General features: G+C 40.3%; 6 protein-coding genes across 14 annotated transcripts in view; 1 reads left to right on the top strand and 5 right to left on the bottom strand.

Annotated features, from left to right (window-relative positions):
• Positions 1-17757: 17757 nt before the first annotated feature.
• ubl3b (ubiquitin-like 3b) lies at positions 17758-24704 on the bottom strand. Its single transcript, XM_068595841.1, has 6 exons — positions 24516-24704; positions 23891-24001; positions 20604-20712; positions 19253-19339; positions 18868-18945; positions 17758-18071 (listed from the first exon to the last, which is right to left on the bottom strand). The coding sequence occupies exons 2-6, from the start codon at positions 23915-23917 to the stop codon at positions 18019-18021; spliced, it is 354 nt and encodes a 117-aa protein (XP_068451942.1). The 5' UTR covers positions 23918-24001; positions 24516-24704; the 3' UTR covers positions 17758-18018.
• Positions 24705-26773: 2069 nt separating this feature from the next.
• foxo4 (forkhead box O4) lies at positions 26774-34173 on the top strand. Its single transcript, XM_068589179.1, has 3 exons — positions 26774-28745; positions 29389-30984; positions 31664-34173. The coding sequence occupies exons 1-2, from the start codon at positions 28311-28313 to the stop codon at positions 30952-30954; spliced, it is 2001 nt and encodes a 666-aa protein (XP_068445280.1). The 5' UTR covers positions 26774-28310; the 3' UTR covers positions 30955-30984; positions 31664-34173.
• A 1079-nt stretch (positions 34174-35252) lies between these two features.
• On the bottom strand, positions 35253-46175 carry sesn4 (sestrin 4). 2 transcript variants are annotated; one of them, XM_068589123.1, is made up of 9 exons: positions 45958-46175; positions 39685-39882; positions 39380-39562; positions 38949-39194; positions 38316-38430; positions 37994-38118; positions 37501-37667; positions 37265-37409; positions 35253-37180 (listed from the first exon to the last, which is right to left on the bottom strand). In XM_068589123.1, the coding sequence occupies exons 1-9, from the start codon at positions 46021-46023 to the stop codon at positions 37091-37093; spliced, it is 1335 nt and encodes a 444-aa protein (XP_068445224.1). In that variant the 5' UTR covers positions 46024-46175; the 3' UTR covers positions 35253-37090. The 2 variants fall into 2 exon arrangements, with proteins under 2 accessions (XP_068445224.1, XP_068445231.1); XM_068589130.1 differs by lacking the exon at positions 45958-46175 and adding an exon at positions 45784-45877.
• Positions 46176-49339: 3164 nt separating this feature from the next.
• Positions 49340-52201, bottom strand: zgc:92907 (uncharacterized protein LOC436733 homolog). The gene is made up of 4 exons (XM_068590546.1): positions 52038-52201; positions 51137-51299; positions 50309-50447; positions 49340-50212 (listed from the first exon to the last, which is right to left on the bottom strand). The coding sequence occupies exons 1-4, from the start codon at positions 52116-52118 to the stop codon at positions 50101-50103; spliced, it is 495 nt and encodes a 164-aa protein (XP_068446647.1). The 5' UTR covers positions 52119-52201; the 3' UTR covers positions 49340-50100.
• Positions 52202-55373: 3172 nt separating this feature from the next.
• On the bottom strand, positions 55374-59188 carry rap2c (RAP2C, member of RAS oncogene family). Its single transcript, XM_068589109.1, has 3 exons — positions 58207-59188; positions 57126-57411; positions 55374-56552 (listed from the first exon to the last, which is right to left on the bottom strand). The coding sequence occupies exons 1-2, from the start codon at positions 58477-58479 to the stop codon at positions 57133-57135; spliced, it is 552 nt and encodes a 183-aa protein (XP_068445210.1). The 5' UTR covers positions 58480-59188; the 3' UTR covers positions 55374-56552; positions 57126-57132.
• A 979-nt stretch (positions 59189-60167) lies between these two features.
• The window catches only part of mbnl3 (muscleblind-like splicing regulator 3), a 26554-nt gene continuing 15132 nt past the window's right edge, over positions 60168-71589 (bottom strand). For 3 of the 8 annotated variants that reach the window (XM_068589040.1, XM_068589048.1, XM_068589098.1), the window contains exons 6-7: positions 71266-71419; positions 60168-66447 (exon numbers count right to left, since the gene is read on the bottom strand). In XM_068589040.1, coding sequence (XP_068445141.1) covers positions 66305-66447; positions 71266-71419 — 297 coding nt within the window. In that variant the 3' untranslated portion in view covers positions 60168-66304. Of the gene's footprint in view, positions 66448-66553; positions 67435-71265; positions 71420-71589 lie in introns of those variants that run through there. The other 5 variants (XM_068589074.1, XM_068589092.1, XM_068589083.1 and 2 more) reach the window with 5 other exon arrangements.

Raw genomic sequence — 71589 nt, 5'->3', positions numbered from 1 at the left:
TAATTGATCATCCAATGCAATAATTGAACATGACTGTTGATTGACTCGGATCGTGTTGATGTTTTTCATCATATCAGGCATTTGGCACTTTCACTGTAGTCCACAGCTGCGCACAAGCAAGAAAAGTCTTGTTTCTGTCATTACTGTAGTCTTATTATCACCTGTGAAAAAGCAACGCAACATAGAAGTGAAGACCTTAACACTCAGAGATCGCAGCTGGAAGGCAAAGGACTGTTGGGGCATGTTGGCAGATTGTTCACCTCATCCTCTGCCACCTGACCTTGATCTCCAAGAGGGCTTTTATGTCTCCGGGAACATGTGGAATTTGGGAAGCCGTGCACCAACACTCCCATGGGGTTTATTCTGAGCTTCAGGGGTGCCGAAACAGAGCTCCCAGTCACAGCGACAGTGCTTTCAGGAATGCTGAGGAATGTCCCAACAAGGACACAGGTCAGGCTTTCAGCACAATGCGACCGCTGTTGTGCTCAGAGCAAATGTCACGACAGAGGAAACACCTATAGGCTACCGAAACTGCTCCTCATCCTCTGAAATAAAATATTCCGCCGGCGCTGTTTCTGCAGTGTGAACGGTGCAGTGCTGACAGATTAAGTGTAAAGTATATTCCCTCAGAAATAGAGAGGGAAATCACCGTGTATGAGGAGCAGAAAAAGAAAAAGGCCAGAGAGGTGTGAATGTGTAACTTACTGTAAGCATACTGTGTGTGGTGATGGTATTACTGTCCGTCCGTCTGTCTGCAACAGAGAGCGAGCACAAGAGGTTCCCTTTGTGTGTGTGTGTGTGTGTGTGTGTGTGTGTGTGTGTGTGTGTGTGTGTGTGTGTCTGTGTGTGTGTGTGTGTGTGTCTGTGTGTGTGTCTGTGTGTGTGTGTGTGTGCGCTGAGCAACTTGGCTTCTGTTTTCTCTGGATTCTTTTCTTTCCATTCACTCTTCCTTACAAAAAAAATTCTGCTCATATTCTTTTCCAGCACTTAAAATGATACTAGACAGAAGATCTTTATTAAAGGAATAGCAAGACAATTTTGGAAATATGCTATTTTGCTTTCTTTCCAAGAGTAAAAGGAGAAGATTGATAGCAGTTTTGTGTTTGTTAGGTGGATATGTAGCTCGAGCAGCAGCTGATGAGCTTAGCTTAGCATGACGACTGGAACCAGCCTGGTTCTGTCCAACGGTAATCACATCTGTCTACAACAATTTCTAAAGGCCTTTACACACCGGCTATTTTTTTCTTGCCATTCATTTGCACAACAACATATTTTTTCGAGCTGTTGTTTTTGTCATAAATACTTTTACTTTGAATATGAATGTCACACGGCCAAACAGCAAAAGCATCAACCACTCCCACGCAGAATGGGTTGTTATGTTGGTATCAACTTGGAGGCTCAGAAGGCTGATCCAAGACGGCAAACTTCATCACTCGTACATTTTACAAAGACTGCGCACACCAGATCTACTGCTCCTCTTTTACCTAAAATAAAGGAAAGCCAGAGAAATACAATATTGTAAAGCAAGTATTTTGCACTTTTGTGTTGTTTGGGATCAACAATTTAATGTGTTTGTACAAATTGTACAAACTAGATACACATTTTTCTCAATTTGTCAGCCTGTGTAAATTGATATGTACGCTAAGAGGTCTTGTCAAAAACATTCAGGGTCCAGTCACTCACCTGTCTCCTGTCTCTTGAACAGTAGATTAGCAGTTCCTTGTTTAACATGTGTTTAAAGGTTTATTCATGGTTCAGCTTTCAGATGAGGCACCTGCAGTATATTTGACAGCATAAAGAAAAAACTTGCCTTTAAACTGTTAAAAACAGCTGTTGGTCGTATATCTTTCATTTCCGAATCCATTTGGTTTGTCTGAAATGTTCATTCGGTTATTCACGCGTCACCAGCTTATTCCTCTCGTGGGCCACAAGCCGCTGGAGCCTCAAAGCGCCCAGCATGCTTTGGTTGGTGGTAAGTGTAAATAAACACTCTCGACAGGTCGAATACAGATGCTCAAAGGTCACATTTTAGACTATAAATTTGCTGACTTATATGTCTTATGCATTTGGAAAGACTGACACACTGCTGCCTCTGTTTGTCATTCTTCACACTTCTGCATTGCAGACCTCCACGTCACACATTGTGCTCATTCATATGTGGACACCAGTGAACAGACCAGATGTAAACATGAGTCTTTGGCACAAGGGATTTATTGAGCAGCGCCGCACAGAAAATGTAGCACATGCTTGCCAAAGACTTAGATTTTACTGCTTGAGAACATTATGTTTTTTAAATACATTTAAAAATATTTTTTCTTGGATTAAACATCTACTTCTTTTAACAACTCTGCTTTAATGTAATATACACTTTTGCATCCAGCAGTTCAGAAGCGTCACATAGTCTACATGCTAGCAGTTCCCTGAGGCTGAGCTGCAGGCCAACATCAGCATGCTAACACAATCACAACATTTCTCACCTGATGGCGTCACAAGATGAAAAGTCAGGGGATCATCAACGCTTTTACGCTTCATTCTAAAAAAAAAAAAAAATGCTTTGCCATCGGCATCATCTGAAAGACAAAGGATTTTTGAAATATCGTATTGACATAGTTAGCCCCTGATTCAGCCTAAACATGTTACTATTTGGAAGACGTGATTGTGTTTCACTGGTCTCTTATACGCCTCAATGGAAACAGTCTTTAATGTGTCACTAGCCAACAAGGTTGAAAACCATTGTGCTCCAGAATCGATGTCCTGTGGCATTAAATGATTTTATTCTGATGTATGTTTAAAGATAACTGGCCTAACTAACACAAATAGCACAACGTCATGTTTATATGTTTCCATTATACTGCAGATGACTCTTGTTTCAGGTGGAATACACTGAACACTTAACAGAGTGAGGGCTGTATTTTTCCTCTTCTTCATGTCTGTGTCTTTAACACTGAGGTCCTGAGGGTCAGTGACCCCCAATCCTCAACACTCTCAGTCACTTTCTCCGGCCCACACTCTCACACTTTCCAAGATGATTCATGTAAGAAAACAAACATATGCCACAGAGATCCACTTTTTCCCCCTCTGGAGAAAACGACTGTCATGTTCATTAACGTCTGACCACTTAGAGGAAAGTGTGTTATTAGTCTGTCACTGTGTGACTGGGGAGAGAAAAACAAATGAGCAAAACTGAAAATGAAAGCCACCAGGGCACCAGTCGGTCTGCGTTACTTGTGTTTGACTTTCTTCATAATCATTCAGTTTGTGCAGGACTCCCCAATTTGTGTCAATACTGGTAGCTGTCGGGGCGGAGCTTGTTCAGCCTGGAGGAAAGCGCCACAGAGGATTCCAGATGTGCGAGTTCACGCTGTGTTTGTGTGAGCAGGCATACCTTAAATTTCCATGAAAATAATGCTGTACCACTGAGCACAAGTCAAAGCCTGTACTAGTCCCACGTTGTAAAGATTGCATCATCCCTTATGTATGTTTCCTCATGTGCAAATTAGAATGAGTTGTTCATTTAGGTGGTGAACAATGATGAAGATCATGGTGGGCCGGGGGGGATCAAGACTTGTGTGACTGTTCAGCTGACATGCTGCGAGGGCCCCACGACAGCTTCTGCTCGCAAATGGGGATTTATTTACAGGATCACAGGGTTTCCTCTGGACTTTTTAATCTGATAATTGGCTTTAGATTCAAACAAAACATCTGAGCCTTAAAACAGTAGGGTGTACCTTTTATAACAACCCTGCAGCTCTTGACCAGCTCTCTGCCAGACCCTCTCGTCACTGGTGCTGCAGCCACTGGGGCCTTTTTCAGAGAGCATGATCTTTACAGAGGGGGACCGTGAACACAAAGAATGTTCCCCTTCTCCTCTCCAGCCTCTGTGTTTTATGTCCCCTTTTTATTATTATTTATTGCTTCTTCCCCTGTCTCTCTTCATCAAAGCCCTCCCACCCCATCCGCCTGTCCTCTATCTCTTCACATCATCAGGACAAAACAGTGCAGACATTTTCCACATTTTTTGTCCACATGTTGTTGCGGCACTTGACACAGAGCTTCGTCTGTGCCAGAAATGATATTTTCAGACGTTATATTTTCCTGCCTGATAAATATGTCATCCTCCTGTTGAGCAGACACCCCTCCTGCCGTTGCTCCCCGGTTCTCCTGCAGGGCCTTGTGGGTACGTATTCAGCCCCACTTCCCCTCAGCATGATGTCATTTTAGTTTGGCTGCATGAGCTGTAAGAGGAAAAGAAAAGAAAAAAAGGAAAAACACAGTTAGCAAAAACAGAACTAAGGAATGCAAACTGCGTTGAAATCCATCAGAAGAGAGCGGGAGAGTGTGTCTCCTCACATCTTCAACCAGTCTGAGCAGAGAAAGTGGGTAGGAGAGATTCTGCTGGGATTGGAAGTCATCCCAAAAGGTGTTCAGTCTCTCCAACCTCTGGCCTCCAATAACAACCTTTAAAAACATCTCTATGGATGAATGGAAAGGAAAAAGGTCTGTTGGGATATAAATTTGGGATTGTGGTCCCAAAGGCAAAATAAAGCCACTTAATTATTAATTCACATACCAGATTGCTAAAAAGCCAGGACTCTGGAGAAGAACATTGGCCACAGATATGTTATGTTAATAAGATCCCAATTGCATTTGCCAATGTTCTTTTTCATTAAGGAGACATCAAAGGAAAACAGTACATACAAGGATGTAAACTAGCATAATATCTTCCTATTTGACACAACTGGGAACCAAACCCTGAAATCTGTTTTCATTTTTTTTAATCACTAATATAATTCTTGTTATCTTAATCATGACCCTGAACAAATCTTGACCCCTTAAAACAATGTTGTCCGTTAGGGAAATTAACAATATGTTATGTCACCAAGACCGTATGAACAAATACTTCACACACAACCTCCCAGTGTGAAGAGAAGATCAGCATCAAACTATTTGATATTTTAAGAATGACAGACGTGACCCAAGTGAAGGTTAAATATTTGGGTAATCTTAACTGATACCAGAGGAGAGAAATTACTCAGAGAATGCTTTACATCTTGTGAGCTGTGAGTTGCTTGGTGAGACCAGATAAAACACAGAAGTGTCTCTCCATCTGTGATTAACAGTGACATTTGAAGTGAAAGTCTGGCGTATAGACGGCCACGCAGCTGTTATACATTGTGCAAGATGCAAATGTGTGAGCCTTAAGTCGAACAACTGGCACAGTCGAAGCAAAGCCTTCATTAAACCAAAATATGGTTTGAATTATGAGTATTCATCAAACAAGGCTTTCACAGAAAGACAACATAGGCGACTGCAAGCAATCTGACCACATGAGATGGAATAGATCAAACGTCCTGAAGTCGTTTCTGGGACAGAGACGGGGAGAAAGAGCATTCTGGTCATTTGAGCGGAGGAACAAATCTGCTGAGGACTCTCTGTAAACAGACCCAACCAAATATTTACAGCCGTAGAGTGAACATTCCCGTCGACACTCTTCTGTGTGAGTCTCTGCTTTGTGCGCCAAGACAGTTGAGGTTCATTGATGAGTTTGCCACTGAAACATACTCTTAACCTCCCACCTGCATATCCCCATTTAACCCTTGAAGTGTGTAATGATCATCTGTCAGCTCCCAGTCCACTTGCACTCAGATGCTGGTTTGTACTTTTCCCCACTGACTCCAGACATATTTAATGGCTGTACATTTCTTCAAGTGTTGTACCTGCCGCCAGCTTTTTTTATATACAAAATATTGATGAGTGCTTTTCAAATGATGACTTTACAGGTTGACAACCTTTCTTAGTAATAACCTTATTGCAGATGTCTGCTCCAAAAGTAGGTTTAAATAACCCTCGTAAACACAGTAAAATTTGTTTCAGTCACCCGACTATATCCCTGCTAAAAAGTGTAATATGTTCCTCTTGATGATGATCTTCATGTATCAGTTCATTAATTCCTGAGTGGAACATTCCGGAATGTTATCACTCACAAAGAACCTGCCAACATGAACAACGTGGTTGCTAGGTAACTAAGAAGACTTGATAAGGCCCAGTGTGTGTGTGTGTGTGTGTGTGTGTGTGTGTGTGTGTGTACATTTACCTCAGCCCGTGAACACAACAAAAAGACACTTTGAGGAGGTTTTTTTACTTCATTTTGGAGTGATTTTGTTCCTTTAATCAACCAAATAATCATAGTTTTCCTCACGGCTCATGTAACAGATGTGGAAAAGGGCATGAAAGGAGTCGACACCAGTGATTTTCCCATATTTAATTTCTCCTGCAGAAGACCATGAAACACGAGTGGTGGATGCTGCATCATTAACGGACCATGCATGTTGTCCACATCAACAAGAACCATTCGCATTTATTGAACCCAGACATTGTCCTTGATCTCTCACTCTCTCTGCACATCCGCTTACCTCAGCAATGTAGAATGAGAGGGGAAGACGGGACTACGGAAGCCTAGGAGGCGCAGAAGATATGGGACATCTTTTCCACAGGAACAGATTAAAGAATTAACGCAAAATAACTAATTACGATTAAATTCACTCATCCTGAAGAGGATTGTTAAATGATGGACAAAAATCAAATATTACAAATTGAAAATAAGACATGATAAAGTGTATTTTTTAACTCAAGCAACAGGAGACGATCCAGAGGCAGCTCTAACAGATTTCTTCTCTCTGCTGTTATCTGCAGCTGCAAATCCTCCAATTTATACTGTATAATAATTTCGCGACACTGCTCTTTAACTAAACACAACAGCAGTGTACATGATCACTGTCAGGCTCTCTAAAGAGGCATAGCCTCAGCAATACACTAAACAATATCCCTGTGAATACAGAGAAACAAGACCTTCTTTTCACACATCCTGCCACTCTCGCCAACAAACAACTTAAAGTCCCTAACAAGGGCTCAATGATGAGTGCGTGTGTTTAGCTGCTGCATTCCCTCATGGAAATTAAAGCATTTTTCCACTGCTAACCTTTTTCCCCCAGATAACTACTAGAGTGTTTTAGTTATGATTCTAACTCTGCCAGAGCGGTGCAAGTGAATGAGGAGCTAAGCAAGCCAAAAGAACGCACTGGGAGCTTTTCATAGTTGTGAATATATATATATATATATATATATATATATATATATATATATATATATATATATATATATATATATATATATATATATATATTAATAAAGGAAGAGAACGTGGCTTGTCTTGCACATTCTTTCCTTCATCAGGAATTCACTGAGGTTTGGCCATGCACTTTTTACTGGAGTCTTTTTCTGTTCGCCTGGGAATAACAAGGCCGGCCTTTTCTTGTTCCTGTGTGCTTTGAACAGAGGAGCCGCAGCCTGCGTTTCAGAGCTGTCCGAGCGCCCAGGGCAACTCCACACCCAGAGTTTAATCCTTTAAACGCTGCATATCTCACAGAAACAAAGCGGGCCCCCACTCCCAGTGTCCGAAACACAACGCTGAGAGCCGTGGAGCTTATCTTCCTGAGAATAATGCTCGATGCAGATCAGCCACAAGCTCGGGTTCTGGGTTTTGTTCTCTTTTCAGCTCCGGACAGATTGATGAAGCGATGACGCTCATAATTGGATTCAAGCATGGCACATCTCTGCTGTGTGCTCAGCTGGAGTTTATTGTTTTTGACCAGCATTTAATCCACGACTGATTGGGGACTATACATTCAACAGACAGGAGATGGCACAGAGATTTACAGCCCCAAAAAGACTTGAAGGCAAAACATTCCAGCGACAACTGTTTTATTGTAAACGTATCTCAAGGTTTTGGGCAGCCACACGAACAAAAAGCCCACAGGACATGAGTGCATCTGAGAATCTGGGATGATCACAAAAGCTTTGCAAGCGCATGTCTGTTTATAATAAGCGGTAGAATCCAAAACACCCAATGCAAAGCCAAGGAAAACTTGGAGAAAAACTCAACTGTGTTTGACACCAAGGCTCCAGTCCAAGGCGGCTTTGAAAGAGACGTCCTGTACCAGCAAAACCAGTAAACCACATCTCAGTTGTCGCCACCTGCCATACTTTAAGTGACTCCACGATTGTTGAACGCATTCTACGTCCACTATCCTCATTAACTTGTTCTGGAGATGTAGATTATGAAACCCCAATTAAAAACAACAACAACTTGTTGAAATTCCTTTCGATCCATCCACGCTATAAAACCCACTGATCCAATGATGACATAAATTGTTCCTGTTTTTCCCCGAAGCATGTGAGGCAACGCGAACCAGTGGTGGCTCGTGCAGGCAGTGGGACCGGTGACAACAGTCTGTAAGAGAACGAGGCCGCGGTGGCCAAAGCCTGATCTCAGTACAGACGAGGCTGCGCTGCAGCTGTGTCCTCACATTCAACTCCCATCAAGATCCAGATTAGTAACACCATTACTCAGCTAAGACCTGCTCCCACTGACACTATAGGAGTATAATACATAGGATAAGGTCAATCTATTCATGCATCTGCAGAATCTATTAACAATTCATGAACAGCTGAAGTCACTGAATTGCATCCTATTAAAATATTTAAATGAATGAATGCAAACTGTAATTAAAAAGTACCTTGTTATGTGTTAGTTCAATGTTTTCTAATGTTATTACCAACATAGAACACAGTTTACTGCAACTCAGTTTGATTTGAGCCTGATATTTAAGTAACATAGGCTTCAATGGGTCTTGTGGTTTTCTCCTCCTCAAAAAATGAAAAGCTTTAGAAAAAAAAGTAAGTGGATGTTGAGTTGAGTGATTTTTCATACTATTATGTCAACAAACTTTTAAAACCTAGATCATGATATTGAATGGACCCCAGAACGGGTGTAAACAAAGCAGGTTTAAAATCATTCAAAAACAGTTTTGCTAATGTTTTATAAGAAAGAAAAGTCCTTCAAGTCTTTTGCACCTGTAACTCAACAACCAGCAGTGTTGACTGCAGTTTTCATGAGCTTCACTGAGAGATGCTGAATGGGTTTCTTATAGTCAAAGTATATTTCTCTTTTTCGCATCCATTCGGGGTCACTTTTATGTCTCTTTTCCAGCTTCTCTCCTGCATACAGTACGTGTTGCTGTCACTCTGTCTTCTAATGGAGGGGCCGTGGATCCAGACACAGCGGGTGAATTATGAGCCTGTGACCTGGCAGTGTGTTGAATGACTGTCAGTGTACAGAGCAACGGTTCACCAACTCCACCGCAGAACCAGAGGAACTCCACTCATCTGCCAAGTCCCAGATGCCCTCGAGTCACCCACGATAAGCACCCCGAGGACAGATGAAAACCTGTCAGTAGGTTCGCTAATGTTTAGTGGTTTTCCCTGCTGCACAATCATTATTACATGTTGCACAATCTCAGCCCGTAAAAACTAAACCAGGGTGTGTGTTTTTTTTTCCAGCTCCTTGTTTTACAGTTGACATCTGGCTGTTACAACTTAGTGTCACATGAAGCTTCATTGGTACACGTTGAGGGATACGTGCATTGCTCAAGGTTACCTCACATCTGTCCAGTAATTATAAAGATACAAAGCAGCAGCAGTAACCTGTTATTTACCTTGGAGTAAGCGATGAAACAATTAGCTGATTATCAAGTACGAGATCAACAGAAAACTATTTTGATAATCAAATATTTTTTTCTACATACATTTACTTATTGATAAATGATTGTATATTTAATAAATATGTTTGTATTTTTGCACAAATCAAGACAAGTGGTGCATTTCCCCCTATTTTCTGACATCTTTTCTGTCCTACTTTTACAGTGTCCTCAGATTACATTTGCACAGAAGCAAAAGCAGTGCAGGCTGTTGAGCACAGTCTGCAAGCTATTTCCCATCTAAATCATATCTTTCTCTTCATGTATATAAAACAAAAATATGGAAACAGTGATTGAGTTCAAGCACCACAAACAGTGTGAACCTGCTGCCCATGAATCAGACACCTGACAGCTCTATAACAATGGACTCCACCTGACCTTTCCTTGTTGCTGCTCTCAGCACCAGAGCTGCTGCCACGGTTGGTGCTGCCGGGTGGTGCGAGTCCCCAGCAGGGCGGTGGAAAAGATCACCGCTGTTCAAAACAAAACAAAAACCAAACAGCAGTCAATTCAAAGTATTGTGTGTTACATGTGGCTGTTGTATCACAGGGAGGGTCAAACTGCTTGGTGAAGAACATGGAAATAAAGAAGTTTGAGAGCAGCAGAGGCGGCGATGGTGTGGGTGGTGGGGTTGATACCGAGCTGTGTTTCTTTTTAAAGAGACGCCCGGAAGCCATGTGACCGACAGATGGAGGATGAAGTCGTGACTCACACAGGCACTAGCTTCAGCGCTGCAGCGGCTGATCCTGGTGAAGGTTTGAACGACAGGCGAGAGTACAGAGACGAGTGCAGAAGACCCACCGCTGGCTTATCAGTTAAAACCCAATATTGATAAATAGACTGACTTTCTCAGCCAGCCCCTCCTTCAACGCTTTCCCTCACTCCTCTCATTGTGAGGCCTTGACAAAGAGACCTGGGACTTATTCCACCCTCATTTCTTCATTCACCCTTAAGGTTTCTCTCACTGTCGTCTTTCTCTAACTTTGGCTGTAACGCCGGGAAACTCCAAAACGTATCCAACAATGTTATTCAAGTGGAGCCGGGTAGAAAGCTAACATTGCAGCTTTGTCTTTGCGCTGAAGTGTTTCCCAGCTCTCCATTATCTGATACTCTCTCATTGGGTTGCAGCCGGTGTCAGATTCAACTGGGTCAAGGCGTGTAGAGGCAGAAATGCTCCAACTGTGCATGGAGTGGGAGAATAAAAAGACAACCTCTGACAATCTGGGTGCGAACACACATTCATCAAACTCCTAATGCTGATTTTGTGTGGTCTCTTTGTGAAAAAAAGAGATGTAAAGGTTGCTGCAGCAGCATGTGCAACATATTTGCTGCGCCCCACATGGTAAATGGCGCGCGGAAGCGAGGCCAGGTATCTTAATCCCCACCACCCTTGGGATTCCCCACCAAGAGATCCCATTAGTGAGGATAAAAGCTGTAATGTAGTCCGCAGAGGCTCGGTGGACTTGTGGTGCGCTGCAACCCCCACAGGCCAGCATTGACCTCCATCTGATCCCTCACTAACTGGAATTACCGCTACGGCTCCAGCAGGCAGTGTAAAAGAGCAATGGACTGTAAAGCATTTTGATGTCTTAATGAACAACATACACACAGCGAGTCCAATAAAGGGCACCTGTTTGAAAGGAGCAGCCGTATTTACCGATACCGTAGAAACCACTTCAAACACTTGAAGGCTCGCAGTGTGGGGGAGCAGAGGTTCAACATTTACTGACACAACAATGTCTGCGGTTTTGAATGATTCTTATGCCACACAATTATAAAATGGCAGAATTTGTAGCTCTGTTTGTCTGAATGTGTTTCTCTGAGTAAAGCTCAGTCTCCGTTGTTAAATCTGAGGAGTCTGAAGGGAGAAAACCCATCTACATTCTTCTCAGACATACAGTACAGCACATAGCCGTTGGGTCAGCACCTGGTGTCACTGAGCAATAATCACACACAATGTGAACATGTTAAGTAATTCAACGACTAGATCAGAAGATCAGGAAATTTATTCACTTTAATGATGTCTGGAGAGCAATCAGAGCGGGTGTCAGAGCGTGAAATGTGAAGAAATCAGAGACACCTGAACATAAATTACAAACCTTCATCCTGAAGGTAAAGAAAGATGAGAAGAAAAGATCCGACTACGTGCAATAAAAGAAGAAAATGGAGTCGTGTAATGATTAATTTTCATGATGGCCAAAATAATTGTAGAGTTACAATAATAAACATAAGAGGGGAAACAACACAGGGCCGAACAACAGGCAAAAACACTGATTACATAAAATATAATGGAGGTATTATAAGCAGAGTTCAGATTTCAGATCCAAGTTGTTACATCAACACAAACAAAACCGGTCTGTAATCAGTTGTCTGTAACGAGTGGGTCCGACTTTTTCTGGACTGCGTTTGTTCCACGTTCTGACCTCAGTTCTGTGTCTAATTATTTTAGCATGTTTTCCTTTATCCAATATTCTGCGCTATTCATTTTAAGTGAAACTAGAGGAAGAAAGTCTGGTCAGAAGCCAGTGCCCTCGAGTGAACACTTGTCCCAACCAAACAATGAGGACCCGGTTTCCTGAGCCAAGAAATCACAGAGAAATGTTACTGTGAAAGAAAAGATATGTTTATGCTTCATCTGTGAGCTATGTGCTTATACAGAGATACTACAATCATTTTTTTGTGTTCAGAAAGCAGCTTATTGACAAGTAGGTTTTTTACATTTAGGAAAATTGGTTAGTGTATTAGTGCAAAGACAAGAAACATGAATCCAGAATAGTCATTCATTTCAATACAAATATTTTTGAAATACAATATAGTCAATATAGCTGTTAAACTTGGGCTCATTTTGAGCTTTGACTTATTATAATTGGATATTATAATATTGTTTGAACAGTTTACCTGATAGCTGACAACGTACAGTGTTATTACTGTGTAAATACATTAGAAGTATCAATACAATACTTACTGGGCGCCTATGCTGCTACGAATATGTAGATACAGGGGAGAACAAAGCACCTTCTTGAGATGGGATCACACCGCCCGCAATGCCAAATCGGGCTAATGGACCCTTCCTCACTTCGGGCACCCTTGTTCGAACCACACCCATCTTCAAAAGCAAGCTTCTTATTACTCACGACTACACATCTATACATTTTCGTGACTGCCTCTTGCCTCTTGTATGGGCGCTTTGCAGGCACACCTGGCAAAGCATTCAACTTCTGCCTGGAAGTTTTCTCAGTCAGTGTCTCCAGAACAACATTGTACCATGATGACACACATACTCACAAGGTGAAACATATATTGGATATAAGAGCAAGAGGGTCAAAGGTCAAGGTGTAATGTTATGTTGTAGTCTATCCCAATTGAATTCATACTGCATGAAACATTGCGTACCTTGTAATGGTAGCTGCATTGAATACTGTTGTAAGAAGAAACAAATTGAATGCAGTCTTAGCGATAGATAAGAGCGAAGATAGACAGAGGTCAGAGGTCACCACCCTGGCAGCCTGAAACAACAAAGCTTTTCTGAGTCTCACTTTGTTGGACTTGTGGTTACAGATGTGTTGCTTGAAGGTGAAGTAATCTTTTACTGCAGTGGTGAGGTAATACATTCATTCTTCATGAGCCATAGGCTTTGGTCAATATAGTCAATATAGCTGTTAAACTTGGGCTCATCTTGAGCTTTGACTTATTATAATTAAATATTATAATATTGTATATATCAGTAAATGTATATCAGTATCAGTAAATCATATATCAGTAAATGTATTGACCTGAGAGTTCCCCACCCCCTGCTCATCAATAATACTCATAAATATTTGCGTATGGGCTCTGAGCGTTTCTTTCCATCCCTCTGTCGCTTAAGCACAGAGTTGATATTGTTGTCAAAGCTGTGATTTTTTTACAGTTGCACATCACAAAGAGCTGAGAGGCCATCTGGTAAAATCAACGGCAAAATAAAAAGCAGTTGACTGACCTTCTGTTACAGCTTTGTTATGGAAACACTGCAGCTGTAACACCTACTCCTCCTCCTCTACACACACCTGGTCAAAAGTCCACGTCCTGGTTATGATCCCTTCATCTGGAAGCAAAGAGTCACATAAACAACTGTCGTTCTCCCCAATTAGGAGCAGAAAGGAGGGCCTGAGATGAAGAGAGACAGCAGCAGCTTCTGGAGTCAGCATGAAAGCTGCTCATTTGCTAACAGCCTGCTGGGTTAATTCAACCCCTGCATGAGTGTGTATGTTTTCACACTGGCCTACTGAACTCTTTCATTTTGTGCCATCAGAGGAGCTCTGGACAAATAGACACAAAGGAACACACACATGATAACACACATGCAGAGTCAGGACCGCACATTCTCTTCATCAAGTACATTGAGTTTACACACACAATAACTTTGTGTCAGTAGCCGTTTCTACTTCTGTGTGTGCTTGCCACTGTGTGTGTGTGTGTGTGTGTGTGTGTGTGTGTGTGTGTGTGTGTGTGTGTGTGATCGGTATAGAGCTGGTGTATGTACAGCTGGTTTTAATATAGGAACTGGCAAACATAAAAATGGTCAGAAGCAGTGAGGGGAAAAAGAGATTTAGATCTGAAAGTTATAACACAAAATAACACCTATCATGACCCCGTTCACTTACATTTCTATAGTCCGTCTACTCTAAGGCCCGGATTCAACAGAGCAGAAGTTTCTGTTAAGACATAAAAGATGATATATCTGTCAAGTTTACATTCATCCTGTATGCTTTTTTGCCTTCTTATTCAGAGCATCGATCGATTTCCCTCTCCAATGTCTGTACGTTAAATACAAAGCGACAGCTAAGCTAACGTTAGCTTAGTTTAGCAGAAAGAAATAATTAGCCTGGCTCTGTCTGAAGTTCACAAACACTCAAACCAGCACAGCTCACAGATGAACATGTTGTATTCAATGGTAGCTGTTTCCAGTTGTCATGCTAAGCTAAGCTAACAGCCCTCCAGCTGTAGCTTTAATGTACGGACATGAGTGGCATCACTCTCAAGACAGTAACGAAGCAAATTCACTTTTTCTTTAGGCGTGAAAGTTTCATTCATGTTCAATTGCCCTTGGAAAGTTGATAATAAAAAAAAATCTCACCTGAATGTTCTTTTCTAGCAGTTTTAAAGCTTTTAATCATCATCCTGGAAACTTAATAAAAAACAGACCCCCAGGTGAGATTGTTCATTAGCTGCTGTTTCCAGTTAAGAATAGTGTTTAAATTATGGAAATCATAAGGTCACATGGATGAAAAGTGCAGAAAATGTACTCAAAAAATGAACTTCAGAGTTTGAGTTTTTGAAATATCATGCACCTTCACACTTTGACTTCATTACGCCTCAGAAGGAAGTCTATTTGTTATTCTCTATTACATTTATTTATAAGCTTTTGTAACCCGATTCAGATTCAGATAGATGCTAAACATGTTAAATTCCAATAACATGAGTATTGCTAAAGTATTGATCATTACTGTATTAGAAGTCTGCGATAGTAATGCTAATTTATGAAGCATCTAAATATATTTTGCAGCTCATACTTTTGTTCTTTTTTTTCAGTAAAACACTAAATAAATAAAAACGTTTTTTACAATATGGACTTTTACCTAATATAAAAACTTGACGAAATTGAATAATGAACCCGTTCTCAGATCAGACCTCATGAGAGCACTTTTCAACCATACTAGAGTAGATTTCAACACAAGCACTACTAAAGTACTGTTTCACTCATGTGAAAACACTTGCAGTGCTTCTACTTGAGCAATAGCCTTAAACTCTAAACTGCTGCCAAAGTGGGAGCTAAGCCCTCCATATCCGGACTACCGGGAGGCAGCTGAGTGCAGACAGCCCTGCGGGGACAGACTGAGTATTGGTTGGACAGCAGCACACCCAAGAAACTGGCTGCACGCGTGCTTTGAGTCACGCCGACCGCATAAAGCAATACATTCTGCAGCAGCTCTCAATGTGGTGGACCTAAGAAGCAAAGATCTACAGATTGCCTGTCTGGACTCATTTAAACACCACTTGTCACTTCTGGATGCTCCTGTTTAGACTTTCAATAAACACGGATAACAAAAAGCAGTTCAGATGAGAGCAAGAGGAAAAGGTGAAGGGGTATAGAATGGCAAGTCATTTCAACACAATAGCAGGTGTTGGAAGTGCAGTGTGTTGAGAAAGTTGTGGGTTGACTGCACTTTTCCTGAGCTGCACTGCCAGTGTCAACTGGAAACCTGGACTTCTTGCAGCTACACGTCAGGAGCAGATTCCTGAGGCAGAAGGGAGGAAAGCTGCTGAAAATCAGCTCAACAGAAAGTTTTGACCCAATTAGAAGTACAGAAGAGCACTAACTTCACATCATGAATCATCAAATCGTCTCCAAATACTTCTCAGCTTGCACAAGGTTTTAGGTCGCTTGTCCGGTGATTCATAAAAACTTGTCGAAATCAAGTAACCCTTTTTGAAACGGAAGTGAACAAATGATTTACTGGTTGTCCTACTTTAACCTGTACAAATGCGTCAAGTACAGACAAAATAAAAAAAAAGTCTATTCTCCCATCGACTCCATCAGATCCCAACTATTAGGCTGAAAGAGAGACACCACCACCTAGAGGAAGATACGCAAAACTACACGCACCCTGATGACTAAAGAAGGAAAGGGTGTGCAAGTCCTACCATTTTATTTTAATGCTTGATCAGCAGTGAGTGTTATGATCCACAGCGGATAAATATGCTGCTGACCACATTACTTCAGAATAAAAGCACACAGTAGTTTTTCATTCATTATTGATTTTTGCACATAATGCGATCACACTCTCTCACAAACACAATTAGGAGAAGTTGCCTTATTTAAAGATTTTTTTTTAATTTATAATACAAGCTTTTATGTAGATCACATTGCATTTTTAGTTTTTACATTTAATCATACTGGGCTAAACTTTATAGCAGTGACATTGATTGACAAAACCACAAACCAAAGGACACTCAATGGAAGGAATCAAAAGGTTTCCACAGCCCATCAACACTCCCAGTGCATCACTTTTTTTTTTGTTTAGAGACCACATGCCCTCGCCAGTCCTCATACAGTATGCCACATGCATCACACACCCTCAGACACACTCATACACACTCACCCACACTAAAATTGAACAAATACCTATACACAAGATAAAAATTGATATATTTAAATTTCAATATTAATGATATTACTGAATTCCACAATAAAAGACAAACATGAAGTAAAGACGGCATCCAAATGAAAAGGAGGTGAAACACCACCAAAAGATTTTCCTTATGACTCTTCGTCCAAGTGGCAGAAACGCTCCCCCGGCCTCGTGTCCAGTAGGGTGGGGGGGTGAGGCGGGCGTCACACTGACGACACTCCATCTTCCATCTTCAACCGCTTCTTTTGTCTGCGTTTTACTGGCCCACCATGTTGGCTCCCAGGCGAGGGAACACCGACAACCTAGTCAATAAAAGTCAAAACCAGAGGTGCGGAGACGACACCTGATGGCACACAAGCAACCCACCGAATCCTCCGACTCCATCTGTTACAAGACGCGAGTCTGTTCCTGTTTCTCATGGACCTGAATGTTCCCTCAGGCGTTTACTCCACATAATGAAAGTCTTTTCACCATTGGTCCATTTCCAGGAACAAACAGGTGTACGGTAATAAAAGAAACGTCACTGGTGCTGATACAGACCGACCGGTTCAGTTAGTGAGAAACAGTCTCATGAGGAGGAGGATGGCACATTTTCTACCACGTAGAGATTCAGGTCTATTCCGCTGACCAAATAAAATTACAAAAAAAAGCCATTGGGGAAAAGATGACAATGAAACACGATAAACATTTCTGAATTAACAAACTGGTTAAGTGCAATGAGAGGGTTACCACCATTCAGTAAGACCTGGGGAAACATCCATGTGAGTAGTAGGGAAAGGTAAACACATCCTTTATAGCAACTGCGTCCATGAAGAGAAACGACTTCCCTGTTCTTTTCCACTACGTACGACAACTCTTTAAAACGTGTCCAGCAGCAAACAGGTCCGCGAGGGGAGCGTAAGATAAGTTTAATGTCATGATCTTTAAATAAAAAGGAACTACAACGACAAATTCTGCCGACACAGTAAAAGTTTTGGGGCAGAAAAAGTGAATATATTGGCACAAAAAAGCCTCAGATTGGACGAGCGTTCAACCAAACCTGGTGACGGTCCAACCAGACTTCCTGTGATTTATTCTAAATCCACAGCTGACAGGCAGAAGAGAACACGGTGTATTCATACGTGTGTGTGTTTGTGTGTGTGTGTGTGTGTGTATATATATAAAAATATATATATAAACACACGTCTGTGTTATGTGTGTGTGTGTGTGTATGTGTGTGTGTGTCTGAGAGGTTGGGGGTCAATTCTGTTGCTTTACAAGAGGAGACAGCAGTTGCTCTCTGTGGTTTTTTCTCTGTTTCTTTGACCTATGAAGACAAGACAGCAAAGACAAGAGGTTAGATACAAAAAGTATATTTTAAACAGCTAAATCCAGAGGAAAAGCACATATCCTTGCCAGACATTTTGCGTGGGTTGAGGTTAACAGCAGGAGAAGCAAACAAACACCCACCGCATAATGAATGTTAAAGGTCAAACTAAATTGACCCGGAAAAAGCAGCTTTTGAACTGCTGCTCTCCGTCTGATCAGGCACATCGCACTTAAAAGGGCAACTACACCCTTAAATCCTGCTCGAACCCTCTCAGCATATTTAACAAAAATGTAACACAGGAGTTTTGGAGCGACCTGCACTACATATCTGTAGCTCTGCTTTTTGTTGTCACCCAATTATCTAGTTATGCTCTGAAAACAGATGATATCTGTGGGCTCAAGTGGTGCAGAGGTGTTCATCTTGTGAATGTGCAAAGTCAATTCTCCGCTGGAGTTTATCAGGAATGCTAATGCTAACAGCAGCTACGGGTGAGAGGCACAAAGTGGGGCGACAGGTAGGACCCTATTTGACCTTGCGTTTGCTTGAAATGTTGCCATTTCACTGAGCCGCTGAAACAAATGTATAAATCACATTTGTGTGTGTACACGCACGTGCGCACACACGCGGGCGGACACACACACACACACACACACACACACACACACACACACACACACACACACACACAGACACACAGACACACACACACACAGAACCTTGTCCTGTATGACGAAAACGTGATAATTCTGCCTGCAATTCTTGTAAAAATTGGAGACAAAGACAAGATTCTCACCGTGAGAGTTGGGCTCTGGAAGAGTCTCTCTGGCAACCAAGTGCATGACGGTTGTTCGGCCCGGTGGAAGCTTCAGAGCTTCAAACAAAGAGAAAAAAAAATCATAATTCATTATTCTTAGGTACATTTTACGATATGATGTAAGCGGTGATGACAATTACGCGATGGAAACTGAATGTGTTTGATGAAGTTTTCAGCAGTGTTAATGCAGCTCTTCCTTTCTATTGTTTAGCATGAATATAACACAACGAACAGACCCAAAGCAGTTACGACAACCAATTGTCTCCAAGTCTCAGGAGGGCTTTATGAAACCTCAGCTTCAAGCTTATGATTTGTTTTTGTTAATTTATAGGATAAAGGTGTCTTTGTTAAGAGGGGGTCTTACCTCCAAGAGTAACGTTGCCATGAAGGAAGCGTCCCTGGAAGATGAGGCGCAGTATACTTGGACTGCTCACCTGCTCCTCTTCCCATCCTGTCAAAATGCAGAGAAACAAGTATTTCACTCATTATGGCCCAACCGATGCTGGATGAGTTTGGGCCTTTGAGGCCCAAACTGATAGATTTATAAAATATGAAATCATTATGTTGGTACATTTCAACAAATTTCAGTTAAGCTACTTGGAAAGCGTAGTGAGCTGAGCTCCCAGTGACTCAACATCAAATGAAGCTTCATTACACTGAAGTTAGTGCACAGATAAATGTAGCAAGCTAAGCTACAGCAATGTGGCAGAAGTAGTTACTAAAGCATTGTTACTATAGTAGGAACAACATCATGGCCACATCCAACTCAAATGCTATCAATATAAAACATATTATATAAATAGACAGTTCTAATGTGCTGTAAACTAAACAACTTGATATGGTAGCAATGTGGATTACAAGACACATTGTATACACAGCAAATACTACACACACACTAAATTCTAACATCCTTGCATCTTACTACCATAGCTGCCTTGCACTAATGTACAGACTACTACAGCGTCTGAGGGATATTAATATAATGAAACAGTGCATGTTCATGGCCGTATGTGGAGGCTACAGCCAGGACGACTCCCTCTGAATCGATTCTCCCTCCGTTCTCACCCTTTGCCACCTTTCCATCAAGTAAACACAAGCTTGTCTTCCCTGCAGCGTCGTCTGCATCAGTGCAAGGATTGTCATACAGAAGTGCTTCCGTCGACTACACAAACACGTACGTATGTGGCGTCTCTTACTGATCTTAGCAGTGTTATTTCAGACCTCTGTGCTGTGGTTGAGCTTGAGAAATGCTCGGGCAAATGCAGCTTGTGTAGATGCTACCTCAATACTTGATCAATAAAAGAACAAAGCTACTGAAAAGCTATTTGATGAAAGAAACCGCAACACTAAAACCACTTGACTAAGAAATGTAGTTAAACTAGTAACAGTGCTACTTGTAGTGTCGCTATTGACCGACATGGTTACAAACATATGGTCTCGATCACTTCTATTTGTTAGATTTAAAAATGTTGACAAAGATACTGAGCAAATAAAAAAACAATTAAAACAATTAACCAGCTAATTATTATTATATCAATATGATAACCAATAATATTAGGAATTATTTGCAGACACTCAACATTAAATACATTTCAGAGAAAAAAACTGATTGGATCTAAAGGACTGCTTAATCACAAATAATCAAATCTGTAAAACATATAAACTGAAACATAAACGCACAAGAAAAATACTGTGAACTGAATCCTTAAACGTACCTTCAGGCCAGTTCTCAAACACATGCTTGGCGATGTCTGTGGCCGAGTCATTTGGGGAGAAAGTGAAGTCCTGCGTTTTCCCACTGACCAGGATGAGGCGGAGGTGCACCTAAAACAAAAAACAAAAACAGCTAAATCCATAGAAATATTGTATCAGCCATTCAAAAAACCCCCACCAAACTCCCAATAAAGTTCTTCTTCATTAGTCGTGGAGGAATCCCTCAACTTCCTCTAACCTCGTCAGTCATGAGGTGACCTTCAGAAGGCTGTGAAGAGACGGGCATTCCACTCTAATTAGATTTATCCACACCAGATCTCCACCCTTTGACTGGGCGACTTCATTCACCGAGGGCTTACACTGAAGTGAGCCCCTGTTGCCAGAGACGACAACAGATAAGGGTGGGGCTGATGGGGGAACACTGGCCCTTTAGTTCCAGGGTGCTGCGAGCTCCCCTCCGGGCTGTCGGCCTAATGCGATAACCCCAGGTGTCCCAGACAGCTCTGGGCCATGTTATTAAATTTACATGGCCAGTGCGTAGCCCCAAGGGGGAGTGTGCCTATGTGTGGGAGGGTCTTTAACAGTGCGGCTTCCTCTAAATGTTATCCTCTGGGCAAACAACCTACAAAAATCTATTAAAAAATAAATTAAATTAAAATAACATGCCTTGAAGGCCTAAATATTACACTTACATCAGGAAATCCCTGTTGTTCTGGAGCAAGATTTTAAAAATATCACAAACTTTTTCTAGATGCAAGACTCAAACACATACAAAGAAATCCAACACACGTTGTAGTAGGCCTGACACAATTAATGGATTACCGATAATTGATTATGTTTCTCTGCTTTTCTTTGTCTTACGGGAAGCTTCTCTCACTTCAGAGAAAAAATAAATATAAAAAAATGCAATCATATTGGCCTTATAGCCCAAATAATTAGAGGAAATAACAGACTCAATAGATAATAATAAACTTTGATCGCAGCTCTATATTGCAGTAAAAAAATGCAACAATTTGTTTAGTTTCGTTGCATTGAAATGAGACCGACTATGAGGTGGAAGTACAGACTTTCAGCTTTAAGTATGAAGACAATAATCTTCAACTTCAGGACCAAATAACAAAAAGTGTTTTTTGTGCCAAACAGTGAATCTCTTGACGAGCCAAGTCACTCAACTGACCTCAGCCTAATCAAGGTAAAGACAAAAGACAAAATCCCTCTGAAATATGCAGTAACAACAGTTTCCATGTGGATGTTGGAGCATCACCAGGTGGGTCATAGATTTCAGGTACTTCTGGTAAGAATTACGACTGCAAACTGACTCCAAACCACCAATGTATTTAAATAAACACGTTGGACCACATTCACAGTGTAAATACACTGTATCAATAGGCTGAGAGGCTCTATGATGGCGGCTGTGGCTAACCCTCCAGCCATAATAATCATCATTGTTGACAGAAAAACATGGCGTCTATGTGAGGGTTCTTGTTTAATATTAATTATTGTAGTAGGCATTTTAAAAACACCTAGTAGATTTGGTCAATTTAAATAAAAATGTGTCCACCCCCCTTCCAAATAGATGTCAAGCACATAGTAATAGCAAATAAATTGCTGTCATAACATAACATCTACGTCAATTTGTCCAATTATTCTATACTGTATCTATAATGCGGTCAGCGCATGGCCACAATTGTAACGTCACTCTGACCTGAATTATAGATAAATTTTGGACCTTAAGTCATTTGATTCATGCTGCAGCAAGTCCCTTTCCTTATTAATCCATCATCTCTTATGAATTATGCCGCTACTTCAAAAAGTTAGTTTGGAGAAAGAAATAAAAACATCCCATTAACAGTTTGTACTGGGACGTCTCAGTTCAAGGGTCAGAGTTGACAGGATTCATTTTTCCCAACATTTGGCCTTCTTCAAAAGGTGGGCCATGATCTTTGTTTGAGTTCACAAATCACAGAAGAGAGAACAAAGAGACTTAAGCATGAGGTGTGACGTCAGAGGGACCGGGAGGGACAACCTCACTCTCTGATCTGTTTACAAATAACAATCCTCCCCCGGTGGTCCTCTGCCCTCCCCCCTCTGAACTGAATAACCTCAATGTGAAGTTACATACCCATGTCATCATTAACGAGCTTTGTCCCCTTTCGCTTCTCGATCCCTTTCATCCCCAACAAAATAAAAACAAATTCAGATCTGCCTGAGTACCCATAGCAACATCCGCCAACATCCCAAATCTTCTTGTAGTTTTCCAAATCATTAAAAGATCAAATCCTTTAAATACTATTAACGATTTTAAGGATTAATAGAGCTACCAAAGGTGTATTCATTCTTGAGGTTGGTTAAGTTATCTAAAAACATATAACACCGAATGTAGGTATCCCAGATATTAAAGCTATTTTAAATCCATGTTTTGACAGCATGTAAACAAAAACACCAATCACATTGCATTAACTTGAAAAGATGTTCACTTCACCGTAATTAAATACAACTGAGAAAAGCAGTGAATGTACACTTTGTGAAATCATAACCATCAAAATTTAAATTGTTGTTTGATATTTTTTATCAAGAAAATAATTTGAATAATACACAAATAGCCCTTTATACTCACATTTGCACAACAAATAAAATATGATACATTTAAAAGATTCTATATTTGACAAATATATTAGACAAACTAGTTGAATTTTAAGTTTATGTTTCAGGCAATCCCATAAACACAAAATTCACCTGGTTACTGCTTTAGAAATACCAAAATGTACTATCTTTGTAAAATATCATTACAAATATGAATTATTGTGGGTGAGAAAGCAATCGTCGAGATGTCATAATACAAAATAAAAAAATATACATTAAACTTCTATCATTTCTAATCCATTTCTAAATAACAGTTGTCCATTCATAGCGTGGGGGTCTGTGGCCAGGATTTAGTAAGAGGGTACAATCAATTGGCGTCTAAACCTTGAAAGGAAAGTAGGGCAACGTTTTAACTGAGATTAGACAGATGGCGTTCACAGGAACAGCAGTCACTGTCCCAGCTAAGTGTTTGCGGACGTTGACTAATCCATGACACCCCCTCCGACCACGACCCCCAAAACCCTAAATTATGTTTACTTTGAATAAACGTTAAAGTTCCAATATCATCACAATAATGAAATGCATTATGATTGTGTGTCATGCAGCAGCACTAAATGAGACAGGCTACAATGCATACACGGATGATCACCTCGGTTAGTTGCTGTTGGAACATAATTTCCTAAAAAGGTGTCAGACCCTCACTCACCATATCAAGATCCCTCTGAGTGGTCATGGCTCAGCAAGAAGGAAGGCCGTGGACGTGGATCAGAGAGGACAGGGCTGGTGCGTTTCAGCTGCTGGAGACGGGGCCCGAGCCCTGACACAAACAACACACAACACTGAAGCCGCTTCCCACCGCCTGGCACCACAACTAGCTAAAACATAATCCACGAAACAGCAGGCTAAGGTTACAGCCACTATCACAACACTGTCAGTCAAACGAGCACATGATTGACTAGTTATGCAAGTAGGGACGACACCGGCTTACCGGGGTTTAGCTAATTAAAATAACAAATTTAGAGATTAGTAACGTGCGTGAAGTCTGTCCAGCATTAAACGTTCAGCTCGGTAAGCTAGCGGGCTAACACTAGCTAGCTGGCTAGCTTCGAGACTCGTTGCTAGCTGTGCTGTGACGTCAGTAATAAAACAGCAGGTACGTTCCTCTCACTCGAGGACCCAAAAACAGCACCAAGTTTCGTGCTGACAAATTGTCAAAAGCTGCGAAATCAGAAGGCTCCTGCCATCATTAGCGTTAGCTGCCGTGTTAGCTTGTGCCGATCTTAGCTGGCTAACTACAGGTGTAACTGAAACGTTTGTGTCCTCGAGCTCACCTGCATCTGACGACTCTGATGAAATGGTGCATTCAGTTGAGTTGACGAATCAGCGGGGAGCGTTTTCACGAGGAGAATATCGAGTGTAGGTGGATATTGTTGGATACCGTTGCCTTCTTCTTCGGGTTGAGGATATCGTTGACTGTGGTATCAGTGGCTAAAGGACGGGAAGACGCCGGATGTCAGCTGGTTGTAAACACAGAGAACAACCGCAAGTACTTCTGGGAGTTGAAGTGCATATATTTTTGCTGCTTTGTTTACTGCACTACAAAGATAAAATAGTTTCCTTTTTTCTCTCGCTACAGCAGCATGTATACATACAGCTAACTCATTAAATATCCCAAATGCACAATATATAAAACTAAATATAATAACGTACTAAACAAAAGTGCAAAGATGTAACCAAACAAAAAAACAACAGCTTGATTACTAATTTAATAGCTAGACAATTTAGACAACTGTGTAGTTTGCACAGGATACAAGACACACGATGTCAATACAATGGCCTAAATGTCGTGTTTTGGCCAAAAAAAAAAAAAAAGACTCAGAAGATAAGTAGATGGATAACAAACTGTTTTTGTAAAAGCATTTCCTTAAACAACATCACTATAACAGGCTCCAGTACAAAACATGAATATTTATTCCAAAACATTTTATACATGCCAGCTTTTGTCTATACCCAGTCTTCATCAGCAGATCAAGTTTTCTTATGAAGATGGTCAATTTACATAACTTATTATAGAGTACATTCTTTTAAAAGAGATTCTTTCTCTCAGAAGACAGAAAAGTTGTACAAATATGTTCTACTTTGTCTATTGTGAATTCCATTTTGTAGAGCTCAAGAAGGGATAAATCTCAGGACATTAGGAACTCAATCTTTATTAAATGTTTTATTAACATAATTATACCAATAGTATAGGGAGAAAATATGGCATCTTACTAACCAGTTGCCACCAAAATTACAAATGTGGGCACTTTGTATATATTTAACTGTAATGATAGCTACTGATAACCAATTAAGAGAGATGGAGGTACAGAAATAACATTTTAGTAATTGATCAGCGACAGGAGGATGGAGTACTGCAACAAACCATATTTAACATGTAATGATTAAGGGTGACAATACATTTAGACATGTACATTCACATAAAAAAGAAACTAGAAAAGAAACTGATGTTACAAAAAAGAACATGTCTGAGAGCCTTATAGCCAAGACCTGTAGCATCCTAAGTTCAAATATGTAATGTCATCCATGCCAAAAACAATAATTGTAAAAAAAAAATAGTATGAATTATTGCTATTTTTACAGGAATTTGCAACAGCAAGGTATAATATCAAGTCAACTGCATTCATTACCTCATTGTGACTCTTTTAGAGCAGGTTTAGTTTAAAGTCCTTTTTTATCTTATTTTTAATTGTGCTCACATGATGTACATTCCTAAGTCATGCTTCATCAAATTACCATTTAAAAAACAGGTTATATACCAGCCCAGGACTACGTGGTTGATTTCTGGGGCTCTAAACATATCATTTATACTATGTGTATATATATATATATATATATCATTCATATATATATCATTTATACTATGTGTATATATATATACACATAGTATAAATGGTATGTTTAGAGCCCCAGAAATCAACCACGTAGTATATATATATATATATATATATATATATATATATATATATATATATATATATATATATATATATATATATATATATATATATATATATATATATATACATACACACACATATATATATATATATATATATATATATATATATATATATATACATATACATATATACATATACATATACATATACATATATATATATACATATATATATATATATATATATATATACACATATATATATATATATATATATATATATATATATATATATATATATATATATATATATATATATATATATCAGTAGAGGAGGATGATGAGAGTAGCAAGAACACTTATTAACATCTTTATCCTAATTATTATAATTATGTATCAATATTAAAATATGTTGTTCTGTAGTTGTAGTCTGTTACTAGTTGTCTATCCGTACTCTAATGACCGGTAACACCTTAACTAGCACACTTGCATTACGCTGTTACATAATGCCCCATTACAGGTACACGGTTGCCTCCCTCGGATACGTTTACGCCTGTGCTGTCACACGAATGACTCAATTTCCCAGAAATCCACTTGGCGCGTGCGCAGAGCGCGGTGCCTGACAGTGGTAAACAGACGTCAGAAGGGAGTCTTCGCCTCGAGTAAAAACAAAACAAACAAAACAAGTCAAAAAGACACTGAAGAATTGAGTATTTGGACAGCCACAACAACAGGAAGTTTTTCGGAACTCATCGCAGATTAAAACCGGCCACTTGGGGAAGTTATCGGAGGCTTTTCACGGACTTTTCCACGGATTGTAAACTCTGGAGTAGCAGCTTAACCAGCTAACGTTACGGCGGCTATCGAGCCGTTCTCAAAGTGCGGCGGGTGGGAGCCGACGGACCTCCGGGGCGACCCGACTTCACCCAACACCCAGGAATAAGCCTCGGAGTTAGTTCACCGAGATCGCGGCGCGAAGATCTCCGCTCCGGGCCTCGGGCGAGGAGGGTTTTGTATCCGACTTTTCGAGCATCGTGTGCCGCGGCAAGAGTGGAGAAACATGGCAGATGGTGACATGCGCCTGGCCGCAATGTGGCGGATCGTGCGAACCTGAAGCGAGGACATCTTCTCATGCGCACGTTTCTCCCACCTTCCCACTTTTATCGGCAATGAAACACTATTGATCGCTTCTTGATTGATTCGTGATTTCTTCACCCAACGCTTGATATTTCTCTGATTGTTTATTTCTTTAACGTAAAGGCCGAAGAGACGCAGATACCACTCCACTGGGTTTGTTTTTTTCAACTCTTTTTTTTTTTTTAATAACAAAATCTTTTTACCGGGATAATCAGTCGTCATTTTACACTCAATTTCAATTCAACCGGACAGCATTTTTTTGTGTGTGACCGATTAGTATTTTATTTTAAAAGTTAGTGTGGAGGATTGTTGGCTCGCGCGCACACGTCACGTTGTTTACAAGTGGAGACGGACCGGCGCTCAGGAGATCCTTTGTAACAGTAGCCAGCTAATCCCCGTTTATCGTCCTCATAGCGTTACAGTAATGAACAAATGAACAAGACAATATACATACAGTTTGGACAATTTGGTACGAAATCATCCTTATTTTTGATTTATTCATAAAATTGTATTTTGAACAGTACTTTTTAGAAAATCTACCATTGAGTCATATTTAAATTGAGTGTTTATTGACAAGGAATGACGTTATTTTGTATTTGTATACCTTTAAGTTTTTGGTAGGCCTATTTATTCTTTTTCAGATGAGCAGAAATCTCTGTGGATCCAGATGTTTTGGTGCTCATTGCCACTCTGACACTTTTGTTTTTGTTTCATTCAAACAAAGGAACTCTCATCCCAGCCTTCCTTCACTCTATATAAATCGGAAGGTTTATGATAGTTATATTAAGGAGATTATTTGGGTTCCCTAATCTCCAATCTGAGGATTAACCGAGGCTATTGGTGTGTCGAGATTACGTCTCTTCGACAGGCCCCTCTGTTTACACCCCCGCAGGGGCTCAACATACTGTTGTTGTGTCAGGAAGTTTATCTTTTAAACGCATCTTCCGCTCAAAGTTTACTTTAACTTCCAAAGGTAGATGTTTTAAGTGGTATTATCTTTTTTGGTTGAGTGGAAGTTCAGAGGAGCGCCATGGAGGAGTCCTCGGTGCCCCCAATTGACCCAGATTTCGAGCCGCAGAGCAGACCCCGCTCCTGCACGTGGCCGCTGCCGAGACCCGACATCTCGGCTGTCAAGCCGGAGGGGCCGGATGGCTCCGAGTCCGCCGCGGGGACCCCGCCCGCGGACGAAGACAAGGCCGAGACCCAGCAAATCACTTCCGAGCCCGAGAAGGCTGCGGCGGGGGCCGAGGGAGGGGTCGCGGCCGGCGGGGGCGGAGCGACGCCCCGCAAAGGATCGTCCCGGCGCAACGCGTGGGGGAACCAGAGCTACGCAGATCTGATTAGCCAGGCCATCGAGAACTCACCTGAGAAGAGGTTAACCCTAGCGCAGATCTACGAGTGGATGGTGAAAACAGTGCCTTACTTTAGAGACAAGGGAGACAGCAATAGCTCGGCGGGCTGGAAGGTAAGTGTGCGCTTGGTGGTGTGTTTACTTTACAGGGTGGACTGCAATGCTTTAAGGGCCACAAGCCATAGTTTATAGCTTTACAATTCATGTTGCAACACTGGTTTGCAGATAACAATACTATTCTTTGGGCTATAAGACAAAAGGTATAGCAACCAGAGGAACATGAAGGTGATCATAACAATATCAAAGTATTATTTGTTTGTTCCATCATTTTTGTAGTTCTTCATATTTGCCTGTATGATGATGAGCTGCCTTAGTGTTCCTTTTTAGCTGATCTTAACTTAATTACTCTTCCAGCAATCTTTGCTTATTGGATCGACTTTTAACTAATGTACCAGCAATCTTTTTTTTATTGTTTTTTTATTGTTTTGTTTGATGCAGTTATGCTTCGCTGCCTTATTGAAAAGGACATCAAGGGACAAAAGAGATCTGAACTGTCCTGAAATAAGTTTAAATTCATAAATACTGAATAGGATGTAAAATGATTCAGGTTGGAAATTGGGGATTTAAATAGCAACGTTTTGTGTTGTTATACTCAAAAATAAAAGTATCTTATAGTATAATTATTTACAGGTATGTCATACTTTAGTTTTAGTGGGATCATTTAAACTTTCTTTGTTTTTTTTCTCTGTTTTTTCAGAATTCAATTCGCCACAATTTATCACTCCACAACAAGTTCTTGAGGGTTCACAATGAATCGACAGGCAAGAGCTCCTGGTGGATGCTCAACCCAGAAGGAGGGAAGACGGGGAAAGCTCCTCGCCGCCGAGCCGCCTCCATGGACAACAGCAGCAAACTGCTGAAAAGCCGCATGAGGGCCAAGCAGACGAAGAAGCAGGCGGGAGCAGCCGGTCTGGGGGGCGCTGCAGGGGCTCTGCAGGGCGACGGCAGCACAGGTTCAGCCGCGGCGGACAGCCCTAATTCGTCCCAGCAGTTCCCCAAATGGGGGGTCAACAACAACAGCCCGTCGTCCCGCGGCAGCCTGGATGACGCCGACATGTGGACCACCTTCCGTCCGCGCACAAGCTCTAACGCCAGCACCCTGAGCGGACGTCTGTCCCCCATCGCTCCTGGACAGGAGGACGACGATAACTTGCCTGAGGACGGACTGCTGGGGAGATACTCTGCCAGCAGCTTGACCCCAACCCTCACTGAGACCCTAATGGAGGAGCTGGATCTGATTGACAACCTCACATTGATGACGGGGCAGCAGGGAGGGGCCAGTCCCAGTACAGCTCCGCCAGCTCCTCCCACCCTGTTGCCCTCCGCCTCCACCCTGCTGCCTCGTGGGTCCAGCTTCTCCTCCTTCAATCAGCTGCAACCATCCAGCCTCCCGCAGGCCCCGGCTCACACCGGGACCCAGGCCTCCGTCTCTCAGTGTGGAATGAGCAGCAAAGAGCCGTCAACCTTCAGCAACTCCCTCTTCAACTCCATGTCCGGCTCTGGCTCTCGTGGGGGCGGCCATTACAGCACTCACGTGCCGTCCAGCCTGGAGGCGCTGCTCACCTCCGACTCCCCTCCTCCCAGTGATGTCATGATGACTCAAGTGGATCCCCTCATGCCCAATCCTGGAGGGGTGGGCCTTATGGGCATGGGCGCATCCATGAGGTCTAAACCCAACCAGCTGCTGTTGGGTAAAGGGCTGGAGCCCAACACAGTGGCCCCCATGGTGCTGCAGGCTCAGATGCAGCAGCGTCACCTTCACCATCACCACCACCAACAGCAGCAGCAACAACAACAACAACAACAGCAACAGCAACAACAACAGCAGCAGCAGCAACAACAACAACAACAACAACAACAACACCAGCACCACTCTCAGATGGGCTTGGGGATGATCCTCTCAGGTATGTCTCAGGACCCGTCGCAGCTCTCTGCCCTCAAAGCACATCAGGCCTCGGTGCCAGCGGGGGGCTCTCATCACGGCGGGCCCATCGGCTCGGCCAACCCCGGCCTGAGCCTGCTGGGAATGAGTCCGTTCGGAGCTCCTTCCTGCTTCACAGCTGGCCAGGACCGACTGCCCACAGACCTGGACATTGACATGTTCACAGAAAACCTGGATTGTGACGTGGACTACATCATCAACAGTGACCTCATGGACGGAGATGCCATCGACTTCAACTTTGACCCCATTCTGCCTGGAGGCCAAGGCTGCGCCGGCCCGGCGACCACACAGGGCTCCGCTCACAGCTGGGTGCCCAGCTAATTTCTGGGCTGACCACACAGAGTTAGTCAGGTACACTGATCCCAGAGCAGTTACTTTAGGTATTGCAAGGAATTGTTTAGTCGATTAAAAATGTCAGAAATTATTTCTTATTATTATATTTAAGTATTAAATGTCTTGTTTACCACAAAGAAACTTTATTTCTATTTTTTTTAAACAACCAAAGCAGCAAATCCTCACATTTGAGACGCTAAAACTAGAAAATGTTTTTGACTCAATGAATCGTGAAATAATTTAGGTCTTGAAGTCGATCAATGGGTTATTGATTGACACGGAATTGATTTTCAACTATTTTCATCAATAATTTATTGTGCAATTTTCAGGTTTGGATTTTTAAAAGTTCTTTTTATAGCTGTAAATTGAATATATATTTGGACTTTCAACTGACATTCGACGATGTCACGGTGTAAATTTGTAATGAGCATTTTTACAGTTTTGTGTAATTTTTTAGATCACACAAATTTGATCGACGACTCAAACAAATGATAAAAAAATAATCATATAAGCTGTTGCTGAACTAAAGTGATTATTCAAATTGTTGCAGACGAGTTTTCTGACAATATAATTGATTAAATGACTAATGTACAGCGCTATACATGGATTTGATAGATGATTTGAAGTATATCATGTCCATAATCTGGAATTATGAGCCAATCAACACAAATGACCGATTTATCGTCTTGTCTTGCAGGAACTGTTCTCCAATCAAGACACCCTCACAAAACGACCGGTGCATTCCTCCTCCCTGCAGGCGCAAGATACTATTTTCAAATACGACGCTTCTCTCGGACCTTTAAGACGAGACCTCGCCCATGTCATGTGCCAAGACATGCGGTGGACAGGGAGGAGCTTCAGCCTACTATGCACGATATTTTTCCCGTTTTTAGAAAATGTAACACTTGCAAAAATTAGGCTGCTAGCTGTTTTTTTCTTCTAATCCAAACTGATGATTTTTAAAAGACGTGGTGTTTTTAAGCGTGAAAAGACAAATCATTAACTCCCCTCTGCTGGGAGTTTATATTTCAGTTATGTTACACCAGAATAGTTTCAGGTTGGAAACGGTACGCGATGGCTTTAGTGTGGAAGACTCAACGGATGTTTCTGGGGAAATGGCCAGTTTTCCATTGACACCAGCACGAAGCGCTGGACCAAACACGTCTGCGGTGCAGTCGCTCAGCTGCACCATGGACGTGTTTCATCACAGGCGCCGGATTGGGGACAGGTGGAAGATAAGAGACTGCACGACTGGAGGTATAAAGGCTTGATTCAACATTTGCTACACATCTCGCACAAATTTGGACTACTATTATACGTACGATTTGAATTTCTCACCTCCAGAGAAAGAAAAATAATGCTTTTTTTCTCAAATGAAATTTGGTGATTCAGCAGTTTAGAGGGTCGGTATTTTCAGTTTGGAGTTGTTGACTTCAATCCCGTGTGTTTCGGTAGTTAGAGGGAGCGTGTTTTTCATTTTTAAATCCCTGATGTGCAGTTAAACTAACAAAATGAAGAAATGTAACTTGTGAATTCATACACGGGGCATTCAAGGGTAAATTTATTTGCCAACAAGTGATTGGTTGGCCAAGTATTATAATGCTTTAGATAGCAGTATGCCTCCACTGTCAAATGGTCTACCTGATACCTTCTTCTTCCTTTGTTTTTATTGAGCCTGTGCATTTTCAAAGCACTTAGGTTTCCTGCCACACAGGGACCCCAAACCTAAGACACACGTTAGGTTATACCATTTCATTAAAAGAGTTGAAATCCTGTAAAAAAAACAAACAACTAAAAACCATGGTTGCACATGTACACGATGTCACGCTATGCAGATTTATCAGGAGAGCTAAATGAAATCTTGAAGTACATTTTAAAAAATCACTTCTTGAAGGGTTTTGTTATTGAACATTTTCCTGATACTTTGTTAGGGGGTTAAGGGGATGTAGGTGCTTCATGACAAAATATTCTCTCACACTTTAATTATTCAGTTTAAGAAATTAATTCTCTTCGTGAGAAGTACAAAAGAAGAATATATTTGATTATAGTTTTAATATACAATTTAGATGGAAGTAATAAATGAGATATTAATACATATGAATATATTACTAATGACAAGTGTTTTTTTACATTGGAGGAAGCATTCTCAGATCATTTGTAACGGTAATTTTCTATACTTGTATTTTTGTAAAGGATAAGATGCATGTAGATTTTTTTTTTACATAACCAAAGGAACACTAATATTTGCATGGCATTTAGGGAGTGCTTGGGCCTGACACAGTATCTATTGTCTGTACATAAGCTTTGCAAAAAGATGCAACGTGAAATCTGACGTTGAGAGTGGAGCGAGGCATCAACCCATGACCATTTTTAACTAAAATTCCCAATGATCTGCCTCATTTTATTCTGCATTAATTGTAAATCCAAGTAAATTTAAAATTTAAAAAATCTCTGCTGAAGCACAGCATGGCGAAAAGAAAAACCTTTATCGTCCCACTTTTCAACATGCCGTTGCATTCTCATCTCAAAATGAGACTAATACAACCGTTACCTCTCAGGGTCGCTCAGAAAAAACGACAGGAGAACAACTCTGCACAGATGGAATTGTGTGAAAATAGCAAAACAAATATTTATTCGACACATTTTCTCTGTTACAACAGACTGGAAACCATCATCTGTGTGTTTTGTTTTCTTGGAGGAGTTTGTCTTAAGAGTTGCCCTTAAATTTGACTTCCCTTTTTAGATAAATGTATTTTAGCTCTCCAGCCATGTATATCAGTACTATACTATTCCTTGGGTTTTCTTTTGACTGCCAATATTTAAAACACTATAGCATGACTTTACTCTGTAGCAAGATGGACTTTATTCTGTCATCTTCCCCCTTAAATTTTATGTTTTGTGTTTGTATTTAACTACTTTTTGTTCATAACTGTCAATGTTTTTGTGGTCAGAAGTAACATCCCAGCAGTTTAAACTCTTTCATTATTTCACTGTAACTCGTGAATATGGTAGTCTCTGATTTTTATAAAGCACTCTTTTATTTTGTACTTTTCTAATGGTGCTAGGTGTCGTTTCTGACGTATTCTGCAGTACGACATGATGCTATGGGTGCATATCAGGGCCTTTTGAATTTTCTGTATCCAGCACAAGGATCTTGATACGATGTTATGTTAGAAGTTAGCACACATGATCAACAGTCTTTCCCCATCTTTGTTTATATATATATATATATATATATATATATATATATATATATATATATATATATATATATATATATATATATATTACACACATATACACACACCGCATCTAAGGTGGTCATTGAGTAAATCTGGAAACAGAAGGTCAGCTTCTTCAAACTGCTTGATTTTATTGTTATTTTAAATCACAACATTTAATTATTTTAGAAAGGTGTATACGCAACCACTCCCCCCAGTTTATTTGAGCTAATGTCCAGTTGTTGGAAATGTTATTAACATTTTTAAAGGACAGACTGCAGCATGTAAAAGGAGCTGCAGTTGGTTGAATGTCTCTATCTAGTTTACTGGGCCGGTGTGGTGTTTATCACTTCCCTTGTATTCCCCCTCTATGTAATAATTATCTTCATATTTTGTTCTATAGTTTTCTTTAAGTAGCAGTTAGTCCATGTATGTTTGTTTTGAAATTCAAAAATGCCCCATTTGATACAGTGTTTCAGTATTCGGCAAGGGTTTTTTCTTCAATGGACAGGGAATGATGAGTTGTGCATAAGCCAATATGTTTATGATTTTTGATTCATGTTGATAGTTTTTAAGCCCCTCCCCCAATCAGTCTCTTTCTTTAAAACTTGTAAAGTCAGCCAGAGATGACAAACAGTTCTGAACAGAAGAAATAAATTCAATAAAAACTGTTTAACCCACTTTGTCTGAGTCTTTGGTGCCAAGTTATTACGTATATCTGCCACTAGAGGCCGCTGATGTCCACCAATACAACTACTGACACAGCATGGTGGCAAATACAGCACCATACACAATACTGCTGCTTAACAACAAAATGTAAAAGTAGCAGTGACAATCATTCTGGACATTAAATAAAGTGGTTTGATTAAAAATGCTACTTTCATGTAGTCAAGTGATTTAAGATGCCACTGGCGAGGTAAATCTAAAAGCAGGGATTGCTAAAGAAAGGTATTTGGTTATAAAAAAAAAAGCATGATATGTGATCTAAAAAATAAACAAATCCTGCAAACCACTGGTAAGTTTGTGAAAGGTCTCTTGCAGAAGAAATTAACACAGTTGACAGCGTTTATTTTTCATAGAGCATCTTTATAGAAAACATTTCTTCACATTTTCAAAAACATTTTTTTGGCCTTTTCACTTTTATTTTATTTTTTTAATAGATCACTTTTTTAAAATCTGCTCAAGTTGAACATTTTTAACATCCATCTGCGTCGAAGGCTCTTAGCTGAATTGCTGGGGATTGGAGAAGGTGTCTGATAGAAAACGCGGGCGTTCACAGCCTCAATATTTATCAGAAACAATGCCGACCAAAACCAAGAAAACCAGCTCCCATTCATGCGGGAAAAGCCACAAGTTTTAAACTCATCAGTTGGGATGTTTATACCACCACAGCTGAAATTCAGCCTCTAGTAATTACATCCCTCCACTTCAGCAGCACTCCAGTTTTAGCCTGAAGGCACCTGTGTTAACAGCGCTTTTGCTTTATATTCTCAATATGCGCTTGTTTCTTTTCTACATACTGCAGTTACTAACTCTAAACAGTCTGTCACACCTCTACATCTACCCAGAATGCAGCACAACAAGCAGGTCCTACCGTCACACCCAGAAACAAAACAAAGTACTCTATAGTTTACAAAAACTATAAAAATAAAAAAAAGACAGAAAAAAAGATCTAAGTGTTTTAACAACTAGTTTGCACATTGTTCTGCTTTGCAAAGTGTACCGTGTATTTTGACTTGCTAATCAGCTTTACTATGAGCAGTGCAGATCAACTGGATCCTTCTCATCCAATTCACTTTACTGTAGCGTTTCTTTGAGACTAAAACTCAGTCTCTGATTTGATCTCTTATAAAGCACATCCATACAAAAAGCACACAAATTATTAAGCAAATGGCTCAGCTTAATCTTCACTGTAGGAAACAGCTCACTGACTTCTTAAGTATAGTTACAAATGTGTTTTTATCAGGTGTAAATATTGAGTTTTGAAAACATCATTCCTTATGTGTCAGGACTGAACTGAAAGTAACAAGTAGAGCAATAATTTACTGAATTATCCTGGATATCAAGTTACTTCACTCAAAATTCTGGGGTTGAGAACAAAAGCAAAGTCGGAAAGTTGCAGGACAAAAACAGTCTAAAAACCTTCATTACATGTCATAAGTGGAGAAGAAAGGCGTCAGACCCACACGCTGTGTGTCTCCATGTCCACTAATGAGCTACCTTGCATTATAAATATATAAAGTTTAAAAAAGTGCTTATTAAAAGAAAATATAGTGATGTGATAACTTCCAGCAGTGTAACTGATGCGTTTGTTCTTGACCAGCATTAATACGAAATGTTAGGGAGGGCAAAACTGTCGTCCTTCACGGTCCACTTAAAGTCCTCCTCCAACACTGACACGGATTGTCCAAAATATACCAGAGAACCTGGTCTCCCATCAACATTCAACTTGTACAAAAAGATATTTTTAGGGGTCAAAGTACAGTTAATACCAAGGAGACTGATGAAACTAACGAGAGTATTGGCCACCGTAACACACTGCTACAACCAAGCTGTTCTCGTCGACTGAGGTGAAACACAAAACAACATGTAAAAATTCAAACAACTCTTTGAAATTGAACAATTGAATAATTGAAATAATTGCACGTAACGTTGAAGAGCCGAGATGCTTGATAAGAGAACAGAAGAATCTGCGGGAGGAGAGGGGCATGGCACACTATGGTATGAATACATTGACTCAGAAAAAGAAAAGCACATTCACGAGGCACAGCTACTAAATGATGGAACTCTGTGTCCTTAAATGTGCCGCTCTCGTCCCACTTCACCGTCTGCGGTTTAGACTTCTTCATCCTCGCGCCTCTCTGTACCGGCGGAGAGTTTTAGCTTCGTGCCTCTCCGAGCACTTAGGCAATCATGTACTGAGTGATGGCTCTCAGAGCGTATAGCAGCTCAGCCTGCAGCCGGGCCTCCATGATTAGTAGATTAACGTGTATCTGAGGAGAATAAAATGAAAAGTGATTCACAGAGAGAGCCAAAAGAGGTTTGAATGACAGAGTTAAAAGGAAAAGTCTTCTTACCCGCTCTGAAGTTTTAAGTGGAGCCAAACTCAGCGGACACACTGGAGTTTTGGTGGCATCAGGAAAACAAGCCACAGCCTTGATGTACAGCTTAAAATCCCGCCCCAGCAACTGATTCACTTCTCCGTAATCATAATCATCATACCTGTAACCACAAACAAATGTGTGTTTATCTACTTAACTCAAAGAAACGCCTTTTCTATGACTCACAAAGGATGTTTTTGCAGCTGTCTCACCGTATTCCTAACACACAATGGATGTAATTCCAGATGGCCCTCTTCAGGTCAGGGCTGTGCAACGAGGGGAGAGTAGTCACACTCCTGAATCGGTCATCCAAGAGGTGCCCGATGTCCGAATACAATCTGTTGACTAAGGAGAAGCCGTGGTCCTCCCATGAATAGTCCTGCAGAGACAATACAACACATGCTCAAAGTCAGCAAGGTTTTGATTTTAGTTTAAGATTATCAGGTACAGCAGTGGTTCCCAGCCCATATGTCTATGGTATAAGTATGGCATTTATAGCATGTTTATTGCAGTTTATAGCATGTTTTGTATTTTCTAGTTAAACCTACATGCACACAGTCAAGATCTAAACTCATTGGATTCTCAGCATAAATGGCGCAACATGGAAGTATTACCTTGAAACCCGAATAAAGTAAACCAGCTAGATTTAGACGCACACATACCAAGTTAACTGACAAGACTCATTCACATGTGTAACATCCTCACCTGAACTCTAAATACTTGAAAGTGGTCCTCCTCTCTACGAGCAAACTCCTGATAGCACAAGTCAGGGTCTGTGATAAAATGTGTCGGGTCTGTGAAGCACATCATCTCCTCTTCTTCTTCAATATCTAAAAAATATGAGACAATGAAAGCAAAGGGGGTGGAGAGGCAGAGAGAGAGTGTCAATAAGTGTGGCTGATTGCTCAGGTTTCACATCATGTGACATGAATGTAACACTCAAGATAACCACAAAAAGTGAGTGGGAGCATCTGCACAGCGTTATCTTGTTTGTGTGTATCTGCCTTCCTCTGCTGCTGTCAGTTACCTGTTTGCTGGAGTGTTTGTGTCTGTAGCAGACGCTCTTCTCTCTTCTCGCGCTCTTCCTGGGATTTCTGAATCCTCTCCTTTAGACACACCATGTCACAACTGGAGTCCAGAGACTGTCGACACAAACACCAGAAAAAACACTGATGAAGTTAAATTGACTTTCAAGTATCTTACAAGTAACAGATGAATAATCCTTATTATAAGAAAATGCATCTCCCACTTTAATCTCATATTTATACAAAAAGAGTGATGACGTATCAGTTTGCATTTAACGCTGAGCAACACATGCTTAGACCAACTGAACCAAATAATTCATACTATGAATTACGGTTTATTTTAATAGTTTATGTGAGGGATCATACATGCTGTAGACAGTAGAGCATGATAATTTCCTGCTTTTCACTGTAAATTGAGTATCTTTGGAACATTTGTAATATTTTCTTTTTATAAAGTAAAATAATTAGCGAGTAATTGTCAATTACATGAATTGTAAGTAGCAACTGTATAACCTTTGTGACTTAAAAATACTATTTAATGCATATCTAACCTTCATATATTATTTACACTTACATAAAAAAGGGAATGAAGTTAATGTACTTGTTTAAAAGGCAAGACAAAACAGATTTGTTACCCGTCTTCGTGTTATGTGTTCGCAGGGAGAAGCAAGCGACTGAGGCACATTGGTGTTGCCGTTGGCAGCGTCAAAGGGGCAGAAGGTCGGCGGGACACCGTTAGCAGATTTGGAGAGAGGAACAAAGTCAGAGTCTGTGTCGCATCCAAACACAAAGCTGCAGAGGGAGTGGCAGTGGGCCAGGATCACCACAGCCTGCACCAGTTCAGCCAGCGACCAGCACTGCTCGCCCGACTTCAGCAGCGTCTAGTGGGAACCGACACAAGAGCTCAGGGTCAGACGTGATTCCCTTTATACTCGTTAATCTGCATCCTGAGTGCTCTTAAGACGTAAATAATTCTGTATTTTTCTAAGTGATAATGGGTAATCCTTTAATACTGCCTTGTTGTGTTAAACAATTTGTTTTGTCAGCCTGTGCTGCTTTGCTGTACCTGGATGTGTGAGCAGGCAGTGAGCCAGGGTTGGTGGGCCAGCACTTTGTTGATGTGGTCAAGGAGACGAAGGCGAGAGGGCGCTGCTTCCAAACCCTGCAGCCACAGAGGATCCCCGCCTACCCTCAGAAACTGAGCCGAGTGCAGGTACACCAAATAGTTGCAGTGATGTCGTGCCGCAGCCTAAAAATCATTGAAAGAGAAAGTTTAGACAACTTCCAAAAACGATTGTGTTTGCTAAGCTACATGTACAGTATGAATGGTGAGTTACTGGGTATGTAAACGAGAACCGCTTGCTAACTGACCATAATGGCGATGTAATGGCGGTACGGCAGTGGCAGGGGGCCGTCCATGTGCAGGATATAGTGCTGTGTGCGCAGGAAGCTCTCCAAGTATTGAGGGTGAGAGGCCATCTGCTGGGACACGGTGTCCACGCTCCCCCTGCTGACCAGAGCTTTCATGAACAGCAGCGACACTCGCTCATTCTCACCGTTCACTATCACCTAGAGAAACCAGGACAGAGAAGGAGGAGAAGGTTGTTTCTGACAGGGAAAACAAAAATTGTGTGCTGTGTGGCGTTGCAGTACAATTGGAGGAATTTGAATCCTTGTGTTCATATGTCGGATGCTGAGGCAGCAGCCATTAGAGCTGAAATGGGAATAAATTTGTCGAGCCACAGAAAATGTAATGGGAATAAATTTGGAGAATCTCTTTATCAAAAACATCCCCAATATGCTGGTTCACAGCGCTAACATGATTGTTTGTTGCTTTTATCTGCTTATATGCCAGTAAGTTTGATATCTTTGGGTTTGGACTTTTGCTTGGACAAATCAAGCCGTTTGAAGACAACTTCTAGACAACAACAAAAATGTACGAGATATAATCTTTGTGAAAAGTTCCCTTAAAAATACGGCCTACATATAAATGCTCCTCAAAAAAGATGATACAACAATACAAAGACCAGTAACGTGGGGCCGACTGAATTATTATAACTCATTTTATAGCCAAAGCAGGTTGGCTCAAGATAAGGTTGGACTTCAGTGAGCACACCACGTGATGGCAGGCTCAGACTGGGCTTTGGAGTCATGTTCCACACTTTAAGTCAGCTGAAGAGAGGCAGCCGCGATGCTGCAGTACCAGCGCTAAGAGAGTGAATGCCTGACAATATTCTTTCTGCACAAAAAAATGGTGCTCAGCTGGAGTCTCAAAAACCACAAAGACACCAACTCTTCTTTATTGTAGCAGGGTCTGATGCCTCAGACAGTTCTACTACAACAGTGTTAAATGTAAATGAGGCTCTGTAAATTTGCAGGCATCTAGTTCTGTAAATCAAAAGTGAAATTCTAAAAAAACAACTAAAAAACAGATGAAGAAACTAACGTGAAAGGGCCCTGAAGAAGGAAACTTCAGCAAAGAAGTGGATGAGACCGAAGACAAACATAGGTGTGCCTGGGCTGAGAAGCCTGAGGCCAAGAGAAACAGACCCATGTGGAGAGAGAAGCTGGACTGCCCTCATAGGCACTGCCATTTATTACCCCTCTTGCCATCATACAATGAATGGCCTCTAGGAAAAGGTGTTTGGGAGCTCAGCCTCTGGCAGTTTGCCTGCATGTGAAACCCGAGTGCACAAAGCTGATCAAAGCCAAATGCTTCGCTGCAGTCTGAACTATACTCAAGTTGGCAAAGACTTCTCTTTTTATTATCACTAAATGCTGTCTAGGATTATTTTTTTCACATCAACTTATGTCAAAGATAGTCGGAGCGAATGTTGACCATGTCATCTTGGCCTTGACATTAATCATGTTTATCTGGCGGATAGCTTCTTGTGATATATCACTTCTGTCTGTAGTGAATCAGGGTTTACTTGTGACTTGTTAGAGGCTCCACCTCTTGACCTATATAAGCTGAGAACATGTTTACATACAACACGTTAAACAAATCAATTTCATTATGATGTTCAAATTCCCCTAATCTCATAGTTGCTGTAAAGTAAAAGAGAAAACATATCAAACAGAAAGATTAAAAAAAAAGAGTTTACAAGGACAGTTAATGAAACCGGCTCAGACAGACCCTGACCCACTGTTGTCTGTCAACAGACATGGGAAATAGGCTGGATGGTCCGTAAAGCACACAGGTGCCTGCCAATCAAAAACCTCTTGACAAGAGCACATTCATGAGAGCAACTCTATGCAAACACAAGCGCTACTGATTAGCATGCTGAGTTGCAGAATCTTTGTCACTGCTCCATCAAGCATCAACTGGCTCTGTCACTTAAAGGAAAAGGCATCTCAGGGTCTACACAATGAGACCCTGAGATGAGGAAGGAAATGAGAGTTTAACTTCTCAAGGACTTATGTAGGGGGAGCAGTTAGCGTTTTCTTTCTTGTCAATTGAATAAGCTACGATTGTACCGTTATTGGATTATGAAAGATCCATGTGAAACTGTTCAATAAACTCTTTTCTGTTCAGCTTGTAAGACAAACACTACAACACAGATTCTCTGACTCAAGTGCAAGAAATGATAGTCACTGTTGTGTATTTACTACAACCCTGTTGTCGTATTTTTGAAACAGGTATTCATATTTGAGAGTTTAAGATAAAAACAATGACCAAGATAATTTATGGGTAAAAAATGCTATATAGGAAGAAAAAAAATGATTTACTTGCATATGTGACAGCAAGCTAATACAGTGGACGTTTTTTGTGCTATACAGAATAAAAAAGTAACTGCACATCAGACAATAAGAACGCAAAACTAAAAAAATATGTTAGGTTAGGTAACAGGAGTCCAATATCCAAACATTGTATGAAAAAAATGTAAAGGAGCTGCTTATAAGATCCCACCAAGACCATGACACACAACCTTATCAACGTGGAACATCATGACAAGCAACCAGGTGATGCAATAACTCAGGCACAACGTAGGCATTTAACTTTGACTTGCTCCAGTGTTGTCATAAAAAACATTTCTTCATGAGGAATAATTCTGCAAAAGGTAACTGTTTCGAATAGGTAAAGCTGAAATAACTTGTGTGTGTAGATAGCATTAGTGTCTGAGACTCTATTGATCACACTGGGATTTACTGGGCCGCACAGCCTGATGAGAAACATTACAATTTCACCGAAATACATGCACAACCAGAAGTAAAAACACAGAACTCTAAGTCAGTGGCCATTTAACTATCATTCATTTGGTTTTCAGCCTCCATCTAATCTCCAGCCGAGACAAGAACAGTAATATAAGGAACACAGTTGCTCCCGTCCAAACCTAGGAGACTAACATCACACAATCAAAAGAGGAAATAGGTGTTTTGTAAGATTTCATAAACATGTCTGGGCAAATTCGACAGAAAATGTCAAACTGAAACAGGAACTACGGTTGATGTGAGCAGTCGCACAGCAGGAACTACATCCTAAAGTTTTAACTGCATTAGTCTGTGTCTGCTGACACCTGCTAGCTTCCAAAATGAAAGCTAAATTAAAACTCTGCCAGTTCAAAACAATATACAGTACGTTTATGACAATGTTCAGTGAAAATGTAAAAGAATTTCCAGTATTTGAAAGGTAAAGCTTCATCTTAAATAACATCTTTTTCACTGGACGACAGACTCCACAAGTAAAGTAAATCAATATTTCAAGTGATTTATCCTCCGTTTAAAAAAAATAAATTCTAATCAATACACACTGGGAGGGTTTAGAGAGACATCTTTTGCCGAAACTGTGTCCAGACACCCATCCACACTGCTTTATCTTTATTGCCTGAAATGAGCCAGAAATTCTACACACAGCCTTACTTTTCATAAGGTGATACACTACCTATTGTCCACACACAGGGAAAAAAAACACCCGCATGAAAAGAAAAAAAAATTAACGAGTCTCTGTGTGTGTACATGAAGCAGAAAGACACATCATCGTTTGAGCGACTGTATATGGGATTACGAAGCATTTTTTTTCATATAAATATAAACAGTGTGAGAGTGAAGCACATTAAGGGTTTGTGCACACAAACCTATTCATTCTGCTTACAGTATTTCCAGCAGCTACTGATTTTGAAACAAAGACATTTTTCCCCCCCTGAGTCAAAACAAAGCATAATGGTGACAAAAGCAAGACAGTAGTGTTGATATTAGAGCGCTGCAATATTCAAATTGCAAGATGGATTCAAACTTGTGGCCTGGATGCAAAAGATAGAACTCACAAAAAACTCCTTGACAGCTGGTTGCAAGTAAAAATTCCCAGATAAAGATCATTGGAAATTCAAAATAACAAAAACTATCCTTCCCAACAGAGGACAGGTCATTTGTTTATTGATTAGAGGAGCAAGAGACAAGGATGAAATGAAAAACAGGGATGACGTCACCGAGGGGAGGAAAGGTAAATGGAGACAAAGACAGGCTATGATAGCAGGCTAACAAACAAAACGGCAGCGCTGCATGTGCAGGAATTTAAAGGACTAAGATTACACATACAGAAGTAGAATAATGTTGCCTGCAATCTTCCAATGAAGGGTGAATGTGTCAGCTTGAGATGAGACACGCTTGTAATGTCTGTATGTGTGGTGTTGGTGGGCTGCAAGAGGGGGTTGCTGCAGATACAGGAGAAGGATATTCAATCTGCATTCCGGCTGAGCCTGGAGGGGGTCCGTCCTTATCATGCGCCGACGTTCTGACGGCATTAACTCCCCTCCCCAAATCACCGGAACACAAGCAGCTTTGGCCGATTTTGGCTCTGCAACATGAACTCATAGAGAAGTGCAAAACAAACCAGCTGCAGCCCAAAGATGTTTGGAGAGGGGAGGAAAAGAGGGGAGGGGAGGGAAAGGAGCTGCTGGGTAGGACAGCACGTACAACGTAACCAAGACAAACAAAACACTGTGCTGCAGGATTTAAAAAAAGAAAGAAAGCCAAGCCCACACACAGCAGATGAGTGATTGGACATGAAAAGGCCAGGTAGGCAGAGCAATGGGGCAACAAAAAACTTCCATTGATAATCAGGTCATTCATTACTAATCTCATTCACTGACAAGCCAGGGGCGTGCAGGTTATTATATCAAAAGGCAGGTGCTTAAATGTGGTGGCGCTAACATGCCTGCCAAATACTTGTTTATTTCAACAGACAAGTGCAAGTGCTTTGTGTAATGTAGTTGTAAACTCACAGAGTTATTTTGCTTTGCATAGGTCTCAATACAAACACTGATTGTTAAAGACGATTATTTAGTCAATGCAATATGATTGAATATGGATGCCTATGAATATGAAGAGCAAAACAGGGAGAGGGACAGTAAAGTAAAAATAACCCAAATTGGACTTGAAACCAGAGTAGAGGGTTTTGAATCCCTTGCCTCTCACATTCCTCCCTGTTTTGCTCCATTTCTGGGCTCTAATCTGCAGCAAACATGTCTTTAGGACTGCACTTGAGACAGCGCCCCCCTTCTGTTGCAAAACGGAAAAACAGCGACATAGGAGAAAAACAACTTTGATTGGCAGTCCACTTCAGCCAGCAGAAAACAGCACAATAAAAGTCACCAGCAACCTGGAGCAAGAAAGACAGAACAATGCGCAACCGTCCTCGTGGATTTAAAAGCACGTCCATTGTTGTGCCTCGTTCATATACTATATTTATGATTATTAAATGGCACCGCATTACTTCACCGTAACTGACTGACACTTTTCTCCCAAATCCTAAGATGATGTCATCGTCACTAACAGTTTGCTCATCTTACTGCAAAGCTCTCAGCCCCTGTTCCTGCACTTTAACGCTAGTATTCGACCAAAACCTGCGTGGAAGTTAAATATAACCGCGTATAAAACGCGTTATATTCTGAACGCTGCCGTTAAATCACCAACGGTGAGGCAACAAAGGAAGACTCTTCGTTGCGTTGTGCAGCTTTAACCTACATCACGTTGAACGCATTCACACGAATGACAGCAGACGGATCGTTTTGTTCACGTTAACCATTTAAATGTAACGTTACGTCCACCAACGACGGTTACGTTAGTTTATACCCCGCTGACAAAGCGCTGCGAGCTTTGACGTGACATTTCAACGACTGAACATAGAAACTAATGACTAACTACTAAATGTTTCTTGGTGGTAGTGAAAGGTGGCAGTTAGCTCACATATCAGAATTACATTCATGAAAACTATTTGTATTGTATTTTATTTTTAGTTGGGATTTAACTGCATCTCGGTCAACCGTTAGCTGAGTTAGCTATAGCTCGGTCAGAAGTTTGCTAGCTAACAGTTGACTCACGGCCACTCGGACGGTGGAGAATTTACTGGTTGACAAGTTAAAAAGTTAAGAGATTAAATAAACTGTTAATGGTCATATTTAAGTCATCAGCTGTTCACTGCCCAAACACGTCATTCAGATAAAGCTTGAAAATAACAAAACAACGGCAAACCTGGTTGATGAGAGCTGGTTCAGAGTTTCTCCCTTGAAATAAAATAACGTTAATCCCTTCAGCAAATGAATGGACGGTACTCAAGCGACCCGGCTAACCGCCAGCTGCAAATGTGTTGAAACTAATCAAACTGTTTTCCAACAGCGTTGTCTTTTTTCGTCAGCTTTAACCTACCTGTTTGTGTGCTCGCTGGCACTGGGTTCTCAGGGGGTACTCCATTTTATTCGTACAGATGATCATTTTCCAAAAAAAAAGTGTGCTACTGCATGGATGCGGCTCTGTCTCCGCTCGGTGCCTCGCTAACAAAGGCGAGCAGAGCCCGTCTCGAGCTGCAGTCGCTCCGTCTCGAGCTGGAGACACCGGACTGGGAGAGGAAACCTTCCCGGAGCCGAGCTGACAGCTCCAGTAACAGTGTGCCCAATCATAGCGCAGGAGGCGGAGCCGGCTCTGAGAGGGTAATATCCAAAATGCTAATGAACATCTGCCGAACAACAACGCTTAGAGGCAGAAAGACACAGCATAGGGTCAGGCTGCAAACTTCATACCGATTGATGGGATTGATTTATTAGGAGGGGAGATGTATTCTTTGTGGACGGCCTTGTTTTTGGTTTTCGCAACAATATACTGTCTACTTGAATTAGGGATCCTTTTGTTGGATTTATCACAGCGCTGCAGGCAACATGATCAGCTGCACGCCCCGGGGCCTGCCTCGAAAGCCGAGTTATCTTTATTTGTATGTTTGGATATGAGATCTGGATAGGGATCTGCTCATGTGACTTGTCCACATAATTCTGTGTATTGTTTTTTCTAAAACTGTTTTAGGGTGTGGGTGAACTCCCTTACCTCCAAATAAGCAACACTGTAAAGGGACTCTCCAAAGGATTCAGAGGAAATCCTGAATCCCCCGCCAGGAGGTTTGATAAGTTTCCCAGTAATACATAACAAACATTTTAACACTGCTGAGTAGTAAAGGGGGAAGTAGTCGTTTTTGGTGAAGGCCCTTTCCGATTTGAACGTGACAGCCTCTAGTCTGTACATAAAGAGTGAAAAAAGAATTTTCCCAGTGGGTAACTGGCATTCTCTGACCTCAACTAAACGCAGAAAACAAACATTTTAATTCTAAGTCCACATACAAATTGTTTTGGAAAACCTTTTAAGAATAGTAGTTGCGGTTACAAGAGCATATCAGTACTCTATAGAAAATTATGTCCAGCCATGATGTAATGTTACAGTTTCTGGCCTTTTTGGCCCTGTTTAACCATTAAACACCTAGTAAAGAAACAATATCAAACGGGATTACACTATAGAAGCTAAATCAATTGTAAACATGAATTGATATTTGACTGTTCAAAGCTGTATGAGGTGCTTAATTGAGAATAAATCTGTCAATAGATCTCTTAGATGACATTGCTGATATGTTTGCATCAAAGTTATGTACTACTTAACAGGAGAGACGGTAAATTCTCAACCATCTTGTTGTCATACTTTAAGTCATTACAATGCCACAAATGAAGACAACAAGTAGCATTCATGTTTGTATCCTGAAGTAAACTAAACACATAACAAGCATTGATTACATGAGATGTCCACCACTGACCACTACATTTAGGCTTGCTTTGACCCAATTGTTACTTTTTGTGTGGACTTATTCAGTCTTCTCTTGTCTTAATGAATGGGGCGTTTGTTCTTCATCAGATATTCTGGGATTGAATTGGTTCAAATGAGGTTGTTTTTCTGTCTGAGAATCAAGGCTTGCATATCAGGTTCTGTGTTTTTGTACTTCTTCCAAACTGCTGAAGACACTCAGCATGTGTTTAATGTGCATACATTATTTCTGCATTTTCACCTTATAAATGTTAAGTATATTGTAGAAATTTGCATTTTTATGTAAAACAAAGTTGGAGCTCTGGGGAAAACAAGTGACACAGGCCTAGATTGTCCATCTACATTAGATTAACATGCAGTTTGCACAAACATCATGTGAATCTTATGCAGTGGCTGGCAGAACCAGTCTAAACCACTTAGCAATAGTTCTAATTCTTTCAGGGAAAAACACCAGATGAATATCTGCAATGCGAGGTCCTAGATTTAAAAAACATATTTTAGGGCTGTAACCAACGACTATTTTTATGATCGAAAGTGTCATAAAAATGAAAGTGACATCTTCAAATTATGTCTTTTAGCTGAACCCCATCCCCCCCAATTATGTATAAAATGTTACAAAGATAAAGACACAAAATGTAATCCTTACATTTGAGCTGGAAAAAGGAAAAAGTGTAATTCAATATAAACTATAGTTTTTCATGAATTCTCTCTCGATTGATAATCATTTCAAATCTACAATATTCAAAAGAGATAATGATTCGAAAACATCTAAAATCTAGGATGAGGCTTTAACTTGTATATGAATCTCAGAAACTGCCCAGAGATTAATCAAATTGCACCTGTCATATTAATTTGGCTACAACCAAAGCAGTTGTTTGAGTCTGACAAGCTCCATGCCATTAAGCATAATAAGCTGTTGCCGTGCAACTTCTGAAATGCAATGTTTTATGTGGTTAGACCCCTTGCTCTCTTTCTCTGTTGTTTATTAAAGGTAACTAGCCATTTCCTTAATTAAAATTATATAATAAAACAGCTGTCTGTAACCAGAATCTGACAGCTGTTATGCCCCACCTATTACACAGAAATTCTCCTAAAAACAAACAAAGGGGACTTTCCTTGAAAGGAAGTCTGCCACCGTTCTGTTTTATTTGTCTTGCACAACAGTGATATAAGAGATTCATTTATTCATCAAGCTGCCTGATATTCCATCTACATCTCAGGGAATTGGAAAATGAACACAATGTGATACAGTATCATTATCAAATGCTGTTGCAACTGGCCGGTTAACCTGCTCTACTGGCCACAGCAGCAGGTTTTAATCAGGTAAACCAATCTGGTCAGTAAAGCTGCAGCAAAAATGTTCCGCCTAAGTCGCGAAAAGTGGACACAAACGTTTCCAGTTGTGACTCTAAACACTGTTAAGAGGTTGAGGACCCAAACAAAACTTTATGCTGTCTTTCCCCTATGATTTCCTGTTTCACAAAACCTCTCCTGGTGAAGAAAATGAAACTAAAGAAATTATGAATCAACAGTGACACATCAACATGTTTCCTAAATGTGTCTTCTGCAAAGACTTTAAATCATTTAAAATATCTGGTCTATGTACATATAACGTGTACCTCTTTCCTACAGGTTATGTGACGTTTAAAAGCCTCTAATACACTGATTACTCAAGCGGTTGGTGCCCCTGCTTTTCAGCAGAACAGAAACTTGCATAAATGAAGGTTATTCCATGCCAGAACACTATATATATATATATATATATATATATATATATATATATATATATATATATATATATATATATATATATATATATATATATATATATATATCAGTAGAGGATGATGAGTATGTATATATGTGTGTGTATGTACATATGTATATATATATATTTATATATATATATATACATATGTACATACACACACATATATACACATATACATACACATACCATATATACACACACACACACACACATAGCCGTGTACACTTAGTTTAAGTTGGATTATTTATCATCTGATAAAAAACTGAAGTAAAATGTAGTTGGGAAGTGTACAGTACGTTATTTATATTTATACCTAGTTTCCTCAACCATAAGCTTTATTACAAACCTCTCGGATACAAACCCCTTGGCCTATAAAGATGTTAACAAACAGTTAGAGCAATGCTTAGTGACAGCTGCAACCATCCCTACATACCACAAACACTAAACGCGGCACATCCTCATTTGATGGACCCCATAACTTGTTTTTTCTAAACTATTTTGTCAGCATTGAGCATAAGATTCTCTCTAGATTTATAATTCCTCATGGGTGAGGTCAAGACACAAAGACAAAATGCATTGATTGTATAACATCAAAGAAGTCAGACAACTCAAAATGTACAAACAGCTGATTAGGATGAACACAGCTCTCTTTGCTACATCTCAAAGTGCAGAGATGCCTTGAATGCTCTGAACTGTTGAGTATTTTTGGTTTTCTTTGACTCGTAAAAAACCTTTAAACCAATAAGAACGAGAATAAATATACAATTATTTCACAGGACACATGAGCCAAATAAGACATATATTATTATTGCATACAAAAATAGTGTCAGATGTGCTGTTAAATCACAGTGAAGAACCACGTATCATTATCTTCTAAAACATTATATTCTAAAGGTCATCAAACTTCAGTTTAACAGAAAACAAGCAGTCACATTAAGGTTTTACTGAACATTGAGGGCTTTGTCGAGGAAATTTGCAAAATGCTTGGGCTGTCCAGGCAAGAAGGGCTGAAGAACAGAGAGATCCATCGTCCTCAGGGTTTCTGTCAGGGTGCTGAAAGAATAAATAAAAACATTTTTAAACGCGTGTTACTTTAATTTTACCAAGCAACCTCACACGTACAAACTGCACATGTGACCACACACATACCTGCACGTGCAGTACAACAAGTGGGAGTCCTTGTGCAGCTGTCTGGCCATCTCCAGTTGGTGATTGTTCATCAATTTGTCATTGATGACGACCAGCAGAGGTTTTCCTGCCCCAAGCGCCTCCAAACAGCTTCCTGCTCCTGGGTATGAAAACAGATCAAAACATCCTCATTCCTTTGATTACCGCTGGTTTGCTGTCATTTTACTATGCTACAAAACTTAAATTTCATACAGTGGAGTTATCATCTCCTACTTAATTTTTGTTGCCTTTTTTAAAGTTGGGAAGCTCTGCCATTCAAGATAACCAATAATACACACAAAGGTTTTGCTTTTTGTTGTTGGAATCCTAGAAGACAGATTACTTGACACAAACAAGTTTATATGACATGCTTTTGAAAGAAGTCAGCAATACTGTAAGGTGCTCATAACTTGTGGTAAACTGTGTCAAATTACAAAAACTATATGATCCGTTCGTGAAACTCTCCTCCTCAGGTAAGATTCTGCTTCATTCAAAAACAAATCCGGCCGCCCATGCCTCTACTGCTAAAACATTTCTGCTTGTATATGCTGGTTGTCCTCTGATGCCCTCATGTTGTATCGCTCTGTTGCTGAGGCTCTGCTGTGGTAATCATAAGTTTTCTGTTTATGGTTTGGACACTGCTGACAAACCTCTATTTGCCTTTGCTTTGAACACATTCATGTCTTTTTGGCAGGAAATGAACATTGGAAACTACCCGTTCGAATGATAAATTAATATCTAGCCACTATTTATAGCAGGAGAAAGTGTCGTAGTGGCAGGAGGTCAAGTTCTTTTGTATATTTTATTCACCTGCATGGCTGATGACAAGGTCAGCCTGCTTGATGTCTTCTGCTATAGAGTCTTTAAACCGATAAGCCTCTAGTCTGACTTGTGGACAGCTGTCAGCAGCTGGAAGAATCGATCCTCTTCCAGCCTGAAGAACCAAACGCTCATATCCACGAGCCTTTAAAGCCTGCAGGGAGAAAGAAGAGATTTATTATAAAACTGGGCAAAAGTACACACATTTGCATTTTAATGTTACACAGTTGACCAAGACCAACAACCTGGATAATGGATTTAAAACCACTTCCAACAGGTGACATCTTTAAGTGTTCTGACGTTCCTCACTTATCATTAGAAACAGCAGGCCTGAGTCGATTCTCGCAATGAATTTCCTTAGGACCAACTTCAAAACCTGACAGCATCACAATGTAGAATTCATGTTTCTTACTTTGTAGCTGTGATCATTAATAATTATTGGCCAGACCAAATTAAGTATTGTTGTCAATGACAGATCCATTAATGCTTTACATTATTGTTTTAATACCTATTGTTTGCAAGATTAGCTGTGAAAAAGATCATTTTAATTTGTATCCTCTATTTAAAATCCAGTTAGTAGTATACTACAATGGTGAAATGTACCCAAGTACATTTACTCAATTACCGCATTGAAGTACACATATGAGGTACTTGTACTTAACTTGCGTATATGCATTTGATGTTTTACATGTAACATATATTTCAGAAGACAAATATTGTACATTTTACTGTACTTGCTTTGCAGATTATTGACATGACCTTAGTAGGAGTATTTATATAGGGTCACTGTGGTACTGGTCATTTTGAAGACTTCTTCCACCTTTGGGTATCAATCCGTTGTCAGAGTATTGCAGTCACTTTAAGCGTAATCGTAACGACTGGCTTTACTCACCTGAACGGTCTCTGGACACGTGATGCCTTCAATGAGGTCATCGAAGCTCGTGGTGCCGACAGTTACAAACACTGTCTTCATGACTGCTCGGCTAAAACTGTTTTTTAAAAGCACTTCGTTGCCTCCTTTCACAGCAGCTCATCCTCGTCCCGTAGCCGTGGAACTGACAGTTACTTCCGCTTCAGGCCTGTGACGTCAGAGTAGTGACCGTGAAACAAACACGTGTTGCTGCCCCCTTGAGGCCTGGAGCTGTAACAGCTTTATACGGACAACGATGTGTCTGAGTGGAAAAATACTAGTCTCTGAGTTGCACAGCGTTACATGAAATATAATAGTAGAGTAATACAACTTCTTTATAATAAAAACACAATTACAATGTCCCTAGAATGTGCTCAAAGACTGTAGTTCAACCCTTTGAGAAACTATGAATCAGCTTACCATGATAACATATTACGTCCCCAATGTCCTGAACAGTGAATACAAATTGTTACCCATCAGATATACCACAAATTAGGTTGATGAGGTTCGACTGAAGCGATCCAAACATTATATAGATAGATAATTTATTTATTTATCCCCTAAGGGAAATTCAAGCATCGTAATTCCAGATCAAATATCTTGAATATCAGTTAGGATTATTATATTATTCACTTTATGTTGGACAGAAGAGAAACATACGTTCAATCTTCTGTATGGCTGGTTGTGATTAAATACAATAATTATTAAATCATCAAAATGAAAGAAAAAACTGTAATTGTACTGTCATGTCTGCCATTATATTGTGGACTAAGAATACTGGCCACATCAGGATGAAGTGTGCTATGGCCTGCATGATTACAAAATCTGTTTTTATCTGTGCTTCAAAATATAAAAAATAAGACTATGTTTGATTCACAGATTTGTTACCACTGATGCCGAACCCTCTCTTTAATAGCTCTCAAGCTCGATCATCCATGGCTGCGCTCTCCCTCTCTCTCGTTGAGCCAGAGAGGAGAGGCGAAGTTTGAATGCTGCATTTACTACGTATTACACCTTTAATCAAACGACCACAAACTGACACAAAGCAAACCCTGAGACAGATCATGTTCCAGTAAAGGAGAACTAGTTTTTCTGCAGTGTGAACAGTTTGTACTGTAGTCAATGGGCACGTTAAGGTGACACACAATGACAATGGCATCAGAGGGAAGTTTTTAAAGGACAAAACTCACGTTCCTCTACATTATGGATACTTTAAGAGAAGCATTCATCTGATAAGAAGCTCATGCTGTGATGGAAGTTAATCCCTGCTTGGAAAGTGGAAGATTCAACTCAAGACAAAGCTGTTGGAAAAGATTGTGCTTCAGATGACAAACATTTGGGAACAAAAATGTATTATTCTAGTGTCTGTCCTGATCTGCAGATCCAGTCCACCAACGACCTATTACTCACAGATCAATGTCCTAGACTGTAAGTGGCAGTATATGTGGCAGGGAATAAGTGATCAAAGACAACTGATGACAGGCAAACACACCTGAAAAATACAGCATGACAATCCAGGCAGTGTGGGATGTTCAGACTTTGTGTTACTGGAAGGTGTGTGTGTGTCCACCAGCAAACCTGTGAAGGAGCTCCACAAAGGAATCCAGGGATTAGCGTTTGACACTAACGACTGGGCTCAAGGGCGCATCCCCACTGCTGCTGATATTTCCCCCTCATTGTGACACTGTATTGCATATATCATTGCAGATCAGCACTCTTAATGTCTTCAATTGTCTTATTGTGTTCATAATTTATACTGCCATTGTCCTCTTGTAGGACAATAGCAATCTGGACTGAGCTGTGTTTTCCAGCAACTTTTCAGATAAAGCTTTAATAAAGAAAACCCGCAACTGTTAACCTACTTAACAAGTATAATATGCTCCACCTCGATCAGTTTCAACAAAACATTCTGCTAGTATTTTTACATTGAGCTATTACTATTATTACTTAAGTAAAAGGAACCTGTGTTACACACATTCACATCTTGCGGTAACTGTTTTCTTTTTTTATGAAGGCCCACAAGTCCACATGGGAAAAAGCATTGAAGACTGTAAAATAAATGTTGCATTGACCACTTAGATATAAATATATATAACGCAACCATTCCGATGACACTTGTAGTTGTTCATACTTTCTGGTAATCTGAACATGGACAGTGTGAAAGAGCAAGCTGGCTGCCTTCAGAGATACTTGTTTACCTCATACTCGGCTGACAGCCCAGTGGCTCTTTTGTTTGGATAATTGTCCCTGCCTACAACTCTCTTGTGGTGTGGGCAGAGATAAACCCAGCAGAAAACCAGGACAAGGCAGTCAAAATAGCCCCCCTCTGCTTCTTAAGGAGCTTGGAAGAGCTGTGGTGACCCCGCCGATTCAGAGACGTCACACAGCAGCTGCTGCCAGCTCAGTGAAGGATGCACAGACGCTCCACCTGACAACCGCAGAGCGAGAGGAACAAGAGCCAGCCCTGTTCTCCGTGGGACGTGGAAACTAGAACGCCGCTTTGTGTGACAAACACAAGAAACAAAATGTGCAAAGCACACACCAACTCTACTGCACCAGCCTGATGCATGCATGCACACACACACACACGCACGTGGAAAGTGTAGCCTGCTTTGAGAGTTGGTATTTTTAGACAATGTAGCTTCAGACAGTTCTCTTTGTCAGACATGATCTGAAACATCAAGGTCTTACTACTCTACATAGAAATACTGTAAATTAAAGCCTATATAATATAATTCTGTACCAGTAAACAAAAACAGTGGTGTAAAATGTGGGCAAAACGGTAAAATATAAAATGTTGGAATGATTAAGAAATGTTTCATGAGAACATTTTTTCGAAAACATTTCAATGATTCTTTCACATCTGTATAAAACACATTTTATTGAAAGAGTTATTGGTCACTGTACTTGTTCCTTACGTTCATACTGGCTTTAAATTGATCAGAAACTTGACAGATGTTCACTTGACTTAACACAACATGACTTGTCATAACTTTAAACTGTGGATTTCATGAAGGGATTTGATATTGACCTGTATGAACAGGAACAATTACAGCAGTTTAAAACAATTTAAATATACATATGGGCTTGTGACTATTTAGTTTATTAGGAGGAAGCAGGTGCACTTCTCCTGCACTAAACATTAGTTGGATGCTCTGCCAAACAGGACATGCGAGTGTTGTTGTAAGACAAAGTTGAAAAGCGATCAACGCCAACACCGTAACTGTGCCCAATGACAAAAGCAGAAAGGCCAGCATGTTTATTACCAAATGACAGATTTTTATATCTTTGAGAAGAAAAACAAACATGACACCAGGGTGCAACAGAAGTTATTTAAGGCTCTGTTAAATCCTCAGCTTCAAAAACAATGTACCAGATATCCTGAAAAGTCACAAAAAGCAAAAACTAGTAGTTTAAAAGTTTAAAACTGGCTACCCATGTCGTTAGTTTTTAATAAATATGTTACTATAAGAAAAAGAAAAATACAAAGATAAATCTGATTAACTGTGCCAGAACCTTTATCAAACCACATTGCTGCGAATAATTTGATGACAAGAAATCAGTCTCCTGAATTTAGAACAACACACGTCATGTAGTCAAACACAAAGTTGCACTGTGAGCTTCCTTTGGTCTGTCCAAAATCATTCTCCCACAGACTCCTCGAGAAAACTGAAAATGGAAGACCTGCGTCCCCGTGATTCATGCCTTGTAGAGACTTTGACAGAATTCAGGCTAAAAACAGTAAAATGGCTCCTCCTTGTCACTTCAAGTTGATTTAGTAGAACATTTCCAATTTTGAGCATGCATGTTTTCAGATGAGTTTAGCTGCTTCAGGCTACTGCGATAATAAAAATGTAAATTCTTGATGTTACAGGAGTATTCCACACAGGCATACATCCCGTCGAATTTTCTGAAAGTTAAAAAAACTGAACGTACACGCTGTTGTAGTTCATTTCCGTTAGAAGAATTCTTTCAGACAAGATTCTCAAATAGAGCCAGCAGCATACCTTGGCAGCAAACTGGTCGGAGTATGCATGCTTAAAAGTCAAAATGTTTCTATATTATGAAATACTTTGTCAAATTCCAAACTCGAGACACAATACAAGTAATAATAAAGTATATAATAGTGATTAAAGCAGCTTTAAAAAGAGGCTGCAACCTCATAAACACTCCTGCTTATCATTTGAGGGAATCTTCCGACTAAAAGGGAAAAAAAAAGATTGAAATTCACAGATGGCCGTTCTCGCTCATTGCAAGTTCATCAGTCTGAATCCATCCTGGATGATTGAAAAGGCCGTTAAGGTTGCAGCAGAAACGTCTTCTAAACAGTTATGATATCAAAAATAGGACAGACGTCTTTCCTGTCAGATGCTCTGTGATAGACAGTCAGAAACCACACTGAACAGAAACTTTACCAGCTCCGGTAAGTTTGTGTCAGTTTGTCCCCAGGTTCATGGTACATCAAAATCCTTGTGGTGATCCAGACAAATTATGAATCTATAAAAAAATAAAATAAAAAGAGAGAGAGAAAAGCCAGCTTATTATTACAACAAGTTTAAATGGCAAAAACAGGCAGACATTCTTAATGTGCAGCTGTGTACGCAACACTGGCAACACCCCGCACAGAATCTAAAGTGAACTTCCTGTTTTGAAGCACATTTCTTTTTCAGGATGTCACATTTTCCTCTTTCTCTGGCTCGACTCACAGCACTGTCCGTTTCATTAGTCTGCAAGGCCCTGAGCTGCTCTTACAGTTGTGTTCTCCACGCCAAATACTTTCTGCAATTTTATGATAACAAGCTAAACCAACGGTTTGCACAGAGCAGCACCGCCCACTCGTCTTTCTCACTTCTAACTGGACCTCTCCTCTTTCCCTCACACTGCACTAAAACGCCTCAGTCATTCCATTTGTCACATTTCTTCTCAGCTTGTGAACCATTTTACATTGCAGGGACATTTTATCACATTTTGAAAATGAGTGTGCCGCCAACTGTACTGTCCTCGTGAGCTCTTTGAGGCAGCCCATATATGAACACAAGCATGCAAAGGAGGATGGGAATGTGCTTGTACCTCTTTCTCATTGTACCACACAGGCTGTGCAGCACTGTTCCTGCTTCTCCGGCAGTGTGGAATAATTCATCTGTCGGACGATCTCTGCGAACAGCTCGTCCACCATAGTCTTGCTCTTGGCTGAAGTTTCAATAAAAGGGCAGCCCCACTCTTGAGCCAGAGCTCGTCCATCTGCCCCAGCTACCTCGCGCTCAGACTCCAAGTCAACTTTGTTTCCGACCAGGATCAACGGCACCTTTTCAAACCGCTTCACTCGAACTATTTGGTCTCGCATTGGTCTGATGTCCTGAAAGATGGAGGATACGAGTGGTGTCTCATGAAAACAGCAGTTTTTGGGAGCACATAAATAATCAGTACAATAAGAGAGTGTGCTGTTGATGTAAACAATGCAAAAAACAAACTAATCGAGTATGGTGGAGAAACAGTTATAAGATTTTATACAAGTATATCTTTGTATATTACCTGCAAAAACAGTATACAATGAGAATTAGAACAGCGGTATATTACATACTTTTTACAATTAGTATGTAGTATGGAAACTAGGAAACAGCTTCGGCCTTTTTCTTAAATGCGTAGTAAAACTTCATCACAAGTATCGCTCTCTCTAATAAACATGCACAGTACGGTGTTTTTATAAGTTGTTGCGGCAATTCACTATTTTGACTTTTGTTAAACTCAGTTTGACCAAATTGAAAAGTTGTGGTAACTACAAAGATTTGTTTTCCTTTTCCTGCACACATTCTAACTAGGAACCAGTTTTGCACGCTTGGTAGCTTAAAGCTGTTATCCAGTTAAGACTGTTTCACATTTGAATAATGTGACACACTCATGTTTCTTGGTAGTTTGATATAAATAAATACAAAAGTATGTAAACGTGCTTATTTTCACAAGGTTTAATATCTATAAAGTTGCTTAAAGCTGAACACGTTAAAATGTATTTCACATCAAATGAATGATCGTCTTTACATAAAGTAACATATGAATGCTGCAAGTCTCTACAATTACATAACGAGTCACACCCCGTAATTAACTGCCAACACTAAGGTGCGTGGTTTAAGGTGTGTGAGGTGACGTCACGTACCTGGAATGACTGCTGGTTGACCAGGCTGTAGACCAGGATGAACCCCTGTCCATTCTTAATGTACAGGTCTCTCATGGAGGCAAACTGCTCCGTCCCAGCAGTGTCGAGGATCTCCAGCACGGAGGGAGACGAGTCCACCTCGATCTCCTTTCGGTAAAAGTCCTCGATGGTCGGGTCGTATTTCTCGATGAAGGTACCGGTGACAAACTGAACGGTCAGCGCGGATTTCCCGACCCCGCCGCTGCCGAGCACGACCACTTTGTACTCCTTCATCGGGGCGGGCTAACCTAGCAGCTAACTGAGCTCCACTGCTATACTCGCCCCAGAAACATCGACCAGGCCCGTTAAGGAGCCGACAAGCTGGGGAATGTGGAGCAATATCAAACAACTCCTTTCATTTACATAAACTCTGCTGCAGCGCTCATAATCGTTACTTTTCTCACGTCGCCTCGCTGGTTAACGAGTAAAAGTTGACGTCCGTTTGACGTTAGCTCACGTGAACGCTAGCTTGCTTCTGGCTAACCCCAGCGTCCCGCGGTCCCATGCTCGAGCCTCGAGAACTTATATCCGATGTGATCGCCTACAAGGACCGGGGACTTTTTAACTAACGTGCCGTGTGGTTTCAGGCGGCGAGTCACGGTGATACGTTACACGTTCCCTATAGACAACATGACAATTCCTGCACACACAGACACACACACACACACACCAGTCCACCGGTGTCGCAAAACGCAGCGTTGGTTATGTCCGTCCGTCCGGGCCTTGCTCTGGTTCTGGCCCGGCCCGGCGGCTCGGGACCCGGGCGTGCTATCGACGGACACACCGCAGATTCGATGTTGTAGCCCGAGGGTCCATTGGCCACAGTCTGTTGCTGCTCCAACGTACCTTTGACTATGAGCTGGGGAGGTTTGATAACAGAAAGGAAAGCTTTTTTCTCTTCGCCAACTGATTTCCTGAAGCTAACAGTTTGGTTTCCGCTAACGACAACCTGGTTTCCGGTGTGGCTGTTTTCAGAATAAAAGCCTCGCCTTTACGGCAGCGAACCCTCAATACTTGCTTTACAGGTGCAGCAAAACACCCACCCAGTATGAAATTATGATCACATGTAAAATATCATTTTATTTGTCAATATCTATAGGTTTTTTTTTTAATGAGTTTTGACTGATATAAGGTCATACCAAAAAATACCACTGGACAAAACTGTACTAGACATATCATTAGATGCATACCATGGAACTGCAATATCCCTATTTTGATTTTAGCCAGGGAGTTTGTTACATGCCATAGGCTACCAATACTCCCCACTTTCATGTCTGTATTTATGTCTGTATTTTTGCTGTCATTAAAAAATAAAGGCAGAGCAATACTCTTTTTTTAAAATAAGTTCCAATATATTTTAATGTAACTATGTAACTATAATACTGAACAATAAATTTTAGAACATTTCAACCTATACCATGTTTATGGAAGCTTAAATGTGTGAAAGTAGGGATTTAATTTATACTCCAACATTGGCATAAAAATATTAATTTCTTTTGCTGTCCTTCAGTGTATTGTCTTCTCTCACCTTGCTCCAGTGATGTAGACTTGATGTGGTAATTTTAAGGTTGATATGATGCACAATTAATCTTTTTTTCAGTTTTATTTTTTAGCACATTGAAAATGTGCTTCCAGAAGAATTTTTTCAAGAATAAGTTGATTTATTTGTTCTGGTATTAGGCTGTGATCTCCACTACACATTGTAAAATGTCCTTGGAGATGTTGGCCTGCATCATTTTCACAAGAAATGCTCAAGACGCTTGCATTATTTGCAGTTCCTGATACAATATGTTAATGTACTGTAAGTCTATGTTTCTGAGGCATCCATGACCTCAACGTATGACCTCAACTGTAATATAACCTTTAGTCATATCAATATCATTAAGTGATAACAATTATGAACAAAACACAGCACAAGAGGATCACGATTATGTGTTTTATTAAAGGTCAAACAGAAATAGCAGAACTCATCATAGGCACAGTAACTTACTCTTAATAGCTATACACTGCAAAACAAATTGGCATGTAGCCAGCAGCACATACAAGCACCACAAGCAGAAAACAGAGAGAAACAATAGATGACAAAGAAACAGCAGTCACTTTCAAGTCAGTCCTAGAGTGTCAAGAGAGAGTATTTCATATGGCTTAGTCCTGAACAGTCTTTGGCCCTCTTCATCTTCCACTGGTTGCCATTCAGTCTGCGATTATACCCAATTTAATAATGACACACCAACCCGACAAAGGATTTTAAATAAAGGGATACGTTTTACACACAATACATGTGCTGTTTTAAGTCAATATGAACATAGTACGTAAAGGAAAAACTACATCTTGCATGATAAAGGCACAATTACAACTGAATTGTTTGAAAATAATGATGACAATAAATCAATTTTAAAACAACATCACAATCTTATTCACTTGTTTGTGACTGAAAAAGTCCACTCCACATGTGGAGTCAGAGGGCTATGAACCGATTCACCAGGATGACTCAGTCAATCTACCACTAGGACAAGTGCCATGGCAACAAAATCACTGGCATTGATAGCAAATGAAAGATCAAATGTCCAAATCTACAGGAACAGAGTTGCGTAAGGATGTTGCCGCTGCTGTAAGAATAACATTGGAAAACCAGGTGTTTGTTTTTTTTTTGCAATTTTGACTAATATCCTGAGGAGAATTCAGATTAGTGTTGTTTTGGATAATGACATCAAGGGAGAAAAGAATAAGCCCATTTTACAAAATGACAAAAGTAAAGTGAATTCAAAACCCTGTCAACACATCTCACATACATGTCCCTCTGGAGTCAGATTTCATTATCTGCTCCACTTTTACAACTGGCTGCTATTCGGCCTGCATGTGGAGATACTCTGTGCTTTATTTTGGTGCGTTCATGATTAGCATTTAAGGACAAGGTTAGTACTGGTTTATCATATACATATCCAAACTGACTACATATTCTAATCCACCTCTCTTGTTTGATGTCAGGGTCAGAGACATAACTTAAAAAAAAACAAAAAACATTTGTGGTTTACAGCAAGCTCATGCTTGGCAAACAACAGGGCTAGGAAACAAACAGATCCGTCAGATCTTGTTATACTGTAATAAAATGATAAACATACTTGTATTATTAACAATACATTAATTTGACTTTTAATCAACTCTTTTATCTATATTTATTCAAAATAAATTTTGAGTATTTTGACATAGTTATGTACATAAGTGCAAACAAGGTGAACATCACACATTCATATACACCTCAGCAAGGATCGACATCCCCCAGCACAGCTGGGCAGAAAGAGACTTCTGAACCACCTTCTTGACCAAAACTGAAACAGAGCTCTATAATAAAAGCTCCGTCCGGAGAAAACTGAGCGAGGGCCGTCCAGTCTGAAGGAGGGAACCAGTGGGGATGCTGACTCGTTTGATTTTAGAGAAAAATAACAAGATCTTTCTATTAGTCCACACGTCTCGTTACCTCCCTGACAGATAGGTGTTCGCTTTAAAAGTCCATTCTTATTTCTCAAAACTCAAAGTACAAGAACAAAAAAAACAATTACTGTCAACTTAACCGAACAAAATAAACACCTGATCTCCACTAAGGACCTTTGGATATTACAAGGATTTAAGTTTTTCATACAAAATATTTAATCACGTCGCAATAACAAGACAAACTAATTAGACATTCCCTTTTTGAATAAGTTAGTGATGTGTGTTGTTTTAATTAATGTGAGAGAAAAAAAAATCACAATTTGGGTAATAGAAAGGTAGCCATGTTGTCCTTCTGTTACCACGGCTGCAGCGACCATTACCATTAACAATGACTCCATCATTGTATACAAATTGTTTTCATATGATATATTTTTCTTGTTGGTCTACACAAACTATTGACTATGTATAAATTTTTTTTTTAATTTTTAAATTTCCCATGCTGTTTTTTATGTCAGTTAAAAAAAAAGCTTAACTTACCATTATTACATGTCACTTTCATACACAGCTATCACGTCTTTATACAGTGATCAAGAAATAAGGCCCTTTGTTTGTGCCCCGGCAAAAAGAAGTATGCTCAGGACTTAACTGTCCACATGCTAAAGGATCTGGTCACTGGCCGCAATGATCAGAGCATTTTGCATATTCCAGAGTTATGATTCATGTCTGTATGGGAAAAATACAGTGAGACCTAAAGGAAATCAAGTACAAGAGAATGAGAAAGGGAAAAAGGTTAAAACATTTTTTCTCGTGCCATACGCTCTTGTACATCAATACATACATCTAAATGTACTTAAAAATTCAAATGCCCTCAAGAGGCACAGTTTATTAATCAAGTATTCTGTTTTTTTTTCCAGCTGGACAGCAGTTCGTGAAGGCATAATGATGTGAAGGAGGGAGGAGACGAAGGCTCGAGGGAGGGGTTTTCTTGGCTGGACAAAGCTAGTCTTGAAAAGCTGTAGGATTAAGACAAACTAAATTGTCTGGACATTCGAATCATTCATTTCATCGAGTAGGAGAGAAATATGTCTGTTCAAAGACTTGAGAATATGTAGCTGCTCAACACATTCAAAAACAAGGAGACAACTGAAAGGAGAATTTCTTTACAGATGGACGATAACAGGCATATATCAGGCTAACGCTTGGTCCACCCTAGATAGAAAGTAAATTACTTTGGGAAATACGCTCATTCACTTTCTTTTAGAAGGTTAGAGGTAAATATAAAGCTTGAACCAGGAGACAGTGAGCTAAATTTAGCATAAATAATATAATCAAGTGGGTAAAGTTAGACTAGCTCTGCCAAAGAAGAGCGAGACCAACAAATTAGACAATACAATCGTTTTATCATAAGCTAAAAGCTTATGATAGAACGATTGTATTTGTGTATAATTCGGCCGATGAGTAACAAGCAATTGCACTACAGAAATGCCAAGTTAGGTTAAAGGTAATTCAGAGATACACCCCGAAGACAAAAAGGATACTTTCATTAGTTTTTTTATGTTAATTTTTTTTTTTACAATCAGTTGATGTATATATATATATTTTTAAAAGCAAGACTCTCAACTCACTATTAGTATCGGTCTCAAAAATACAGTACCAGTTGAGCTATCCAGAGCTACAAAAAACAAATTTCCCTCGCAACACTTCTCCAGCTCACTAATTACCACATAATACCTTGTTTGCTCGTTTCCAGTCTTTACGCTAAGTGGCTGCAGGTTCTAGCTTCATATTTAACACCCAAACATAACAGCAGGTTTGATCTTCTCATCTAACTTGGAAAGAAAGTGAATAAGCTCACTGTTCCTTTAACGGAACAGTGAGTCCTTAAAGGTCATTCCCCACACAAACCAAAGGTCAATCCAACTTGGCCCTGCTGAACACAATTGTCAGTGTTAATGGGTGGGAAGCCAAAGAGGGATTACATACTTGTCGCAGCACTAGCAAACTCCTACAGGATGGTCTACACTGTCGCTTCTGTATGCAGCCTCCCCAGTGGGAGTTACCAGAAACGGGGACGGCAGTACACGGAGCACTGACAGATCCACATTATGCAAAAAAAGAAACGCTAAAAAGAAGGGTAGCATGCTGATTTTCTTAATTTTGTCCCGTGATTATACCATTGTTTATAGGTGCATTTTGGGCACTTTGGGTATGTGAAAGATATGTCTAACAGTAGTCACACCATCCATTGACATTAAATATAAATCTATATAACAATACACATACTTTAATACGTCTTAACACAGTATCAGCATGGTACCTACAGTATGTGACCTCAGAATGTGTCTATATATAGTGAATCATTACATTTCAACATGCCTGTTTTTCGAAAGGGCATGTGAAGAGTCTTTGCAATAGATACATTCACGACACAATAACATTATTTAAAATGAATAATGTTCAGTGGGAAATGCCGTCTGCAGCATTTACAACTAACCAAAGATGTGATTCATTGTCTTTTTAGTATGCACACGACTCACTGATCTATTCCTTTACATAAACGATTAGACAGCACAGCTGTCTCAGAGAGAAAACAAGTAGGGATGTGATTTACTGTTATAATAACGTACCAAACGACACATCTTCCTTTGAGCAGTGGTCTGTTCGTACAGTGTATTGACAGTGGTGGTTTGAGGAGACTTGAAAGAGGCACATTTGAATTTGGATGAAAGTGATTTCAGCGCAGTTTCCAGAGCCGTTACGCTCAATTTCTCACACCTGCAAAGCAATTCCTTACTGTCATTTAAAGGTCCAAAATGCAACTGGTTTGTCTTTTTTTTTTTTTTTACAATAGACATCAAACAGGTGATTTATTCCTCCATTTCCTGACTTTACCATAACTCAATTCTGGTTATAACAGCGGTGGATGCAATTTTCAGAGTCCTACTACTGTCGACAATAAGGACACATCAGTAGAAAAGACAACACATTATAAAGTCAGACAGCACATTTTCAAGTTCTAAGCTTTCTCCCTGAAGAGCCGTAAAACATACAAATCTTGTGCCACGTATTCAATCGAAAAGCCGCATGAAGGGAGAGTTTAAGAGGGACTTATACATATTTCAAATATTGCATTAAATGGGGCAGCTTTGAGCATATACCAACCACGACTTGGCACACAAAGACTTTAGGCACAACATCAGGACACAAATCCAGCTCCCATCTTGTGCAATACCTCTGACATCAGGTGTTAAAGTTTAACAAGTGCCAATTATAAAAGTCTGAGTCTCAGAAACATAATTTTGTCTGCACTATGATTTCAGGCAAGTTGAACAAACACATGAAATCTGGGTTTGTGGCTGATGCCAAGAAGTGAACTTGACATATAGATTGTCGTTCTTTAACAACACGTTTCAATATCAAATCATGGAGGAAACGGGACAAACAAACCTTCCTTTTCCGTCATTAGACAATTACCCAGCACAGCCGCGACTAAAGCCGCGACATCACTTAAATTCAAACTGTTTTAACAACATGAACTGCCTTAAACAGTTCATGTTTATGGACACTGTCCAAAAACTTGAACTGGAAGTTTCCTAAATCAAGAAATTAAGAGCCACATTCCTAACAAATCTCTCCGCTTCAGCCTCTTTGGTGCAGAGGTGATTATATTATTTCAGTTTGTAGTTATTTCAATTTTGTTGCATTAGATGAAAAATCACATTTTCTGATATTATGCTGTCAGCAGCAGATACTGACTGTGATTCAAATTACATTCATAAAACAATGTAAATTTAAGGTAGGTATCACTGTAATTCCCACATTTTCTTACAATAGGAGCTATAAGTTGATACATTTATGTAACAACAGCTATTGCCTTTCATTGAAAATAACGTATAATAAAGTATGCTGTTAGTGTTTTGAATCATTTGTGAAACTAAGTCTCTGCTGCAGTGAGCAGATAAATCAAAGGCACAAACAAATGAACAACAACTCGTTGGCGATTCATCTAGTAAGATGAGACCATGAGAACAAACTGAACGGTAGACATGGTACAACACAAATGTCACATTTGTAGCCATCTTGAAACGTAAACATGACATGATATGAAACACTCTTTCGTTTTGACAATACGTACTGGTTGTAGACCAGCAGCGGGTCCGTTTCCTGCTCAAAGGGTCCCAATTTCCAGAATTAGCTTTTCAGGGTTTCTGACTTCGGAAGTGTTGAGTCGCATCCTGTGATGGCTCCATCCCATAAAGGGCATGTAGTCTTAAATGTGTGTATGTGTGTGTATGTGTGTGTGTGTGTGTGTGTGTGTGTGTGTGTGTGTGTGTGTGTGTGTGTGTGTGTGTGTGCACATGCTTGTTGCACTTTTAAGGTGTGGGCATGTATGGCTGTACGAACGAGGAACTCTATTGCTCAGCCCGGTCAGAAGGTATCGGGATGGCTGCGTTAAAGCAACAGTAATACGTCCGGGCTTGTACTGCGAGAATCATCGCAGCTTTCTCACGTTCACAACATCTCATGAGAAGTTTCACACTCATTCGGTGTGCGCTGTAGGCGAGGCACATTTTTGCTGCATTCAGAAAAGATGACCGCCCTGGTAGTGCGCATGGTTTCAGGGGCTTTAACTGGGGTTTCGGGAAAGGCTTACTGAGTTCAGGGTCATCGGAGCAGCCACCAGCAGTTTGGGGACTGGACAGAAATGGGTTTCCATGGGAACGCACTGGAGCTCCACTGGATCAGGAGTCAGAAGCTCGGAGGCGTCTACTGGGAGAGAGAGAGAGAGAGAGATAGAGAGAGAGAGAGAAAGAGAGAGAGAGAGAGAGAGAGAGAGAGAGAGAGAGAGAGAGAGAGAGAGAGAGAGAGAGAGCAGTGAAGGCACCCGGACATCAAAGAGCTACAAAACACCTTTCAGTCAGAGTCAGTTAGTGTGCAAAATATTTAGATGGTAAAGCCAGTATTCTCCAATTCATGACAATATTTGTTTATATTTATGTATTTTTTAAATAATTATTACTATGGTTGTTGGATTGAAGCCTCTAACAGAGTTAAAAAAAAGAGTCTGTGATTAAGATTTTCCGTCTATAATTCATTCTTTAATCCAGTAACAAAACAAAACACGTTCAGACAATGAAGAGAATGTAAAACTCCTTAAAAACCATGTTGCATTGAAATTGGATTGGTGGTTAACAACTCCTTGAAGTAAATACAAATAATGGAAACTTATGAATTAAAAATAAATATTTATTTATATTGCACAGCCACAAGCAACTGTGAAACCCCCTTGCTATTTGGATAATGGTTTTATAAAAGGCCTCCCAATCTGTGTTATACAAGGCAAATTATGACTGTGGGTAAAGGATACTTATAAATTATAGCAGGGTTGCTGCCAGACCTCATACTGTATGTCCATAAATTGCATAGACGACCGAGACAGACATGAAACACCAAACTACGACATTTAGATGAAAGTTACCTGTTTTAATTGTCATCATTCGCTCACACCACAACAGACTGGAAAGTGAAGACAGATGAAATGTGAATATAATAAATGTGACTCTGCGAGCAGGTGTTTCTTTAACCTGATGGAAGGAGACTAGGAACAGGAATCAGACCTACTGGGCTAAAAATAAAAGAGGACTGAAACGGAAGAGCAAACCTGATTCGAGGCCGCAGATTCAGCGAAAGGAACATTGGTGACTGGGGTCGAAGCCGACGAAACAGTGGAGGTGGTGGCACCGTGCATCATGGGAACTTTTATTCGGGCGAGTCAGACGAAAGACAGAGGACGAGGATGTGGGCGGGGAGGAGGGGGGAGGGAGGAGGACAGGAATGATATGGTTACCATGGCAAAATGTGTCGGATCAAAAGTCATGGCACAAGTCAAGTGATTTTGCCAGGATGAACAAATATCAAGACACATGCAAACACAAAGAAAAATACATTTTTAATTTGCAAACCGATTAAAAAAAATAAAATGCACTGCTCCACTAACGAATGGTAGTTAAACAAACAAGGCAATACACAGTCATACAATCTAATCAGACTGGAGTATCTGATATATTGTATTCAAATGGACAGAGCATGTGTATGGAGGGAGCAAATGATTCATAAGACAATAATGTCACAGCGTTAGTGTGACAGTCATTTATCTTTTCTTTAGAAAGACTGGATCATCATAAAATCTTAGATTTTTGTTATTGTATCAGATTCTGTGCAAGATAAACTTCAACATCTCACTTTAAATTTGTCTTCCACTTATAAATGTCTTGCGCTGAAGGTGCTTTGGACAAAGGCAGCACCAATATTTGCATAATGTCACACGAGTGTGATCTGCTTTCTACCAGCATCTTTAATTAATATTAAAAAAATGAGGTAGGTAAGATAATGTCTAATTTTGGGACAGCTTAAAGAAAAACTGAGTTTACAAATCATTGGTAGTACGACTACGTCCTGAAATCAGACAGTGTCAACTGTGTCTGGAGTATTTGTCAAGTCTGACAGAAAGTAAGCAGGGGTTATGTCAGCCGACAGAGCTTTTCTGGCTATTCTGAGCCACAATCCCCTGCCCAGTGGCTATAAGAGCAAGAGGGTCAAAGTTCAAGGTGCAATGCCACGACGAAGTAGTATTGCCCCAGTCCATTTACCTCAGAAATCAGACGTCGGAGCACAAATTCTCTGCGTTCCAGTACGAGTCCGAAAACTCAAAAGGTTTGTTGCTGCCAGATAAGCATTTTATTAGCAATACCAGTTAATAACAGAACATTATGTTGGTATTTTGCGCATACAAACACTTTAGCAAGAAGTTGGACAGTGCTGTGTGTGTATGACTGATTTGATGGGACACAAAAAGGAGAGACATGCTAATAAACAAATAAATATATTAATACAGCTTTTGAACTGTTGATATGCGGAGAAGCCATCATGGATTTTGAGGTCAGGGCTGGTGGGATTCGTACGGCCTCAGGATGCTTTCCAGGTGAAATTTCTGACAGAAGTATTAGAAAATTGTCCCAGTTGAATGTGCTTCTGAAAGTATGTGCTTTGTAAAGATTAAAAGAAAATGTGATTTGGAATGCAGTGTCTACATCTTTAAATCTCTTGTACGGCCACATAGGTGTTTAATGGACATCTCACTCACACCGCTGCTGGTTTTGTTGTTGTGTTGGGTCAACACACACTGGAACCATTGCTCATAACATGTGTTTGGTGTCATCTGACCAGAAATGCTTCACTGCCTCTTATGTTTCTGCTTTTACTGACAGGGACATTATATCACTTTCATAATATCAGCATGCAGCAGTTGTGTTGTGTTGTGTTGTGGGTGGAGGACAACACACACACACACACACACACACACACACAAGCACACACGATTGCCATGATTACCATCAACAAGAGTTGTGACTGAGATTAAGATCAGCATTGCTCAGCAATAGCTAACACTTTTTCTTCTTTGTCTCCGTGTTTGTTTTGAATTATATATATATATATATATATATATATATATATATATATATATATATATATATATATGATCACAGATGAGAAGCCTGGCTCACTGGTCGATATCTAGGTTCACAAATGACTAACTGATAGACTTCAATAAACATGTAAAATTACTAAATTGCTAAAATGCAGCTGTATTGGCAATCCTCACATTTTGATTAAACTAAAATCTATTCTGAGGTTTTCAGTATCAGATTTGTGAACATTTTCATCACACAGCCACAATGAAAATTGCTCCACACTCAACTAAGACCAGTTTAGCCTTTTTTCTGGGAGGTTTAGGGAGCTGGTACAGGCCGGGTCTGAGCAGGGATAACCTACAGGGAGTCCCTTCACCACAGCGTCTGGGGTTTTCAAAAGCCCCACAAGAGATGCACACACCCATGTACAAAAGCACGCTCGCACAGGGAAAAGAATGAATGACTTGCTCACACAAAGCATGACTCCGTAAACAAACAGGACATCAATGTGATTACAGATGAAACACATAGACGTGATGCAACAAAGAAGACAATGGGATGAAAGCTCCAAGAAAAATGTCTCTGTGTTCTCCAGCAGCTAATGCGATCAATCAATCAATGAATGAATCAATCATTCAATCAGGGCTTCTGTCCACTAACACAGTTACGGATCTGCAGCTATGATACAGATGACCTACCAATACCTCCTGAGGGCATCGGAAAGAGAGCCTGTCGCATAATGTATACACACATCGCAATGGATGAGAGCAGACGAGAAGGACGGCAGAAAACAAGGACAAGACAACGGGGTCGCCGGCCACAGCAGGTCGAGGTTCAGGTTTAGGTTAGTGCAGGCTACCCGGGCAAATCAAGGCTGTTATAGTTAGTGCACATGTGCAACGACGCGCAAGGACACACAAGGCATTGACGCTTTGAGTAACTCGTAGAAGTGGTGTATCAAATCAGCGAGAAACTAAGATAAAAAACATAATTTAGGCGTGTGGCATATCAATTATTCAAGTTTGAGAGCCTGTTTCTTTACTGTTAACGTGACACGACACCTGCTAGTGTCAATTGTATCAATACATGTGCCAAATGTATGCTAACAAAATGCATTTTCATCAACACCATGTCCCTATAAGTGTTTAGTTATTTCACTGGCACATCTTCTGTTTCATCTAGGGCCGTTACCAACGATTCACTGCTTCATATAGAGAAGTCCAGAAACAGTTCATTTTGACAGCCAATTTCAAACTTCATATAATTTCCGACCGACACCTTAAAACATGAATATTTAAGTTTTAATAATTGGAACATAAAATAGAGAAAAAGAAATACATACTAAAATAAATATTAAATAAATAAATATTTGGTATTTTTGCTTGATAAATGAGTTAAATGATTAAGCTGTTTTAGAAATTGTTAGAAATTGTGTCTGTGAATCCACTAATTAATTACTTAATACTAACAATTCCATCTGTAATTTCTTCCAATAAACTATCCTTCAAATCTATATTAAAGCCAAAATGCATGAAAACTAATACAAAGTAAAAATCATGTCACAGGATCTTAAAAAGCAGTGGGACTGGTGTTGGTGTCTCCTTTGCTTTCTTTATGCTGCCAGCTGCAACACATGCAACATTGCTTTTTAAAGAGAAGAACCTCCAGGAACCTGCAATGCATGCACTCACCAATTCATGCACAGACTGTCCCACATAATGGCTCAGTTATGTTCTGTTTTTTTTTTTAACTTACTGTCACAGAACTTTAATGGCTTCAACAACTCTCATCACACATCACCCCAGAGTGAAGCAAAATGCAAGTAACATAACAGAAAGGGTACAGAAGAGAAGCGTGGCGTGATAGAAGAAGTAAAGGCGATCTGTTATGATATTTTACAACTTTATTGTCATTTTACACAGTAGAGAAGCCACAACATGCAACTGTTGAAACTACACCTGCAAAATAACTGTATCCCACAATATTACCAAACAATATTGTTTCACATAAAAGGCCCTTTACCTTTGTCTGTCAACAATGTAAGTTCATGACTCCAGTTTCCTCCTACATGTATGGTAGCTGTTCAGCCTTTGTTTCAGTGTGTGTGGACACTCACCAGTGGAGATGAAGGCTGGCTGATGGAGCTGCATGTTAGCCAGCGCTTGCTGGTAGTGGAACATGTTGGGGTTGAAGATGGCGGCAGCAGCTCCGTTGCTCTTCTCTAAGATCGGCCTCTTTGGGGGCAGCTGCATGGCACCTGGAGGCAGAACCTAAAAAGGAAACGTCACCTATTATCTGGTGGTATCTCAGAGTAAATGCACTGGGTGCTCTAAAGACTCAACATCCAGTTGACGTGGACGTTTCTGTTTCCCACCACAAGAGGACACTGCAGTACTGCAGACTAGCTGAAGTGATGTAGGACAGCCCAGAGGTCAGGCCA

This window comes from Clinocottus analis, unplaced genomic scaffold, assembly GCF_023055335.1.
Source record: "Clinocottus analis isolate CAN_PGR_092001 unplaced genomic scaffold, fCliAna1.0.p SCAF_10, whole genome shotgun sequence".
NCBI classification, from domain to species: domain Eukaryota; kingdom Metazoa; phylum Chordata; class Actinopteri; order Perciformes; family Cottidae; genus Clinocottus; species Clinocottus analis.
The sequence above is the reverse complement of the archived record's forward strand: the minus strand, read 5'-3'. Positions and strand labels throughout refer to the sequence as shown.

Coding starts and splice junctions, on each gene's coding strand:
- ubl3b (XM_068595841.1), bottom strand. CDS start 23,917: ATGACCACTCAGAGGGATCTTGATATG. Junction 20,713..23,890: donor CTCAGAGGGATCTTGATATG/GTGAGTGAGGGT, acceptor TTTTTGTTTTAG/GTGCACCTCCGCCTCATCCT. Junction 19,340..20,603: donor GTTTGAGAACTGGCCTGAAG/GTACGTTTAAGG, acceptor GCATTTTGACAG/GATGGGAAGAGGAGCAGGTG.
- rap2c (XM_068589109.1), bottom strand. CDS start 58,479: ATGAAGGAGTACAAAGTGGTCGTGCTCGGCAGCGGCGGGGTCGGGAAA. Junction 57,412..58,206: donor TCAACCAGCAGTCATTCCAG/GTACGTGACGTC, acceptor TCCATCTTTCAG/GACATCAGACCAATGCGAGA.
- foxo4 (XM_068589179.1), top strand. CDS start 28,311: ATGGAGGAGTCCTCGGTGCCCCCAATTGACCCAGATTTCGAGCCGCAG. Junction 28,746..29,388: donor ATAGCTCGGCGGGCTGGAAG/GTAAGTGTGCGC, acceptor CTGTTTTTTCAG/AATTCAATTCGCCACAATTT.
- zgc:92907 (XM_068590546.1), bottom strand. CDS start 52,118: ATGAAGACAGTGTTTGTAACTGTCGGCACCACGAGCTTCGATGACCTC. Junction 50,448..51,136: donor CCTTGTCATCAGCCATGCAG/GTGAATAAAATA, acceptor TTTCATACCCAG/GAGCAGGAAGCTGTTTGGAG. Junction 50,213..50,308: donor TTGTTGTACTGCACGTGCAG/GTATGTGTGTGG, acceptor TTATTCTTTCAG/CACCCTGACAGAAACCCTGA.
- sesn4 (XM_068589123.1), bottom strand. CDS start 46,023: ATGATCATCTGTACGAATAAAATGGAGTACCCCCTGAGAACCCAGTGC. Junction 38,431..38,948: donor AACACATAACACGAAGACGG/GTAACAAATCTG, acceptor TTGTGTCGACAG/TCTCTGGACTCCAGTTGTGA. Junction 38,119..38,315: donor ACAAACACTCCAGCAAACAG/GTAACTGACAGC, acceptor CATATTTTTTAG/ATATTGAAGAAGAAGAGGAG.